This window comes from Lissotriton helveticus, chromosome 8, assembly GCF_964261635.1.
Source record: "Lissotriton helveticus chromosome 8, aLisHel1.1, whole genome shotgun sequence".
NCBI classification, from domain to species: Eukaryota; Metazoa; Chordata; class Amphibia; order Caudata; family Salamandridae; genus Lissotriton; species Lissotriton helveticus.
The window spans coordinates 1,709,624,654-1,709,696,742 of NC_136069.1; positions in this window are offsets into that span (position 1 = coordinate 1,709,624,654).

Here is a 72,089-nt window from a genome sequence, read left to right on the forward strand (position 1 = left end):
GTATAATCCCTCTTCCTATGGAGAAATTCCACTGTAGTGTGTTATGATTCCATGTTTGAGGGTTACCTTTACTGTTCCGCCGTTGATAGTTTTTAAATTTGATTGCCTACAGCCGATTTCATTAAAGTATTTGACAATTTTTATGTCCTAAGTGTTGTTGAAGCAGACCTTTCTAGTGCTTTGCGTACAGCACACTGAAATCTCACTTCGAGTCTGCTTTATAAGCTGTTAATAAGGTCAAATAAAATATCTCAAAAGTAGACTGTGGAACCTGCTTTGAGTCGCGGCGTCAGCTCAACAGCCCGTGATTCTGTGCGAATCACTTAAGGTTTGTGCCTCCCAAAAATGAATGTGTCTCTAACTGGTGCTCAAGCACCAGTGTAGATGATTGAGTGCCGGTGACGACCACCGGAAACCACAGGCTCAAATTAAGCACTGCCACGGAGCCATACAGATGGCAGAATCTGCTCTATGAACAAGACTCTAGCCAACTGATAAGGCAGTCCGCGAATGCCCACCTGTCTCCCTTTGGGCATTCGCAGACTGCCTTATCAATTGGCTATAGCACCCCTCGTCTCGGTAGTCACCTTCAGGCTTGTGTCAAGCACGCACGCTTGATGGTGAAATAGTATCGAAAGACCTTTGTTGGGATGGGTGAATAAGATGTCCATGGTTGCCATGATATGTGTAGGCCCGACAGTGGCAATATCAGTAAATGCAATATGAATGTGTGCCGCAGCTTGTACCCGCACAATGACCGTCAATGCAATGTCAACGTATACAGTAACGGCAAAATCCGCATACAAGCATTTGCAACTCAATAGGTCTCGTATTTGCAAGAGTTTAAGCTATTGGCATTGTAAATGGCAATGCCTTTTATTGATTTGTTTTGCTAATTAACACATAAATGAAACAGGTGGGCATTCATAGACTGCCTTATCAGTTGGCTGCCTTCTGGAATTCCATTATCTTGGTCGCCCGAGCACTTCATTCGTATTTCGATGCTGTTTTCACCATTGCGGTACAAAGGGGGTGGTGATGGACGGAGCATCTGAACCAATCAAACACTCACACCCAGTCAAGAGATCTGGGTTTAATCCATCACCGTTCTTTAGCCCACTCTGCCACCCCAGTTCAGACATGGCCATATGCAAATCAGTCTGACCCTGTGCCTCATGGGAACAGTTGAGCCTGAACTGCCAAGCCATGCCTTCCCTGGACCGGAAACAAGCTTCCGAGGACCGGTTTCTAGCATTTCAGCCGTCTTCAGCCCGGCTTGCTTGAATCCAGTGGCAAAGTGAGCAAGGGACTCACGTCTGAGCATACCCTGCCAACTTATGGCAAAGAGAGCGGTTTCACCATTGAGCAACTGCCGTATGGGTTATACATTAAGGACATATGAAAACTAGATCCATCTCACCTCAAGAATTTTCGACTTTTTATGCAAAACCTGTGGCATTAAAGCAGTCATGTGAACTCAGACTCCCCGCCTGGTCGGCCGATACACGTCCGTTCAAGGCCTGCGATGCCACCATATGGTTGGGTGCACCGTTTTGAACATTATTTGCAGATATGCTCTAACACTTACTTCGTAGGACATTCCATCCATCACTAGTTTTCAGACTCATTGGTCCTATCATCCCGTTTTTGACCATCTGCGTTGATAAATTCATCTTGTTTGGTATGCAACCCCTGTTAGGCCTCATGGACTCTTGATGCGAATGTACCTTCACGCCCTGAAGAAGGTGATACCCCGGACAGGGGGTGGCAACACCGAAACGTTCGTCGGCGTGCTTTGATCTTTCCTGTCCCTTACATATGATCCTTATCATCTAATTTATGTATAACAAATTAATGTTAAATTTAGTTTATGGTTTCAAATTATTCACATAAAGATACATTGTAACTTCCTGATGTACAACTCTATAAACAGTGGACTGTGCATTAGTAACCAGATTGCTTTATAAAAATAAATATTTGTTTTACTTTTGCACATGTACAGGGATATTGTATCCGAACCAGGTATAACAATCTTTGATTAATGTTTAGTGTGGGTTCACGGTTTGAATGGGTATATTTGAATGTGAGATTGCATGAATGTTGTATGAAAGGTAGTCCATGGACATTTTCATCATTAAGGGCCAGTGTCATTGTTGTATATATTATATTATGTAAAGAATTGATTCCTGTAATGATTTTTTGTATTTAAACAATAGCGAGATAAAAATAAAAATGATGTTTCAATAATTGACTCATATATTCTTTTGTGCAAGTACATGGCTTAGCCTGAGTGATACATTTATTCAATGACTTAATTTCATTCTCAGAAACAAATAGATAGAGCAGCATGTTAGATTTTTGACACCTTGATTTTCCCCTTTTGCTCTACCTTTATCCTCTCAGGGGTCCCCCTATTACCTAGTGACAGCAGTCTGGAAAAACACGGACTGCCTGAGCCAGGGCACAAAACATAGCCCGATAGAGACCCGTTTCAAGGGCCCCTTTAAAAAACTGCCGGTGCTCAGACCCGGTGAGACACAGCCCACTTAAAACCCATCCACCTAATAACAGGTTAGTACATTAGGATTATAGGGTTGAAATAAAATGCACCTGTAATATGGCAGATGGGAATCTTTTCTGTTGACGAGGAGTACCTGTCGACCCAACCCAAAATCAGGCCTTTAGTTGGTACTAGACGGAGGCCGGACCATTGCACCACATCTCCTACCTCACCTAAGCTAGGGTGTACACCTCACTTCATGTTACCATGGGCACTTTATCCAGTCCTGGGCTTTAATGTAGGCAAGTCAATAAAACTCGGACTGGAGCAACTGATTGTTTCAAGCTATTCTGGTCTGAAGCGATGGGACTCAAAGATAAATAGAAGAGGGTGGTTATTTTAGACTGTTTGTAGAATGTTCACAATGGCACTATGATACCAGGTACCTTCAAGGATATCACACTGATCCCCATGAGGGTGGGTTTCCCAGGTACCTGGCTAGATGTGAGACTGTTGCCTAGTGAAATCTGACTTCCGAGGGTAACTGATGTGAGGTACCTCCAGTGATGTCACACTCCTCCCCAGAGAGATCCGCCTTCCCAAGGAGTCTGATGACAGGTTCCAGGCGCCATATGACACTCCTGTCTAGTGAAGTGTGACTCCCCACAATGACTGATGCCCTTTACCAGAAGGGATTTCAAACTCCTGCCTAGTGAGATCTGGCTTGAACGTGGATTGACACTGACGTCGGCGTGGCCAAGCGAGCAGCGACCTCTGAGGACAGATGCCAGAGTCCTAGAGTGTTGTCTTCTCACACCTGGGAGGGGAGAGGGTCTACACACAACTCTACCACCCGAACCCCCTAAAGTAAAAATAATATACACGAAGAGGGGTAGAGAGGAAAGAAGAACATATAACAAAGCGTACAAGCAGTGACACATTTTGTATTATGAAAACTGCCCTCACTCACACAATGTGTGTGACATGCTTCATCATGGGGTCTGCTGCAACGCACCGGCATAGCCACAATCAGGGCGGAGCATAGGGAGGGGAAACAAAAAATATGCAAGGACAAAGTACAACACAAAACTGAAAGTGACAACAATGTTCCAAGGAACACAACTGCTCAGGCAGAAAGCTCCGACACCAGGGCGTCGTTGTGAGGGGCACAAGTGGTGTCGGAGCTTTCCGTTGGAGCAGTTGTGTTCCTTGGAACTCCACCCCCCAGACGTCAGGTCGAGTTTAATCTCCTAGTAAACTCGTACATGTCATCTGTGTTGGCGGAATTCCCTCCACATGGACCTAAGTGATTGAGAAATCTACTAGTACCTCTGTAGCACTAGACTAAGGTAAGGGGGGTACTATATGAGACTGGGACAGCCAGACGTCCTGAAGAAGACCGATGTGACCGACCATTTGAGGGCACGCTTAGGTCGAAACATGTTGACTTTAGCAGTAAAGTAGGGGTGTTAGGGGTTCCTAATTTCCTACTTTAACACCACCATCCGTAATTTAGTTTTAATCCTGACCTTGGAACCTACCAATAAAGTTACAGTAGGTATCCAGGAGCCAGTTTTAACCTCACTATTTCTGACTGCACTTTTTTGTACTGTCACCGTACCCAGTCATGGATTGTCATTTCCTGTTGTGAACATTGTTGTCACTTTCAGTTATGTGTTGTACTTTGTCCTTGTATATTTTTTGTTTCCCCTCCCTATGCTCCGCCCTGAGCGTGGCTACGCCTGGGCGTCCCAGCAGACCCGATGATGAAGCATGTCACACACATTATGTGGGAGTGAGGGCAGTTTTTCATAATACACAATTGTGTCACTGCTTGTACCCTTTGTTATATGTTCTTCTTTCCTCTCCACCTCTCTTTGTGTATATTATCCTAGAGTGTTGTCCCACTCTGTCACTTAAAGTCCTGGTATGCTAGGAGTTTGAAATATGGTGCCCGGCGCCCATGCACACACCCTGGGATGGAGTTCTCCGCTTCCATGAGGAGTGACGTTTGGTTCCAGAAAGTAAGCCCGGCCTTTCAGGGAGAGATGGCCGTGCTGTCGAAACTCTCGGCTGCAGTGACGAAAACAGCTTCTTTCAGCTCAATTGTTTATTCCTTTCAAGCAATATGCAGCCCCAGTGAATTTTTCCCAAACATTTTTATACAGCTAGCCCCACATTTTAGACCGATGAAAGAGGAGGCATGAAAACACGGCTTGCTCCCCCCAGTTTGGAGGCACGCGGAGGTGGTGGTTTTCCATAAACCGGGTAGACCTCTGGAACAGCATGCGTCATACCGGCCTATTTCCCTTTCTGAATGTGGAGGCAAAAGTACTGGCCCAGGCGTTGGCCAACCGTCTTCTGCCTCACATTTCCACTTTGGTACACCTTGACCAGTCTGGGTTTATGCCTCAGAGGGCGACCAGGCATAATATCAGTCAAGCACATGTGGCGGTAGCAGCCAGTGGGCAACTGGGGGAGCCAGCTGCGCTACTGTTGGCTGAAATGGTCAGGGCATTCGACTCCCTGAGGCGGGTGTACCTATTGCCCTGCTGCAGAGGCTCAACTTTGGCCCACGCTTGCTTTCCTACCTAATGCTGTTTTACACAGGCCTGACGGCGTCGGTGCGGGTGGCGGTGGCACTCTCTCAGTCCTTCCCTATTCAGCAGGGTACGCGGCAGGGCTGCCCCCTGTCCCCATATTTATTTGTGCTCACTATGGAGCCCCTGGCGGCCTGGGTGCGCATTGATGCTCCGATTCAGGGATTTGAATGGGCACCAGGCCTAACTGATAGGATTGCATTATATGCGGACAATTACACATTCTGCAAATTTTTGGGGAAACCTCGGGGCTCTATATGAACCATCGTAAGTCAACGTTGCGGGCTCTAGGGGGCCAGGCAGGTGTGGGAGCGCGGGTGTCTTCGGTTCAACTGGCGGTGGGGGAGCTGAAATATCTCGGCGTCTTTCTATCAGACATACCAGCAGTCTCGTGGGAACGTAACTTGGTCCCCGTGTGGGAACGCACCCAGGAAGATATTAAGTCATGGTCCCGCATGCCTCTGTCCCTATACGGCAGATCAGCGATTTTCAAGATGGGGGCGCTTCCCCTGCTTCTCTACCAATTGCAGAATCATCCATATCAGATTCCACCCCGATGGTTTAGGCAAGTGAACGCAGCGCTGGGTCAGTTCCTGTAAGGGGGGGAAGGTGCGGGGGGGAAGGTGCGGGTGGCCTTGCGCATATGCTTTCTATCCACCTACTGTGGGGAGCTGGCGTCCACGGATGTCCTTTCGTATTATCAGGCTTCGCATTTGGTGGTCCTCAATGAGTGGTGGTATAGTGACAGGGGAGACCTGGCATATGCAGTTGAGCGGCAGATTATGGGACGTCATTCCCTGCATACGATACTATATTTGGAGACGCTACGGGAGTCTCTGCAATTGGTCACACGGGTGGTATTTCTGATTTGGAGGCAAGCTCTGAGCCGCATGGGGTGGTGGAACACTTTGACCCGTGAGACCCCCTCTGGGACAATGGGTATCTGCCTCAGCTAGCGCCCTACGGGGCTTCCGGGGATGGGACGCAATAGGCATCTCAGCGCTGGGAAATGTCATGAGGAGCCAGACGCTCAAATCCTTTCAAGACCTGCAAAAGGAATATTCAATGCCGCGATCCCAGTTTTACCGCTACCTGCAATTCAGTCACGCCCTGTCCCCTAGCTTGGAGGGCTGGAGTCGCTACCGGAATTCAGCCCCATAGAGGCAAAGGTCTTCATGGGTGATCTCACTGTCCAGAAAATCTCCCGCATTTACCAGTCTCTGGTCACTCACTGCTCCCCCACGCTGCAGAGGCTTCGGAGTGATTGGGAGGAAGATGTGGGCGTATTGGAGGAGGAGGATGGGACCGATGCCTTAGCGGCCCCGCAGTGGGCGGCAATAGCATTGCGCCTTCGGTTGGTGCAGTTCAAGTACCTACATAGGGTCTACTTCACCAGGGTGTGTCTGTGGAAGGCGGGGATGATCGCCTCTTCTGTGTGCCTTTGTTCTAATCGAGAGGAGCGGTACAAAAGGTGTTGGTGATGGACGGAGCATCTGAACCAATCAAACACTCACAACCAGTCAACAGATCTGGGTTTAATACATCACCATTCTTTAGCCCACTCTGCCACCCCAGTTCAGACATGGCCATGTGCAAATCAGTCTGACCCTGTGCCTCATGGGAACAGTCCAGCCCGAACTGCCAAGCCATGCCTTCCCTGGACCGTAAACAAGCTTCCTAGGACTGATTTCTGGCATTTCAGCTGTCTTCAGCCAGGCTTGCTTGAATCCAGTGGCAAAGTGAGCAAGGGACTCACATCTGAGCATACCCTGCCAACTTATGGCGAACAAAGCGATACAAAAGGGGGTGGTGATGGACGGAGCATCTGAACCAATCAAATACTCACATCCAGTCAACAGATCTGGGTTTAATCCATCACCGTTCTTTATCCCACTCTGCCACCCCAGTTTTGACATGGCCATATGCAAATCAGTCTGACCCTGTGCCTCATGCGAACAGTCCAGCCCGAACTGCCAAGCCATGCCTTCCTTGGACCGGAAACAAGCTTCCTAGGACCAGTTTCTGGCATTTCAGCCATCTTCAACCAGGCTTGCTTGAATCCAGTGGCAAAGTGAGCAAGGGACTCACATCTGAGCATACCCTGCCAACTTATCAATCAATCAATAATATCATTTGTAAAGCTCACTACTCACCCGTGAGGGTCTGAAGGCGCTGGGGTGGGGAATGCTGCTACTGCTCAAAAAGCCAGGTCTTGAGGAGTTTTCTGAAGGTCAGCAGGTCTTGGGTCTGCTGTAGGTGGATGAGGAGGTTGTTTCAGGTCTTTGTGGCGAGGTGGGAGAACAATCTGCCGCCTAAAGTTGCTCTTCGGAAGCGGGGGACTGTAGCAAGGGCGAGGTCGGTTGAGCGGAGCTGGCGGGTGGGGATGTAGAAGCTGAGTTGTCTGTTGAGGTACGTTGGTCCGGTGTTGTGGAGTGCCTTGTGTGCGTGGGTTAGAAGCTTGAAGGTTATCCTCTTGTTGACCGGGAGCCAGTGCAGGTCTTTCAGGTGGGGTGTGATGTGGCTGCAGCAAGGGATGTCGAGGATCAGGTGTGCAGAGGCGTTTCCATAGTCCAACCTACTGCTGACAAGGGCCTGGGTGACTGTTCTTCTCGTTTCAGTGGGGATCCACTTGTAGATCCTACGAAGCATGCGGAGGGTGTTGAAGCAGGAGGAGGAGACGGCCTTGACCTGTTTAGTCGTGGAGAGGGTGGAGTCGAGGATGACCCCTAGGTTGCATGCGTGGTCAGTGGGTGTTGGGGAAGTTCCCAATGCGGTCGGCCACCAGGAGTCATCCCAGGCCAAAGAGTTGGATCCGAGGATGAGGACCACCGTCTTGTCCGAGTTCAGCTTCAGTCAGCTGTTCCTCATCCATTCAGCAAAGGCCTTCATTGCTTCGTGAAGGTTGGTTTTGGCGGTGTGGGGGTCCTTGGTGAGGGAGAGTATCAGCTGGGTAACATCGGCGTAGGAGAGGATGTTGAGGTCGTGCCGATGGGTGACCTGGGAGAGTGGTGCCATGTAGTTGTTGAACACAGTTGGGCTGAGGGATGAGCCCTGGGGTATGCCGCAGATGATCTCGGAGGCTTCGGAGCGGAAGGGGGGAAGGCCGACGCTCTTCGTTCTGCCAGAGAGGAAGGAGGTGGTCCAGTCCAGGGCCTTCTCTTGGTTTCCAGCATTGTGGAGGCATGTTCGTAGTGTGTGGTGACAGACCGTGTCGAAGGCGGCTAACAGGTCCAGGAGGAGGAGGGCCACCGTTTCTCCGTTGTCCAGAAGGGACTTGATGTCACCGGTGGCGGCGATGAGGGCAGTCTCGGTGCTGTGGTTGCTGCGGAACCCCGACTGGGAAGGGTCCAGGATGTTGTTCTCCTCGAGGTAGTGGGTCAGTTGTTCGTTGACGGTCTTCACGATGACCTTTGCCGGGAACGGGAGCAGGGAGATGGGCCAGAAATTCTTGAGGTCCTTGGGGTCCGCCTTGGGTTTCTTGAGTAAGGCGTTAATCTCGGCGTGCTTCCATCTCTCCGGGAAGGTTGTTGTCTCGAAGGAGGTGTTGATGACTTTCCGGAGGTGGGGTGCGATGGATGTGCTGGCTTTGTTGAAGATGTGATGTGGGCATGGATCTGACGGAGATTCGGAGTGGATGGTGTTCATGATTTTGATGGTGTTATCGTCGTTGATGTTGGTCCAGTAGAGCAGGCGGTTGGTGCGGGGACTTGAAGCTTTGCGATATTGCTGCTATTTTGGTTTTTAAAAGCCCGATATAATTGCCGCTGATTTTAAAAGCGCTCGTGCTATTTTGTTTTAAAAGCCCAATATAATTGCTGCTTAATTTAAAAGCGCTCTTGTACATTTATGCTTTAAAATTGCACAGATTGCACCCGGTGGGCTTGAACCGGAGCCAAATCTCCCCGTTGGCCCCGCCATCTTTAATGAGGAGCTGGGCGAGCAGACTAGTGCTCCGCCCCTCCCGCCCCTACTCGCATAAAATGGCACCCTTTCCCAGGAAGCGCAGCGGACGAGCGCAGCGGGAGCGCCGGCGGCGCGCCGAAGACTCGCCAAAGGCGAGCCCGTCTGTGCCCGTCCGCACCGGACCCGCGCCCAGAGCCAAAACCCCTGGCCAGGTGCTACTGAGAGCCTTGACGGGCTACTATTATAACCGCAACACTCTGTTGGCCCTACATGGCAACGGCAAGATTCCAGGCTGCATTACATTAGAAATGCGGGAAGATTGTCAGACCACTCCCCATTTCTGCACAAACTGTAAGCAGGCTCTTCCCAATCTTCTATGGCATACCAGCACACTCACCACGGATTCATTTAAACCCTTGGAGAAGAAAAAACAAACCGCTGTAAAATGTCTGCTACTTAACGCCAGATTGCTGGTGAAACACAGCATTGAACTGGCGGATCTAATACAGGATACCAAAGTTATGATCGCTTTCATAACGGATTCCTGGACGGATGCTGCCTCAGGCCCAGATATTGTTAAAGCTACCCCCCCTGACTACGAGTGTTTTGTCCAAAACAGAGAAAAGAGGAGAGGCGGAGGGCTGGCCATAATCTATCATAAATCGGTCAGAGGGTCCTTCCAGCCTGGCACCACCGACCTATTTGAAGAACTAGATTTTAACTTCACTCTATCTAACCATCAAACCCTCAAAGGTTGTCTCATGCACAGGCCCCCTGGGCCCAAAACCCCTTTTCTCACAGGTCTCATTAACCTGTTAGAAGAAGCGGTATGCGCCAACACATTCACTCTGCTAGGGGACTTCAATTTTCATCTGGAGAGTGACTCAGACCCAGATACTCTGGATCTCATAGAACTGTTGCATGGGGTAGAACTACAACAAATGGTCAGTGGCTCGACCCATAGGGCAGGACACACCCTAGATGGGATTTTTTCAAACCATCCCTACCTAGAGATGACGGGTGTTCGCCCGGTCTCCTGGTCGGACCATGCTGCTGTCCACTTTGATATTAGCCTAGCCCCCCCTACCAGACCGAGCAAGGTCAAAAACCCACCCAGAATAATTAGGAAGTGGAAAAGCATAGAAGGGAGGGCATTAGAGGATTTGTTGAGAACCTCTATGGTGCCCCCCAGTTATGGTGGAGGCAGCGGCCACCACTTACACGAACTGGCTGGAGGCAGCATGCCTACACTTAGCTCCCCCAAAAATGTATCACTCTACACGTTCAAGTCCTTCAGCCCCCTGGTTCTCTGAGCAAATTAGGGACCATAAAGTACTCTGCAAAAAACTGGAAAGATCTTGTCGGAAAAATTATAGAGAGGAGGACAGAAGACTACTTAACGCTGAGCTGAGAGTGTACAAACACACGATCCAAAAGGCGAAATACGCTTATTTTACCAAACGCATCAAGGAAGCAAGTAACTCCCCTAAGGAACTATTTCACGCAGTATCATCCCTGGTGGCCCCCAAACCAGCGGAGATTCCCCCAAGCCGCGAATTATGCGAAGACCTGGCCAAGTTCTTCCGGGAAAAGGTGGAAAAGATTTTCCTCCCGCTAGACAAGCAAGTTAAGATCGGAGCACCAGAAACTGACCCTGAGACAAACAGTAACAAAGTGATGCTACTCAACTTCACCCCCATTAGTGAGGAGGAGGTCGGTAACAGATTACAAAGGATAAAATCAGGTTCCCCGTCGGACCCCTGCCCAGCCACGGTGGCTAAATTAGCCCTCGCTTCCATGGCTGCAGGTCTTACCCCATTGTTCAATGCCATGCTGGACAACGGGAAATTTCCCTTGCGATGGAAACAAGCTTCCATACTACCGATGCTCAAAAAACCCAACCTAGAAATGACTGATCTGAATAACTTTCGGCCCATTGCCAGAGTACCCCTTCCAGCGAAAATCATGGAGGCTATTTTAAATACACAGCTGAGTGCCTTCCTGGGGGCAGGTCAACGTCTAGATCCGTCTCAGCATGGATTCCGGGCGGGGCACAGCACCGAATCCGGACTGACTAAATCAGCAGAGAATATAAGAACGGTGATGGATGCAGGGGGCAGAGCTGCCCTGATCCTACTGGATCTGTCTGCGACCTTTGATACGGTTCATCACAAATTACTGGTGGACCGATTGGGAGCCTGTGTGATTCAAGGAAAGGCGCTTAAAATCCTGAAAGCCTTCCTTTCCGGCAGGACTCAGAAAGTGGCTTTAGGGGCCTTTGAATCTGACCCTTTTGTGCTCCCCTGCGGAGTTCCTCAGGGGTCCTCCCTGAGTCCAACTCTTTTTAACGTGAACGTTTCTACCCTGGCGCCAGTTAACAGATCCTTTGGCTTCAACTTAACATCATATGCATATGACACACAGATAGTGGTGTCAGTGCTACCGGGTGAAACTGAAAGCACAGCAGATAGGTTCAGAGGCTGCATGCGTGAGGTCAGCAACTGGATGGCTGAAAACTGCCTCAAGCTGAAATCAGAAAAAACTGAAGTGATGCTGTTTGGGTCCAGAGGTAACTTCTGGTCCCCACGCTGGTGGGCAGAGGAAATGGGGACCCCCCCATCACCGGTCACGAACGTTAAAAACCTGGGTGTGCTGATGGATGACTCTCTTTCCTTCAGGCCTCAAATGAATGCCCTTTCCTCAACTACCCACTATGTGCTAAAAACCATCCGGAAAGTCTTGCCGGCTCTTGCGGATGAGCACAAGAAGACAGTGGTAACAGGTTTGGTGATGTCCCGATTGGACTACTGCAACAGCCTTCTGCTGAATGCTCAACAGGGGATTCTTGACAAGCTCCAAATTCTGCAGAACGCAGCTGCCCGTCTGATTACAGGTACACCCAAGCTCGCCTCGGCTGCACGGGACTTGGTGAAGCTACACTGGCTACCAGTTCGTAAAAGAATAATCTTTAAATCATTGTGCGTGGTCTTCAAGGCACTGAATGGCCTCGGCCCCCACTGTATGACCTCCCTCTTCCACAGGTACATACCGGTAAGATCCCTTAGGTCAGCTGAGCAGGGGCTGGTGGTAGACCCAAAAGTCAGGAAAGCTCACTGGGGGGTAGGAGCTTTTCCTTGGGAGCTGCGAAAGCATGTAACGCATTGCCGCTAAACCTCAGACAGATGCCTGACCTTCTATTATTCAGGAGAGCCTTAAAGACCTGGCTTTTCACACACTAATTTCTCAGCTCTCACACACTAATGTCAGTCAGTCAGCACCAGGACACCTCCGGGTAACAGCGTGCTCTAAAAATGTGAAACATAAATAAATGGTGGTAATGGGGGTGGAGGTCTCAGTGGTTGTCGGGGCGGTCGTGGCATTGTAACTGTCAAGGATGTCTGTGATCTTGCGATGGAAGAAGGTGGCCAGCGAGTCGCACAGGTCTTGCGAGGGTGGGACATCGTTCTTTATTGTTAAATCAGAGAAAAATTGCATTTACTGTTTTTGTAAACAATATTCAGTCCAAAGGCTATTCAGACTCACCTCTGCTGCCCATTCATATCAAGCAATCTGCGGCAAAGAGAGCCTGCTACATCACAGACATCCGCGAGACCTGCCTGTCAAACACTAGCTGCTGTGCTCCTTGGAGTCAAAAGGTCCAGTCGCTGTGAACTGGATGGACCAGCCTGCAAGCCCAACAATGGAATCAGGTGGGAAGTGATGCAGAAGCATCCCCTGTGTCCGCTGGGAATATCATAATCTACATGGCGCTCACAGCCTCATTCATAACAAGCCTGAAAGCATCCTGTGCGAAAGTGAAAGCATGCCAGCATTACGTGGGCACGCGTACGGAGTGCACATCTTCTGTCCGTATGCATGCATATCTCCTGTCCCCCTTGGGCAGAGAAACCGATGACAGTAGATCTCGCCAAGGCGTGCAGCGCATGTGCTGAATCGCTATGAAAGACCTAAAAAGATACCAATGTATTCTGTGATCAATGCTCACACGATAATATTACTGTTTCGAATGAGACAACTGTAACGTTATCACCAGGGCAAACATAATCTTGTTGATGGTAGCACAAACGATATCAATGTGCAAAATGACAATTGTATGTGCGATGATGATAATGTCCATAAAAATGATACCAGCAGCTGCAATGTTGACATCATTGCAGTTGGATTCATCCAACTTGACCTTTCATTTGACCCCAAGTTAGAGATACGTAGTCAGGCAGGTCCTGCTTACAAGTAACAAGTCACAGGTGGGGTGACCCATAAATTATAGGCAAACACGCACCCAGGAAAAGCCCTTGTCGATCCCACAGACAGATAGTTGCATCACAAACAAGACTGAGATAATTGGGCCCATTTAAACCCGTTTGGGCAAAAGCTCACGTTCCCCAGAAATACCACAAAGTTAGATACCACATGTAGATAGACGCACTCACTCAATCAGACCACGACAGGCAGACCGCATTTAGTCATCTGGACACATACACACTGGGTCACACTAATTCTCCCCGAGGTCAAAAGCCATCTGTGTCCTTATCAAATGTCTGCGTTTGTTGATTTACAACTAAAATTCTTTTTGGGAATTTAGAAATTCAATTTTTTCTACCTCATGAACTGTATAAATTGTTGCCAAAAACTCTTGTGAGCAGATGCACTCTGTCCAGGCTCTCCCGGCCGCAACGATTAATTAAGTCAACTTGTTACTAGTTTGCCCAATACCTCTTGTCTTTTCATTTATTTTAAGGCAAATTCATGTTCCAGCAACACATTGTCCGCAGAATGTTGGTTTGATTAAGCGCTCCTCGTGCTCTCTACTAATAACACTGCGTAGCGCTGAATGCACATAATATCTATGTGAATGTGGTTCCTCCAGTCATCCGTGGGTTTGAGCCCTGGTAACTGGTCCCAGAGACGTCCTATCACATCCTTCGTCCAGTGTGAGTGAAAAACATTGTTGCAATATAGGAACAGTTACTGGGTCATTAAGTACAATGGGTTCACAAAGGAGTAAATAGGATTTGGACAGTAGCAAGGGCGGCCTAAAAACTTTTTTTTTTTGTTAAATAATTTTTATTAAGGAAGAATACCACAGAAATACAAATAACTAGCACGTTCAAGTAGCAAAGTAAGTATACAATTTACAATGAGTACATATGCAAAATGGTGAAATTCAGAATAAGATAAGAGAAGATTACATGAATTTTTACAAAATGGTTAAAGTAAAACAGCTAATGGCAAGAACATTGAACAATGAAAAGATTAAATAGAACACATCTGTGTAAAAATTGGAAGATAAGAAACTTCAATAAAAAATGTATTATAAAAAGAGAAAAAAGAGAAATGGGGCATAATAAGAAAAATAGGGAAGAAATAGAGAAAGACAAGAAAAAGAAAGAGAAGAAAAGAGAAAATAAATAATAGGAAAGAGGAAATTATGGAAGAGGCAAGTTTGAAGCGACCTAGAACCTTGACGCGACTTTAACTGCTTGTTGAAGCTGCAGGGTGAGTTGGCTGTGTGTCGGTCACCATTAGCTGGTTCTTAGATCATTGCACCCTGTTCAAGTGGGCAGCAGCCACCTTCAAAATGAGGCAAAAGGAGGAAATTGCTTCACCGCCCTGTTCTTCTCCTGTGATTTCATGAGCACAGGGTTTTGTGGTACTGAAATTCTGGACCCTTGTCATAAACATCGTCGTATCATGACGATTTTGGTATCAGCAGACCGAGAATGACGAGTATGCTATATACGATTATTTTCGGCATATTCGAGTGACGAGATCACTATGAAATCAGAGATTCCCTTATGAATCCTCGGGTTCCATTTTGTGGTTGCCCTCATATAGGCCGAAGACTAAGGCCAAAACGAGTCTTGGGGACACGTACACCTTTTGCTAACTTCTATGTGACCAGGGCAAGCCGACTCCACTGCCCGAAGTCAAACCTGTTCGGCCAGTTCCTTTCCCAGTGGCCGACCGAGATTAGGATCAAGGCACAGCATACCACAAACCCTTCATTGCACACAACTATGTTTAATCTTACTCACACCTGTCTCTGTTTCTTTCTTTATGACCTACTTTACGATGAGGAGGTGCCCGTTTTTATTAGGGGTCCGTCCGATATCTGATGAAAAGAGTTGGGCCTTGCCGGGTAATTGATTGTGGGCTGGACAAACTGAAATATGGGCTTGTCATCATGATTCTGCTTTTTCTTTGTCGTGAAAATATGTGAATGGTCAACTGTAAATAAGGAATGTTTGCCTGAAGCATAATATTTGGTATAAAAGGGATGACTAGCTTTGTAAAGTTGAGCAGTCTCCTGAGAATATACACCGTGTTGTACTTCTAGGATAACTGTTACTGGCTGCAGCCAATAAATTTGATCTTTGAAGTCACCAAGAAGTCTCTGCGTTTCTGTAGTCTGAGACAGGAGAACTCGAAGTCTTTGGGTGTGTCCCCTGGCACCGCTGGGTTCTTAAAAACCCGGTACTTCATTTTGGGAGACAAAGATGAAGGTGATTATGTGGCACCAAAGATTTGAGAGTCCCACGCTGGGGGGCCAGAATGAAATTCGGCATTTGTCTTTTCTCAATTAGTGGGCAAAGAGCTTGTAGCAGTGACTTCCAGTTTTTGTGCATGAGGATACATTGTAGAGCTTATTTCAGACTGCTCATCAAGACTTGGCAAATTAACGTCAAGCTTCTACAATATTATTGGTCAGTGCTCCCAAGAAGTTGCAGGAGTTCCCTCCTGAGTGACACATTTTGTAGTCTGGCCTAAAAAATACAATGGTCTTAATTTCCTGTCCCCAATGACGACTCTTCACTTAATTATTATATTTTAGAAAATGGCCACTAAAGTGCGAGAGGGGCACACCCTCCGCTGTAATTTATTCCAGGAGTTGAAAGAGGCAAGACATAATCAAAGGGGCAAGTATGAGACTACAAAACCTCTTCCCATTCAAATGCTTGCAGCAAAACCAAAAATGAGTGCATAATTCTTAGACAAATGAACTGATTTACAACTTGAAATTTTGCAATGGCCCCAATCTGTGGATCCCCAGCTGGATTGCAGTTCCTCACACATTACTGGGCAGAAGGAGACTGCATTTTTTTTTATATTTAATTTTTTTTATTGAAGCCAAGGTTTGTCAAACATGAACATTTACATATTGCAGCATTATATCATAGCAAAAAAAAAAACAATGAAAATCTATTTAAAAAAAATTAATCGCTAACGAGTCACTATCCCACATTACGGACTTGTTATACATTTCATACAAAAGAGTTAGCCAGGTACAAATATACAAATATCCCATTGAAAAGCCCCCCTGTAAACATTCACCCAATAAATAGATAAATAGACAATTAACGAGGTCTAAAATCTCATACCCCCTCCACCATATAACAAGCAACTTTAGCCACTCCCTCTGCTTTAATGAAAGCTCGAACCCCATGTTTTATTAAATTTCTTAAGTCCCCCATTTCTTGCTGCGAAGGTATATTCACTTTTCTCCACCCTTCTCATTTTCTGCCCCCATTCCAAGGCTGGCGGAATTGAGTCGGACACCAATTTTGCAGAACCAGTTACCTAGCAATTGTCATGGCTATGTACAAAAATCTAGTCACTGAATCTACAAAAGGGAGATCCCGGTCAAAGCCAAATAAAATTAACCTGTCATTTACTTCCAACTGTGAATTACATTCCTTTTCGAGATACACAAATACCTCTACCCAATACACATTAATCTTTGGACAGCAGAGCATGATATGTGACCAATTGGCAACAGGATAATTCAGACATCGGAAGCATTGAGAAGACTGATTGGGGTACATCTTTGCGAGGGCAACTGGGGTTCGATACAGCAGCCATTTACTAAAAAATAGCATCCCGCGCCAGTTTGCCCCTCTTAAAGAGCTAATATTTAGCCTGTTAATATTGGTCCAAATATGGGGGGAGATTTCACAATTTTCCTGCTCTGACCATTTCCTTAAAGCTTTAGATTCAACATCCACCCCCCTTACAGAGGTCAAATATTTCTTCAAGGCACCAGGCTTCCTGTCTGATACCTTAAGTAAAAGATCCTCCACCATCTGATTTTGAACCAAAGGGGAGATGACAATTGTTTCAGAAAGATATTTAAATAAAGTGCCATAAGAGTTCATTAGAATAAAATCGTTGATCAATGATTGGCGCATATCTACTATGGACACCCAGTTACCATCCCGTATAAAATCAGAAATTTTTACATACCCTGCTTCCGCCCATTTTGCGGACAGATATCTGGGTTGTCTAACACCTATAAGGGGGAGGATTTCTTCTAACAAGGAAGCAGAATTAATTGCCGGAATGGAATATTTTTTAAAGAATGCCTGCCTTCTTTTAAAAAGCCATTGCAAGCTCTTGTAGTGGACCAGCTTTGGAGATCTAAACATTAACAGGGGAGAATGAATTTGGCTATCCTGACACATAAGATTGATAAAAAAGTTGGTAAAAAAATGTACTTGGGGTGCGGGCTTGAACCTCGATAAATATTTTGCAAAATATGCATCATAGTAGCTTTTAAGATTGGGAAGTGCTAAAGCACCCTGATCCAAGTCTTCATATAAAGTGCTAAGTGCTAGACGTGGGATTTATTTTTGCCCAAATAAAAGCTGTAAACATTGACTCAACCTGAGAAAAGAAAGAGCTTGATAAGGTGCACGGAATTGAGGCAAACAGGAAATTAAATAACGGTAAAACAGACATTTTGATCAGAGCCACACATCCCATTATAGACAAAGGAAGCAAGTTCCATAGGGAAAACAGCCCTTCAACTTTCTTTATTAGGGGAACAAAGTTTAATTTATATAGATCATCAATTAGATTGGAGAAAAATATTCCCAAATATCTCTTTGCGTTAGAGTTAACAGAGCCCCGAATATCAGGGTGTAAATTTATAGTGTCACTCCCACACTGTATAACTTCCGTCTTGCCTTTATTTATTCGATATCCCCCTAGAGCTTCAAAGTCCTCAAACAACTTGAAGACCTTGGATTGCACCTCCACTGTTGGCTCAATTAGGAGCAAGATGTCATCTGCGTGCAGCTTTATTTTGGGCATTGCTGTGATTGGAGGACGAATATCGACGCAGTTCCGAATAGCTGTTGCTAGGGGTTCAATAAAGAAAGCAAATGGCACCGGCAATAAAGGGCACCCTTGCCTTTGGGCTCGCTTAATTTTAATAGATCCTACCACTTCCGAATTAATAATTATAATAGCCACCGCATTCTTATATAGGCTCTGAATTAAAAGTATCAATGACCGTGGGATATTAAAAGAGTGCAAAATCGAAAATAATGTCTCCCAGACCACAAGGTCAAAGGCTTTTTCTGCATCAATTAATAAGACTAGAGCCTGAATCTTCTGACCCTCGAAGTAATCCAGGGCTTCTGCAAGAAAGTGGGTGTTAGTGGCCAATTGTCTTCCAGCCAGAAACCCGTTCTGGTCGGGGTGGATCAACTGTGCTGTGAATCTATTGAACCTACAAGATAGAAGTTTTGTGACGATTTTGTAGTCCGACTTCAGCAGCGTGATCGGATGATAGGAGCTGGGATCCATCTTATCCTTACCCTTCTTTGGGAAACTAACGATGTTCCCCTGCCTTAAACATTCTGGGACTGGCCCTCCTTCTAATAAAGAATTAATCAGGGCTAAAAAATGTCTGACAGTGCCCCAAAAAAGACCGTAAACAATTCTGCATGTAGTCCGTCTGGACCACAGGCCTTGCCATTCGCCAGACATTTTACAACTTGCTCCAGCTCTATGGAGGAAAGAGCTTGCCATAGATTGATTATCTATTTCAGACAGAGTTGAAGATGGATTTTCCTGAAGGAATTTAGCAAGTAATTGGTCATCAACCCTTTGTAATTTACGATAGATAGAATCGTAGTGGGCCATCATGATGTCCCCAATTATCCCGGGATCTTCTGTGGGAGCTGCTGTCAAAGGGCATTTTAATGCTTTAATTTGATTTGCTGCAGCCTGCTCTTTGGCCTGCCACGCCAATAGCCTACCTGTGAAATTACTTTCCTCATATACTTTCTATTGAAAGCGTTGAAAAAAGATCTCACTTTGGATGTTATAGGCAGAGCAGAGCTCACGTTTGTCCTGATCAAGAAGTTTTTTATTAGAGACAGAGGGATCTTTCAAAAATATCTCATTGAGGGCATGGATCTTGTCTTCATGCTGTAACTTCTCCAGCCTAGCTTTCTTTGATATGGCTGCGTCTTTGCCTATTATTAGCCCCCGCACAAATGCTTTGAGTGAGTCCCAAACTATATCTGGTGCAGCAGACAGAGTGTTCTGATTTAAAAATTGCCTGATCTCTGAACCAATGAACTTTACCCACTCTTTATCATTTAGATACTGCTTATTGAAAACCCACCATTTTGGGAGTCTCAATCCTTCCCCCAGATGGATTTCCAATGTCAGGATTGCGTGGTCTGAGAATGCATTAAAGAAACAATTGTGTTGAGAAAATTCTAACCCCTGGGAAATCAAAATAAAATCAATACGAGAAGAGGAACAGAACCGACCAGATCCACACGTGTATTTCCTTTGAGATGGAAACGCTAATCGCCATGGATCATGTAAATTCAACATAGATTCATAATGCTTCAAAACTCTAAAAGATCTGGGCTTTGTCTGCCTCTTCCCTTATACTGTAGAATCTAACTGTGGATCCATCAAAATATTAAAATTAAATCCCCCGGGATCCTGATCAATGCTAGAAAAAGTTCCTCATAGGGTTTCATATTTTCCTCTACCAGTGCATAAAAACTCACAAATGTGAGAGGGCAAGGTTTGGATCTAAACGAAAAGGAGGCCCAGCACCACCTCCCAGATGGATCTCTACCGGAGTTAATATACTCTGCTTGTAAACGTTTATTAATAAACATAGCGGTCCCTCTATGGAATGCTAAAGAAGATGAGAATCCCCTATAACCAGCCCATGATCTAAACATAGAAAATTCAGAGATCTTTATAGTCAAAATATGGGTTTCCTATAGAAGAATTACTCCTGGATTTTCTGTTTTTACCCATGCTTCAATAGCACGCATCTTTCTCTTGTTATTAAGCCCATTAACATTAAAAGAAACAACCTTTAAAGTTGACATATTAGCCATACATAAACAGTAGTGACTTTTCTAGCGAAACAGATGAAACGAATAAACAAAAGCAATAGAATATTAACAAACGACCGGCTTCATTTTTCCCCTTTGCCAACCACTCCCCACCCCCTGAAAAAGTGGACTTCCCCCCCTCCACCACACCTTCCACTTTCCCCTCCCCCACCTCAATTCGGGTGTCATGTTGCTACACCATGGTACGCTTCACTACCGACCCCCCCAGCAATGTGAATCACACTTTTTTCTTCTGCGCCTTGCAACTAACCATCATTATTCAACCTACTGAACCTACTCAACCCAATATTCACTCTCACCCTCACTATACACTAGGCTATGATTAACCATTTTAAGAAACTTTGCTGGGCTCGGGAGCCAAATTGCTCCCTCTAACACCAAAGCGGTCAATCCTGACCTTTGACTCCGATATTCAATATCCCTAATCGATCAGTTAAGAATAAAGTATCTGATCTGGCGCACTAGATTAGGGAACCATATCCACTTTGTCAGCCCCTGCATCTTAATAATAAAGTTTAGAGATTAAGCTAATTGCTTGGCTCACCACTGCTACGTTAGACCTTTCTATCATTAGATGCTGAAGAAATGCCCTCCAAAAACTCTTGAGCTTCGTCTACTTCTGTAAACATAAAGAACTTCCCTTTTATTAGAACTCTTAGCTTAGATTGCTGGGCAATTGATGCTTGGGCCCCTTTTGCCTTGAATAGTTGCAGCATTTTAACAAATTCTTTCCTGTGGGGTGCCACGACAGCTGACATGTCAGAAAAGATACGACATTTTGTAGTCTCATTAACAGCAAATTGCCTTTGTTGTATGGCTTTTGTTAAAACTGCCTCCTTTACTCAAAAATCGGCAAATTTAATCAGGATCGTGCGTGGAAGTGTCGAGTTGGGGAATGGTTGCGCAGGGACATGATGAGCTCTTGTAATTGTAAGGTCCCCTTGGTAGGCCGGCATAACCTTTTGTTTGATAAAGGTATTCACCCAACTCAAAGTCTGAGAGCCTTCCACCCCCTCGGGTACTCCAACTAAACGAAGATTAGACCTTCGGGAGTAGTTTTCCTATTCTTCCACCTTAGTTTCCAATGTCTGTTTACCTTTGGCCGCTATATTGACCTCCTTCATGACAGTGGACAACTGATCCTCTAATACCGAGATTCTTTCCTCAGCCTCTTGCAGTCTAGTAGGAAAGCTCCCCATTGTGTTCGCAATCTTTTCGAGATGCAGACTGAGGGAGGCCAGTTCCGCTTTCTGTACCGTTTTTAAGTCACAAACTTCCTCCAGGATCAGATTGAGCATATCTTTAATGCTCATTTGGAAGGTCCCAGTTGTCTCTACCTTTGGATCCGTACTAGCCTCGGCACTTAGATCGGTCTGCAGAGAGAACAAAGCCGTCGGGAGGATTGTACCAGAGGGAGAAACTCTCAACTCCACCTCTTCCGCCTCCTCCGAGTGATGGGGGAGTGTCTGAACCCCAGCTGTCAAATCCGGCCCATGACTCCTCAGAGGATCAGCCTGTTGAATGCTACCTTGCTCCTTCCCTGAATTAAATAGATTGACGACAGGGACTCAGTTCCGAATAATGGGAATAGCGGGGATTTCATTATTGCCAACACTTAGGCTACTTGAAACCTGTATACCGGGAGAAGCCGAAACTGCCAGACAGCTTGCATTTAATATTGGACATTGGGGCTCTGGAGATGCTTGTGCAATTCTGATATTCTCTGGTCTCAACACCTCCGCTCCAGTGTCGGTGGAATTCTGTACGCTAGATTTAGGGGTACAAGGGCTGTGAGGGCTAGGAGTGGAAGCCTGTACAGTATGTATAGTAGGTACAGTAGGTTTTTTTCCGAAAAAGAGCAAATTGCTTAACCCCCTCTTTCTTCTGCGCCTCTAATTCACAGTCGACTTCCTGTAGACTGTTCTGGGGGTATAGGGAGATAGCTGTGGTTATTGAACTCGAGCTTGAACCCTCACAGGGGTTTTCCCCTGGTAATGCGAATTACTGAATAATTTCTCCTGGGCTCCCTTCTTCTATCTTCCCCTCTAAGCTTTCAACTGTAGAGTCCAGCAGATGTGAGGGGCGGGGGGTGGGGGCGGCGTTTTCTATTCCGGCCAAGCGCGCCACTTTTTTTGCCTCTCGGAATGTCACTTTTTGTGACGCTCCGTGGCGCAGAAGCCTGCATGATATTTATCAGGCAGCACTAAGCCACTTTTTTTGGCTTAGGCTGCCTGATAAATATCAGTCCCTTTAACGCAGTGTTCTGCATTAAAGGGGCGTGCAAGGGGTGTTGCTGGCGGCGTTCCCAGCAACATCCATGTCCTTTTGACACTTCCCCAGATTTACGAGAAATCCAGGCAGTGCCAAAAGCTTACACCTTCCAAGGGGAGGCATAAGGGAGGCGCAACGGGGAGGAATATCTTTATTTCTCCTCGTTTTCCTTTTTCTATGTGTGCTGCATTTCAGCAACACACATAGAAAGAGAACAAGTCTCTTATGATTATTTTTGTACAGCAGGGGTTTCCCTTACTGTACAAAAACAATCATCCCTGCAATCCCAGCACCCTTGCACCATTGTTCAAAGGTGCCTGCCTTGACGCAGGCAGCCCACTGTGCACCGGCGCAGGGGAAAAGGACAGGAATGTGCCGTATCTTATAGATAAGGCGCATTCCTGCCCTTTTCTTTGTAAACCCCTGCACTACTTTATACCTGCATCAGGTATAATGTATGCAGGGTGGGCGTTCCAACGCAAGAAAAACTTGTAGAAGTGACACAGTGAAATCTATGAGACTTCACTGTGCCACTTCAAGGGTGAAAATGCATCAATATCTTACGCCTGCCTCACAGCAGGCGTAACGCAGGCCCTTTCACATGCGGCTTGCCCCATGTGAAAGGACCCATTGCTGGAGTTGCGTCACTTTTGTGACACACTCCAGCAATGTGTCACTTTTGCAGCTACAGATACCTCAGAAATACGGAAGTATCTGTAACTCCTTGCGAAATGATACATCATAAATATGACGCATCCAGCATGTCGCACGGAGGGCGCAGTGAGAAGTGGCACAACGCTGCTTTCACGCAGCGATGCATCGTTTTTCATAAATGAGGCCTATGGGATTCAATAAAAATACTGCCTCACCCTCCACAGGCTGTGGTTCAAATATGGACATTTAGAAAGTGTATTCAGACTTTAATGTCCAAATGGTTCATTTACAAATACAAGAATGAATACCTCCTGGCACATGGGTATGGAGAGACGAAGAGAGTGAACTTACAGGGCTGAAGTGTTCTCCTGGCCTCGGTTCTTCATGCAGACGAGGGCTATTTGTCATTTCAAAGATGTTAGGACATTCAGACTTGGGATACATCTCTTCCATTTTGAAATATCTATAAGAGAATGATTGAAATGCGTTTCAAACTTTAGCTGCTTTTGCAGTATTTTGTTTTCTCCTTGAGTATCAAGGCATGATAAAAGACTAAGGGCCTGATGTAGGTAATTAGAATTTACCGATTCGTAAATACCGACTTTACCGATTTGGTATTTACAAATCGGTAAATGCTATGTAGGTATTTTTACCGAAATACTTACCAAATCGGTAACACTCGGTAATTACCTAGAGGCCCATAGGAACCAATGGCAATTACCGAATCGGTAAATATCGATTCGGTAAAATTACCGATTTTACAAGGGGGACAGGGTGTCACTTTGACACCCTGTTGTACCCCGGATTCAGGCTTGTGTGCCATGTACACAGGAATTCGTCATTTACCATCAAATAGTATTTGATGGTAAATAACTAATTATTAAGAGCCTGTGGCACTGTTTTCAGTGCCGCCTACATCCCATATTACGAATTTCTAAATTTACCAATTCGGTAATTTACAGAATATGTAAATTTACCGATTCGGTAAATTTACAGATTCGGTAATATTTTGGCCCCCTACATCTGAAACTCCAAATACCGGTCGGTAACGGCCGAAATCAGCCATTACCGACCGGTATTTGCCGTCCTACATCTGGCCCTAAATGTAAAATGTGTGGACTTTATTAGATGCATTGTTCATCGCTTGTTTAGTGATATCTTTGTTGAAATCTTTGTCATGTGTTTACAGTGTGTGCGCCGGTGCCTTTCGGGATGCTAAGGTTTCCTGTTGCAGATTTTAAATTATTGATCTATTGCTGAGCCAAAGGTCATTTGGAGCCCACGCCTATCGATCCGAAGGGTTTATTCCTTCTTTTGGTGAGTATTGGGTCACATGAGTTGTTGAATATGATTAAACGTTGAGGAATGATTGTGAGTTCCAATGAAAAGGAGCCAAATTATGACAATTGGAGAATTATCTTTCAGGGGCATTACTTCAAATAGCGAATTAGTGCCTATGCTTCAGCCATCTAAGCTCAATATGGTAATGTGTGTGGAGACAAAAGTTCCCATTATGATAGCGGGTAGATCGCCACCGCCGGGCCAGGGGTGTTCACTGCCGGCCCGGCGGTGGAGATCCCCCATCATATGTCTCCAGTTCTTCCCCAGCCATTTGGTATGGCGGAGTGCACCAAGGCGGACAGAAAGGCCGTCCGCCGCTTTCCAGCCAGTTGAATGCTCGACCAGGCCGAAAAGGGACACAATATGCTGGCGGTGTCTGCAAGACACCACCATGTATATTATGATGTAGGCAGAAGATCACCTTTCTATGGCGGTGATGCCACCATCGAAAGGCCTGCATTTCTCGCTGTTGGGGTGCCCCCATGGTGTTGCGGGTGCATATGGGGGGTACCTATGATAGCCCCACAACATTTGCATGCAGAAGGCGGAAGGCACCGCATGATGCCCACCACTTTGTACATGCAAATGCACAACATGCATTTTTTACATTGCTGCGGGTGCTGCTCACAGCACTGCCCGCCGCAATGTAATAAATGCGTGATGCGACCGCCATGGTGGCGGTCGCATCCTGATTGACATGGCAGGACCGCCGCACCTTTGGCGGGCGATCCCGTTTGCCATTGCGGTGGTGGGCGGACTTTGTCTGCTCGCCGTTGTAATGATGCCCATAGTGATGTAAGGGGCTGTTTACCCACCTGAGTATGTTGTTATCAGTTATGTGTAAATGTATGTTTATTATTTTTGTAGAGAGGATATCAGTTCTGCGTCCACGAGAACCCCAAAAAGGACAGTTCGGGGGTTCGTCATCGAAAACTGTTTTGCAACAATCAATCAATCAATTAAAACGCTTGTAGAGCGCGCTTCTCACCCGTGAGGGTCTCAAGGCGCGGGGGGGGAGGAGGCAGTGCCCCTACTGCTCGAAGAGCCAGGTCTTGAGGTGTTTCCTGAATGTCAGTCTTAGGCAGGCGGGGAGGGAGTTCCTCGTCTTGGTCGCCAGGTAGGAGAATGATCATTCTCCGGTGGTGGTTCTGTGGATGCGTGGGACGGTGGCGAGGGTGAGGCTGGCGGAGCGGAGTTTGCGTGTTGGAGAGTAGAACCTAAGGCGGTTGTTGACCTATGTCATGGAGCGCTTTGTCTGCGTGGGTGTGGAGCCTGAACGTGATCCTTTTGTTGACGGGGAGCCAGTGCAGGTCTCTCAAGTGGGCTGATATGTGGCTGTGGCGGGGGATGTTGAGGATGAGTTGTGCGGATGCGTTCTGAATGCGTTGTAGTCTTTTCTGAAGTTTGACTGTGGTTCACGTAGTCAAGTCGGCTGGTGACGAGGGCCTGGGTGACTGTCTTTTTAGTAACGGTAGGGATCCACCGGATCTTACGGAGTATGCACAGGTTGTTGAAGCATGAGGATGAGATGGCGTTGACTTGCTTGGCCATCGTGAGGGAGGAGTCCAGGATGAATCCCAGGTTGCATGCATGGTCAGTGGGTATCGGTGTGGTGCCCATTTCTGTGGGCCACCAGGAGTCATCCCAGGCAGATGGGGAAGGTCCAAGGATGAGGACTTCCGTCTTGTCTGAGTTCAATTTCAGACAGCTGAGTTTCATCCATTCAGCGACGTTTTTTCATTCTGTCCAGGGGGTTGAGCTAGGTCTTTGATGAGGGAGAGTATCAGCTGGGTGTCGTCGGCGTATGAGATGATGTTGAGGTAGTGTTTGCGTGCGATGGTGGCGAGGGGGCTCAGTAGATATTGAAGAGGGTTGGGATGAACGATGAGACTTGGGGTACGGCGCAGATGTGTTCGGAGCCGCGGAGCAGAAGGGAGGGAGGAGGACTCTCTGGGTTCTGTCGGAGAGGAACGAGGTGATCCAGTCCAGGGCTTTACCTCGGATCCCGGTGTTGTGGAGGCGGGTTATTAGGGTACGGTGGCAGACTATATCAAACGCGGCTGAGAGGTCTAGGTGGATGACGGCGGTGGTTTCCCCATTGTCGAGGAGGGTCCTGATGTTGTTGGTGGATGCGATGAAGGCGGTCTCAGGGCTGTGGTTGGCTCGAAATCCGGACTGGGATGGGTTGAGGATCCATTGGCCTCGAGGAATGCGGTCAGCTGTTTATTGACGATCTTCTCGAACACTTTCGCCGGGATGGGAAGAAGAGTGATGGGGCGGAGGTTTTTGAGGTCTTTAGGGTCCGCTGTGGGTTTCTTCAGTAGGGCGTTGATCTCTGCGTGCTTCCAGCTCTCTGGGAAGGTGGCAGACGGGAGGGAGTTGTTTATGACATTCCGTAGGTGGGGAGCGATGATGGTGTCGGCTTTGTTGAAGATATGGTGAGGTCATGGGTCGGATGGAGAGTCGGAGTGGATGGATTTCATAGAGTGGGCGGTGTCTTCGGTGCTGATGGGAGTCTAAGCGCTGAAGGTGGTTGTAGGGTGTGTTGGTTTGGTGGCTGGGGACGGAGTCTGGGCACCGAAGCTGTTGTGGATATCGGCGATCTTGCTGTGAAAGAACATGGCGATGGAGTTGCAGAGGTCTTGCGATGTTGTGATGTCGTTGCTGTTGGCGTTGGGATTGGAGAGCTCTTTTACGATGCTGAAGAGTTCCTTTCTGTTGTGTGTGTTGTTGTCCAGCCGTTCTTTGAACGATGTCTTTTTGGTGATGCGGATCAGCTGGTGGTGTTTGCGTGAACCATGTTGTTGTCCTGTTGCCGGGCTTGCCTGGAGGATTCTTCAGTGGTGCAAGGGTGTCGGCGCGGTTGATGATCAACTGTGTGAGGTTGCATGCTGCGTCGTTGGTGTCAGTGGTAGAGATATGTCGGTCCTGGCTCAGTGATTTGGTTAGCTGGTCTGCGGTGACTTTGCTCCAGAATCTACGGGGATCTGTTGCGGGCAGTGGTGGGATGAGGTCTTCTTAACGGTGAAGTGAATGCAGCTGTGGTCGGTCCAGTGTAGTCCGGTGGAGTGGCTGAAGGCAACGTGGCTGCTGGCAGAGAAGATGGGGTCGAACGTGTGGCCAGCGTAGTGGGTAGGGGTGTTCACCAGTTGCTTGAGTCCGAGGTTGGCGAGGTTGTAGAGCAGGGTGGTGGTGTTGTTGTCATTGTTGTTCTCCAGGTGGAAGTTCAGGTCCCCTAGGAGGATGTAGTCTGATGAGGCGAGGGCATGTGGGTTGATGAAGTCGGCAATGGCTTCACTGAATTGTGTGCGTGGGCCCGGGGGTCTGTAGACAAGGGTTCCTCTGAGGGTTGTCTTGGAGTTGGTGTGTTTCTGGAAGTGCAGGTGTTCGGCGGTGGTGAGGGCATCTTCGGAGTTGGTTGTGACGTCGATGGTGTTCCTGTAGATGATGGCGATTCCTCCTCCGGTTTGGTTGACGCGGTCCTTTCGGGTGATCTTGTAGCTGTTCGGGATGGCTATGGCGATGTGGGAGTCTGAGAAGGTGTTCATCCAGGTTTCTGTGAGGAAGGCGATGTCTGGTGCTGTTGTATCGAGGAGGTCCAAGAGTTTGACACGGTGCTTGTGGACGGAGCGAGTGTTGAGCAGGATGCACTTGAGTTGGTTGTTGTTGTTGCCTGGTTTGGGTGGTGGGACATAGGTTCGGACGCAGATGAATTTGCAGGTTTGGCAGGAGAAGGGTCTGTGGGTGCGCTTCGGGGTGGCTTGGTAGCAGGTGGCTGGTCGGCCGGTGTTGAGTGCGTGGAGGGTGGTGGTGTCGTATCTCAGTCGGGGTTCTTGGTTTCGGCAGGGACGAAGGGTTCTGGCACTGGGCGCGGTCCAGGCGTGGACGAGCGGAAACGGGCTTGCCTTTGGCGCGCCAGGGGCACACCCGCTGCGTGTGGCTGCTGCACGGGTGCTGGGCGGTATCCATAAGAAGGGATATGGGAGGGAGGAGCAGCTGGGAGGCGAGAACGGGATAGCGAATGGGGCACCAGGGGGGGCTGGGCATCGGGGAGGCAGCGGTAGGAAGCGCGAGGGAGGGGAGCAGGTGGGGGGCAGGGAGGGAGGGCACGGGCACTCGGTGTGACGAAAAAAGAATGAGGAGAGCAATCAAAATCAATGAAAGAAGGAGCGGCAGTGCAATGGCACAAAAATGAAAAAAAGATAAACGAGAACAGTCCGAGGTAGGAGAAGAGGACAGCAACGAACCAGGCAACACGGCAGGACAGCGGTGGCACAGGGGGACCGTGTGGCGGCTGAGGGGCGACTTACCTGGTGGCAGTGTCAAAGGTCGCTCCCTTTACCACAGCGCGGCCTCCATAAGAAGGGCTATGGGAGGGAAGAGCAGCTGGGAGGCAGGAGCGGGCGGAGAATGGGGCACCAGGGGGGCGGGCGGAAGGGAGGCAGCAGCAGGAAGAACGAGGGAGGGGAGCGGGTGGTTCACAGGCACTAGGGGCGACGAAAAAGAATGAGGAGAGCAGTCAAAATAAGTGAAAGAAGGAGTGGCACAAAAATGAAAAAAGAAAGACAAGAACAGTCCAAGGCAGGAGAAGAGGACTGCAACGAACCAGGTGACACAGCGGGACAGCGGCGGCACAGGGGAACCGTGTGGCGGCTGAGGGTGCGACCTACCTGGTGGCAGGGTCCCAAGGATTTACCAAGTGGGGTAGTAAAAGATATGCACCTGGGAAACAGTTGTATTTTGACACGGGCCCAATGTCCAGAAAATTAGGAAGCTTTTGAACTTTTGAGAATTGTTTTTTTAGGGAAAATGTATTCCCCTTCTGATTATGCTCTGGACATTTTTGAAACAAGAACTGATTTGTATTGGACTTATGTTTTTTGTGTTTACTAATATTTTGTATGTATTTATGTGAATGAATGTATGTGTGTACCCACTGTTATATATGTAATGGTGTTGGTGGGAGGGAGTGATTATTTTCGTATGGTTTTCTATGTGTGACAAAAAGATAACGAAAATCAAAAACTGTGCTTAAAAGGTTAAACAGTGATCTCTTTTATTGAATACAGCGTTTTTGATTCATTGTAGATTTCAAAAGAGGGTCTGTTTTGGCATTGGTGTTGTTGTTCAATTTGAGGTGGCTCAGCCTTTCTGACATTAAGGGCCCAACCCCGTGTTGTGTACTATAAATGTAAAGTGTGACACTTGTGATCCTCAGCACACGACTCAAGAACTATACAGTGTTTGAAATAAAATAGTTGTTCCTATGTCGTAACCTCCAAATGTGGTACTACAGTTAAGCAATAATTTACCCACTGCTAATAGTAAGAGTCGCAAGTGTGAGATCCCCCTTTCTACTCCTGTTTTCTGTACTCGCAGTATGGAAGAGTCAAATCACGTGACAAAGGCAAACGCTAAAGAAAGGGCAAAGACTAGTGCCCCCTGCCTGCTGCCACACCCTCCAGCAAAGGTCGCCAGGATAGTGTATCCGGACAGTCCCTTGCACCTCTTGTGCTTCTAATAACTAATTGGACCGGAAGAGTGAGAAACGAGGGTAACAATGGGTAATTATGGGGCATATTACCAACAACTAGCGAAAATTATCGCTAAATATGCTTAGCAACGATTTTTTTTATCGTTAACTATCACTGGATACGTTAGCAGAGAAAACATGCTATTAGCAACGTTTTTCTCCATTGTGCTAAAATATCCAGCGATAGCGGCGAAATGTGTGAATATCGCTGAGAATACAGCGATATTCACACATTAGCGACGAAATGCTCTTAGCCATGTTAGCCACCTCCCATTGGATAACATGGATATGAACTGGTCTGAGCAGGCATTGGTTTTTGGAGATAGAGGGAATATTTCCATCTCTACGCCTGCCTTGCTAATAGGCGATAGCTACGTTAGCGACTGCTTTCAGTCGCTAACAGGTTGGGTACGCCCACTTTGCATGTCATTAGCGATAAATATCGCTGCCATGCAAAGCAGACCCCAAACAGCTCGCTATCGCCTAAAAGGTGTCGCTAACATCAGTTAGCGACAGTTTGCTAATAGAGTGATAGAATTATCACCGCTTAGCGACCGAAAACGGCCACTAAACCGGCGATAATTGCCTATCGCCACCCTTGGTAATATGCCCCTAAATTGATTCCGGATTTTGATCGAGAGAACAATTGTGGAGGATGATGATTGGTAGCAGGGGCGGCCTTAGGCGTGTGGAAGCTGTGCACCTGCACAGGGCCACCAAACCCCAGGGGCTGCCACGCCAATATATATCCTTAATATAATAATCCTCTGAGGAGGGATACATATTTGTGTGGCGGCCCCTGGCAGGGATTTGGCGGCCTCCGGCTCTGTTCCACTTCCAAACACCCTGCCTCCCCCCTCTTCACTGGCCTCCGTGCCTGCGTTCCTCCGGGGGCCCCCTACCTACGCTCCCTGCCCAGGGCCACCATGAGCCTAGAGCCCCCCTGTTGTTAGTGAACTAAAGTTATTATCGCCCTGGAGTAAAAATGAGTGCCACGATTCGTGTGAGTTGCAGCAGGCGTGCAACGCACCAAGCAGCCCTCTACCCTGCACGCGATGCATGGTGCTGTTCTTGGGCTCAATTAGTTACGAAAGATTCACTTCCCCCTCACTGCTCACCACACGCTCTGGGCTTAGCTCCAAACACACAGCCAAAGATTGTTGCATCATCCCTTGACGGGACCATTGGATGTGTGCTGCACACGGTAGACAGGACAGCCTGGTGGGTTCAGCCTCTGCTCTTGGTGGTGAAGAATGAACAATGAATGTACAAACTGAAAATTCATGCCTAACAAAAATGTTTGGAGTTTCTTCATTTCAAGGGATGTTTGTTTTTCCGTACACCCTGGACGCAGGGATGTGTCTATATATGAATTGAAGATTAAAATAACTGGTGGTGCAAAAGTATTTTTCCTTCCAGGTTTTTCCCATGTTTCAGGTCATGGATGTGGAGATGTGTTTTCCTGTATGTGTCTGTCTGTGTTCTATTTTAGTTTGTTGTTCTTCTTCTTTGTGGGAGTTTTGGGGTACATAATAGATCAGGTACAGTGGAATGGATTGTCTCCTTACGTCGGCGAATTCCAACTGTATATTATCCATTCTGGCCTTGAGTATTGACAATACCTATATTAAAATGTTATTTCACTCATTCCCTATTCGCTATTTTCTTGTTCTGTAGAACATTAATCGCCTTAAATGTGTCAATAAGAAGGAAAATCCTTGCTAGTAATTCAGTTCGGATTGTGTGGGTGACATCTGAGGAATATTATATTTCTTTAGGTAGGGGACAGCCTTGTGCCACATCGGCTCCGGAAAGGAAACCCAAGACTTTGGAGGATTTAAAGAAAGTGAAGTGTGGGCAAAGGGCAGAAAGTTTAAAATGTTTTGTGATTATGAAAAAAAAGAAGGTGCCGGACTGGGCAACTATAACGTTAACGTATACTAAACGTTGATTTCATATTAATAGTAATTCGTTTTGGAATTCTTTCTTTCTTTTCTTTTCCTTTCATTGTTTTCAATGGCAACGGATGCACGTTTGGCGATTCCCTTACGGGAGCGAGCAGCTGGTGCCATATGTTATCAATTATCGCGCCTTGCTGCTCGCTTCTACAAGGGAATCACGCAGGCCTCCTTCTCTCTCCCCTCCATCTGCTACGGCGCGAGGCACGCGCGCTTGTGCTTGTTTTGTAATTTGCCGTTTCGGTCGGTCTGTCTGCCTTCAAATTATATATCAATACCTGTTTGTAGCTGTGTCTCTACTTTTCATTGTCTGCCTCCAGTCATCTTTTTGCTTCCGGGTGTTTCTCGCCAGGTTCGATCAAATGGTTGCCCCTGCATCTGCGGGTTTAAAAGCCTCCTCGGGTCAGTCTGACCCCTCGTGCCTGAAAAGCAGCGTCAATAACGTGTTTGTGTCATTAAGATGTACACTAACTTGAGAGGATAAGCACAAGTCAGTGATATTTAAAGAAAAAAAAAATTGGAAGTAACGTTGCCCAGTGCTGCGGTCCCCTTACACTCGGCTCTGTTGGCAAGCTCTTCCAGGTGGCACACTCGGAGCCTGCAGTGAGGACTCATTAAAAATAAACCCTACATTACAAGCGCTTTGCGCTACGCTTGCTTCTGGTGTACTGGGGCATCGATTTGGCATACTTGTGGTTATAAGGAAGTGCGAGTATTTCAAGTTTCAAAAATGAGATTGCACATATTGATAGGGAATAACCTAACCTTTGACCCGAGAATGACATAACTGGCATTGACAAGTCAGCCTCAAACTCACAACAAATCGTGTTAATGTATATTTTCTAAGTACCTCCAGGTCACTAGAATGGATATATTACTGCCTCAACCAATTCAGTTCAGTTCATGAAGCTTTATTCGGTTCATGGTAGAAATGACCATAAAAGCACAGCAAACAGGCAACAAAATTAAAAAAGTACATACATGATTAGAAACTCATACTTTTTCTAAAAGCCATAGATTTACATATACAACTGGCAGTATAAAAGCATATATCGGGGTGGTCCAAATTATACAACAAACACATAGCATCCTCCACATTTAACACTCCATACTTAAGAAATAATGGTTTTAAAAGAGAGATCCTAACGTTCTGAAATAGGGGGCAAATAAGCATAAAGTGCATTGTGCTTTGCTTGGAATGTCCATCACAGGGACACGGACCCACAGGGGGCTTTTTAGGATGTAGGAAGGCCACTAGTACATGAGCAATGCCAACTCTTAATCTGGTCAGTACAAACCTATGCGTTGGCCTGGTTACTACGTTCAGATAACATTGGAATCCCTCGACAGGAATATATTTATTGTAAATTTTAACAGTAGCGAGGGAGTTGGTTATTACTGAACGATTAAAAGCTTTATGAGACATAAAAGTCTTTTTAAGATCCAGCTTCGCAAGACGTCTAGGGGGACAGTTTTCTAACAACAAATTGATATCAAAGATACTTTTATAACAATCTACAACATATTTAAGCTACGATATCTGCATACAGTTGTCTACTTCAAGGCAGTCCCTAATTATAAGTTGATTGAATTCGGTTTCTTCCTTAAGCCAAATTGCTCGGTAAAGCAATAAAGGCCTAAGTGAGGCGAGCTCTGTTAAGTGAAAAACCCCTGCCTCTCTATGGATCAACTCTGTTGGAGCAGATTTAGGGAGGCACAATAGTTTCTTAAGAAAGTTGTTTTCTTCTATCTGTAGACAATCAGTTTTGCAGTAGCCCCAAAGCCCCGCCCCGTAGAGGGCAATGGATACACTACGTGCCTTGTAGATTTCCAGCATATCCTTGATTCGCCTATCCCCCAGCTTAGACGCAAATTTAAAAATGCCATAAGAGCTTTTGCTAATTTTAGTTCGGACATTCGTTAATTCCTCCCCCCATCTACCATCACTAGTAAAAGTAACCCCCAAGTAGCAAAAACTATTCACATTCTGCACTTTAACCCCTTCAATAAAAAAGGGGTGATTTCTGCCCACTTTAGTCCCACAGATCATAGTATGAGTTTTATTCTTGTTGATCAACAGTCTCCTGCTCCCAATAAATTTGGTGAACTTGTCCATCAGACGCTGCAAACCAATGGGTGTCTGGGATAGGAGCACCGCATCGTCTGCATATAGCAGAACTGGGACACTATCACCTGCAACTTGTGGTGCATCAGCCTTGATAGTTTTCAAGGCGGCTTCAACCCCATTAATAAAGAGGGTAAATAAAAGGGGCTCAAGGACACAACCCTGCCTAATTCCCCGTTGGACATTAAAATCACTAGTACATTCCCCACTGACACCATACCGAACACATGTTTTCAGTTTACCGTATAATCTGGCGAGAAAAAAGATAATTTCTTTCGGGGCGCCCATATCAAGCAAAACTGTCCAAAGAAGTGAATGATTAACCAAATCAAAAGCACTGCTAAGGTCAGCAAAGCAGAGATAGATGTTACCGGGTTTGGCTCTAGTATACTTTCCTATCAACAACTCCAAATTCAAGCACTGATCTAGGGTCCCTCTACCCTTCCTGAATCCATATTGTGAATTTGCAAGTATTCCGTTCTCATCAGCCCACTCCTCTAATCTGAAAAGCAGGACTCTGCTCATAATTTTTACAGACGAGTCGAGCAGGCTGATGGGCCGGTAGTTACTTGCCAGAGCTTTATCCCCCTTTTTATAGATTGGGACTATAATGGAGTCACCCCATGTTGGTGGAATCATGGTGGTTACGGCAGCGTTAAGTGCCAATGTAAGTATTGGTCCCCAAAGCTGCGGTTGAGCCCTGTAAACATCTATCGGGACTCCATCTGGCCCCTGGGCCTTACCCCCCTTACTATTTTTAATACCATTTTCCACCTCTCCCAACATAATATCTAAAGGTACTACAGGCCAAATCCTGTTTTCGTTGGGCGTCAAGGTATTATCTTGAAAAATCGCGGAAAAATGGTTCACCCAGTCCTCGCTGCCTACATTAGATTGAAGATGCAGGATTTTGTCATCTTGGAGGAAAGGGGAGTTAACGGTGGACCAAAATAGGCGACTATCAGCAGTTTCAGCTGCCTGGGTAAGATGCTCCCAGGCTTCCTGCTGTAATTCCCTCTTTCTTTTGGATAGCGCCTGTTTATAATCAGATCTTAAAAGTTTGACTCTATCCTTGTCTCTTGGGGTATTGGCCAAAGCTTGTTTGAGTTGTGAGAGCAGGGACGTACAGGCATGGTCAAACCATCCAATCCCTTTCCCTCCTCTGCCTACTTTTTTCCCCATAAAGATGGTATTGATATTAAGAAAATGAGTCATAACCTGAGCAGACGGGCATCCTAAAGATAAGATAATATCAATGTCCATCATGCATTTATTTATGATTAGAGGTTCCACCATGGCCGAATTTTCACCTTTCCATCTCAGCCTAACACCATTAGGCTATGCGGCTCTATATTTAACAGTACTCTAATGGGTGGTTCAGTTCTAATCGTCCAGGTAATTATTTGCAAGCTGACACAGTTATGGTCGCTCAGGGAGGATGTATCCTTAACTTTAATTATGCAATGGGGTACCAAGTCGGATGAGACCATAATATGATCGATGATGGAGCTCACATTCCTTCCAGTGAAGGTAGGAATTGAGCACTCACTTCCCTCCTGTGCAGTACTCAATAGCTCTAGATCAAGCGAGACCATAGTGCTATTAATTGTCTCTCCATAGGCATTATGTGGGAAGTGGGCCATATTCTCCCCATTATTAGTTAGGATCCCACAGACCCTAGAAGAGGATAAACTACATACTTGTAAATTAAAATCCCCCACCCAAACAAAATTAAAAGTGCATGTTGCTTCGCTTACCAGCTTCATTAGGGCACAGGATAGCTCATCTATCACTTTGTGCCGAGAATTAGTAAAAATATTGTTGTAAATTTAATTAAAAGCACATTAGTGCTATCCGGTAGACGTACCCCCAAGATTTGTGAGTGCGGTTCGACTAACAAATGTTTGATGATAGTCAACTTAACATCTACAGAGATAAGAATAAGGAGACCTCCCTTTGCCCTACCATGGCTAGATTCAGAGGCATCCAAACTGTAGCATGTATACCCTTCAAGGCTATTTTTATTGACACACCACGTCTCTTGCAGGCATAAGATATCGTAAGATCTTACGATATCCTCCCATTCTATTTTAAATGCCTTAGATGCCCATCCTGCAATGTTCCAACTTGCCATAGAAATCCCCTTAGAATGACAATCATTGGCGATATCGACAGTGTTATTAGAACAATTAACTCTGTTACTTGGGTCTGATCCTGGGGCATCTAAACAATTACCTATAGCAATCCCGGTAGCATTCACTGTATCCTCAGCAAACTCATTTACGCAGTGAACTACTGTCCCACTTTCAGGATTGCCCATAATGGCAGAACATAAGTCCACTCTCGCCTCACTTGCATTGTTCTTGATGGTACTCAAAATAACGTCCCTCCCAGTCCCAGGCCCCATCTGATGTCAATCATTTTGGTCAAAAAAACTCAAGGACTGGTACCTATTCTGAACTGGGACTTGATAGACCATCCCATTAACCGGGGAAAAGATATTATCGCAGTTAGGTGCAAGATTGGTATTATGTGTTGCAAATCTATTACCACTAGGGACAAGATTCAACAAGGGGGTGGGCAAGATAGAACTGCCATCGGTAAAACCAGGGTTGATAATAGGTAGCACAGGTCTGTTACCATTGGATATGGCGTTAGAGTTAAAAACCCCATCTCTACAATTTGCGGGAGGCAACCTGTTAAGATGATTGTAAAAGTAGCCCAAAGGTCTTGCGGCTACGTCAGTCTCAGACTGTGTTAAGGCAATTGCTCTAAGTAAGACCGTCGCAACATGTTGGGGGTGTTTGAAATTAATAATCACACAGTCACCCCCACAGGTCTTCCTAGTGTTACCAAGCCAGTTAACCCTTCTGATAGATATAATTTGGTCAGAGTAGTTGACTGGATAGCCACAATGACGGTTTAACCATGACACCGTTTTATTTTTTAATGAGTCTCCGGACTCCTGAGCCTGGTTTAGAGGCGGGACATTAGTTAAAACCACAACATAGGGTACACACTCTGGTGGGAGGTCTACTGGGCGGCTATTTATACCCACATACATCCCATCGGGCCCTGCTACAGCAGTTGGCGCAACTGGCGATAGCATGGTCCTAGCTCTATTAGGTGCTGGTAATGTACTAGTACTTGTACTGGAATTTACACCTGCAAGCCCTAAGGCCGCTGGTATAACCACCGGTACCTGCACAGATCATCCCGCATTACGTACTGGAAGGGGTTTCGGATAAGTCAGAACAGGTGTCGCCTGTGGTGGTTGTCTTCCTACATTTGGGCCAGAGGGGGCAGTATTGGCATGGCAAGGCCTTCCCTTATCTAGCTTAGGTGCAGGTTGAGAACATGTATCAACTCTAATAGGTAGTACAGAATTATCCGACTTGGCTACATGTTGATGCACCATAGCCCCTAATCTGAAAACTTCAGCCGACAGTGCATCAATTTTAACTAATAAAGGCTCCACATTCAACTTTAGTTTGTCATCAATACAACTTACTAACAGGTCAAATTGGTTAGTATTAATGGTAACACAATTGTCCTTGGTAAAGGTCCCTTGATCACCAGTATTCTCCTTGGGGGCGGTGTCCTTTTTTTTCCTGGCCGAGTGACTTCCCCGTTTAAGAGCAGGTTTCCTACATGCTCTCATAAAACGTGTAGACCTAGTGGATTGTTGTGGGGTGCCATCAACAGTCTCGGAGAGATCTGGTAGGTCTTCCTCTGCAGTGAGATCAACTGGAGCCTCTGCAGGAGCGGATTCAGCATTAGTACTGGTGTTATCAATCTCAGCTGCCAAATTTGTATCGTTAGTGCCCTCATTAGTGGGATTCACTGGTAGGTCCGATGGAAGGTTAGGTAAGGTGCCTTTCCCTAGCGATTTGCTTCTATCACAGTTAATTCTGCTGACAACTTTCACCAAATAGTTGTCCGTTAGGGTAGTTTGAATTGACATGGTTGCTACCGGTTCAGGCAGCAGACAGTTACGAAACAGCACACAAGGGATCGGAAATGCTAGAAACACACAAAGCTTAGTAGATGCTTAATGAACAGTTTTCAGCCCTAAGAGTAAGGACTGGTACTCACAGTTACAGCCAAGGGGGGTGGCCCGTCCCGTCCCTGGTCGTCCCCGGACGGCCACAGATGGTCCCGCTCTTGTCCCGGGCTTAGCCCGGCGCTGCCCGCGACGCGGGGAGTGCCTCGTCAATTTCAGCGCCGCCTGGCGCGTGTCCCCGGTATGCAGCTTCCGGCCGCGATGGTTGCTGGAGAGTGTAGTGCCCTTTCATGCTCTCCCCCTGCTCAGCGGCCGCAGTACGATGATGAAAGCGGCAGCGGGGGTGAGCGTTCGCGGCACACCCAGGATCTGACCCTCCTTGAAGCAGCAACCTCCCTGGACAAAGGTCCGGCAGCAAGGTATGTTCGTGATAAGACCCCCTCAACCATTTCTCACGGTCTTTCAGGAAAAATGTTGTTCAAGACTCCAGCCTTTGCTGAAACGAGAGGGAATGTCAGCTGCCCGAGGAGCTTGCCGTTTCATCATTCTACACAACTCACTCAAACATCCCTCCACTCTTTATGGTGGCTCAAGGTGAATTAATTTGTACCTGTACTGAAGTACGTCGTAGGAGACTGGCCCTCCTGGACCACACCCCGTCCTGTATTCAGTCCATGTATGCAGCTTTTAAAACGGTCCCCGGTGCTTGGTGAAGTCAGATTTATGACTCACTGAAGAAGGAAGCAGAGGCGCAAGGCCCGCTAACATGGTTAAATGTAAACCTCATCCCTAACGTAAACTATTCTCCCTCCTTTCAGCTGATGAGACTACTTAAAATAAAACCAGCTATAGCTGAAGTGCAATAAAACACGTCATGCAGGGCAGTGGAATCGAGACCGCGAGGTCTGTGCAGCAATGCGCTCCATAGTAACGGCTTGTGGCAGACCCGCTTGCTTTATTGTGAGTTGCACAGCCTAAATTGGGCGCAGGTGATTAAAGATACTTCTGGTGGCCTAACACCTGCAATAGCGATAAATAAAGGATTGGGGCAAGGCTGTGTCCTGCCTCCGCTCCTTTTGTGCAAAATTCCTAGCAGATCTGCCCCTTATTTGGGGTCAGCCAGAGGCGCAAGCCCTAAGGTAAATGGAAGGCATTTGTCCTGTTTGCTGTAAGCCGACGATTTAGTCATATTGGACTAAACCAAGGTGGGTCGACAAAGGAAGCTGAATAAATTCAGTGAATACTGTACGGCAAAACGACTTACACTAAACTTGGACAAAACAAAACTATTATGTTTCGGAAAGAGAAATCTGAAGTTTAATTGGTACCTGGGCCAAACAAAACTAGTCATCGTATTGAATATAAAAACCTCGGGATATGGTTTACAAATTCTTTGAAGTGGGATATGCACCTGGAGGCGCAGAAAGTAAAAGCACAGTTAGCGGTATGTGAGCTGAAAAGATTTAATCACAGTTATGTTGATATGTCCCATAAACCTCAATTGACGGCCTATAAAGAAATCATATGTATTGATGGTAAAAGCTCCTGGGATAAAGATGAAGGGACATGCTTAAAATCTTTACTCTCTCTCCCCAGCTCGGCAATGATCCAGGCAATTAGACTGGAACTCGGCCTGACTGCATGGAACATTCAGGGGCAACTAAGTTTACTTAGATTTTGGAATCGTTTGGGTCTTGTGGAGGTCACAAAGGTGTCTCAGTGGTGCATGAAAGAGATCCAATCTAGTGAGCGAAAGTGGGCTAAAGCCACAAGATGCAAACTTATGATCATTTGTGATCACCTGAACGTGGAAACAGATCCGAAGACATTGCAAATCAACGGAACAAAGAGTGTTCTTAGAATGCAGGTTAAAGAATTGTCACGAGTAGTAGACAGAGAGTATTTGAGTATGAAAGACTCTGTAAAATTTATGAGTAACAGCTAGGAGAAAGACATAAGCTATCCCTACCTAGACACATTACTGAATCGTTGGTTAAGAATGGATGTACTAAGGATTAGAATCGGTATGAAGCCGGCCGTAATAAATAGTGCAATAAAATCTGGCCTAATTCAACAAGATGTCAAATGTATGTGTAATATAGGGATGAAATGTAACATTTTACATATTTTATTGGACTGTCGAACATTTTTACATTTACGTAAATTAATACTTTGTCCGATTTTTTTTTGTTTAAGAAGTTTTTATTAAAATGTTTCAAATACATATATATGCTGTAATAAGAGATAAGAAGGAAAGGAAAGTAGGAAAGAGAAAGATAGGAAGAAGAAAAGAGAGACAGAGAAAAAGAAAGGAGAGGAAGAACCAAAATGATGTAAGAGAATATTATAGAGAAAGAGAAAAAAAATAATGTATAGGAGAGCGAGAAGAAAGATATGTAGTGAAAGGAAGCCAAAGAAGATCATATTAAATTTTTTGAGAAATAGAAGAGGAGGAAACCGTACCAATCCTGTGTTCATCACAAATGAAATTCCACCAAGTTAGTAAAGATATTTTAGAATTATCTTTCCAGGATGATAAAATAACCTTAAAAGCTAATGCAATAAAAATATCGAATAATCTAGAAACAGAAGATACAACGCCCACATCAGGTGATAAGGAACATAGAAAAACATTTTGTAGTAGAGTTCCAAAAGGATAAAACATTAGAACACTCATAAAGTTGATGTTGTAACATGCCCGTTTCAGTGGAGCATGACCAACATAATGGAGAAGAGGTTGGTGAAAATTTACAAATGCTAACAGGAGTAATAATAGCTCTATGGTAAATAAAATACAAAGATTGGGTTATACGAGCAGCAGCAGAAACTTTAAATAACTTGGACCACAGTTTATCCCAGGTAATGACAGGAAAAGAAACGGACAAATCAGTTTCCCATGCAATCTCAATATGGGAGTTAGGTCTTTCAATATTATTTGATAACAATAACTTATATACAAGAGCAGCTTTAGGTCTGTGGGTTGAAAATAAGGGATACAGAGGAGTAGAAGGGGATGTAGACGGTGTGTGAGGTGGAAGGGGAAGAGTGGTTAGATGAGATTGTACAGCATTAACAATAATAGTATATTAATTGAGAAAAGAGTCAGGTAATTGATAGCGTGTTTGTAAGGCATGAAAGGGAATAATAGAGTAGTTTTGAAGTAACTGATGCACAAAAATAATACCCCTTTCTTCCCAGTATTTGTAGTAAAATGATTTGCCTTTATATTTAAGAAATGTATTATACCATACAGAGGAGGACAAAAAACATTGAATTGGAGTAAAATCCTTAGAAAATGTGTTGTATAATTAAGTTTGGGAGTATTTTAAAACAGGGTTAGTGGATAAAAAGGTGAAGTTTGACATAAAAATTACCTGCTGAAATGAAAAATCTTTTAATAAGGAATGGTCAAAAAGGATCCATCTAGGAACAGAATATCCACAAAGCCATAAGCTAATGCAAAAGATTGTTTAATCAAAAAAGCTGAATGATAAGCTTAAAAATGTAGGCAACGCACACCACCTTCATCCTTAGGACGAATGAGTTTGTTTAGAGCAATTCGTGGGTGTATATGGTTCCACAAAAATGTTATACACGCAAAGTTGATTCGAGAAAAATATACATTGGAATTTCTGATAGGAAGCATTGACAGCGTATATAAAACATGAGGAGCAATCATCATTTTAATGGTATCTAACATGCTCCACCAAGAAAGATACAGGGGGGACAAAGTAAAGAGGAGTGATTGGATTTTATTTATTAATGCATTAAATGTGAATTTAATTGCATCATTCAGGGATGATGAAAATCAAATGCCAAGGTATTTAATTTTTGAAGGACACCAAGCAAAATTAGTATCACTAAACATAAATTGATAGCATATAGATATACTGGAGTATATTCGTACTTCATTCATAAAGTGTGGAAGAGATTCGACAGGATTAGACATATAAATCAAAATATTATCTACATAAGCAGATATTTTAGTTTCTATAGAGTTAAGTTTAAAGCCAGCGATCTGAAAGTTAATACGAATACACTCTAGGAATGGTTCAAGGCATAGGATAAATAATAAAGGGGAAAGAGGACATCCCTGCATTGTGCCTCTGGACAGAGAATAAAAATTGGAAACATTATTATTAATAAAAATACTGGCTCGAGGACAAGAGTATGAAAGTTTAATATAAGAAATAAAAGAGGGGCCAAAACCAAACCATTGGATAGTGTGAAACAAGAATTGCCAGTTAATACGGTCAAAGGCCTTTTCAGCATCTAAAGACAAGGCTGCAAGGGGAGATTTGAATTTTTCACCATATGAAATGATATTAGCAAACATACTAGCATTATCAGATGCCAATATGGCCATGTCTGAAGTGGGGTGTCAGAAAGGGCTAAAGAACGGTGATGGATTAAGCCCAGATCTTTTGAATGGGTGTGAGTGTTTGATTGGTTCAGATGCTCCATCCATCACCACCCGCTTTTGTACCGAAATTTACATTTGGACAATCTATCGGAAAAAGGGTCTAACCATTGATTAAAGTCGTCCAGCAACAATAATATTAGGGCAATCAATTGAAGAAAGTAGAATTTTAATATCATTCCAAAATTTAGGATCTGGCTTAAAAGGACCATAAATATTTAACAAGACTAACGTTTTATTTTGTACCACAACCTTTGCCATTACCCATCGTCCATCATCATCATTTTGTGTGGATATAATTTGTACAGCCAAAGCTTTATGAAACAATGTTGCGACACCCCCCTTTTTGTTAGATGCAGGAGAAAAAACAACTTGACCCACCCAATGCCTTTTCAACTTAAGTGATTCCACATCGGTACAATGTGTTTCTTGAAGAAAAGAAATTTGAGAATTAAGTTTTGATAAATGAGATAATACCTTTTGCCTTTTGAATTGATTCCCAAGACCACGGACGTTCCACGTGACAAGGTTACCCATAATAGAGGGTTGGAAGGGTATAACACAATTGGAGATGAAACACTTCAGGGCTATAACTACAAGAGAAAACACAACATAAGAAAAAATTACATATGGAAACTAATACAGAAAAACCCACATTACCAAGGTACAGTAACAATAAATAAATAACAAAGGACAATGTTGAACAAATAAAGATAGTTGGAAGAAAAAAGCATCGAGAAAAGGATAGAGCAGGAAATAAAAAGAGAGAAAGAGAAAGGATAAGGAGAAGAAAGTGAACAAACAGATCAAAGCATAACAGCCAGATCTGCAAAAAGAAGAGAAAACAGTGAAGAGGGAGCCTAGTGATGTAAGGCAAATCAGATCTCATAAAAACAAATAAAAGAAATAGAAAAAACGAGAACCTCAATGAGGAGTATAACATGTAAAAGAGAAGAGAAAAGAAAAGAGAACAAAAGAACAAAGTCGAAGGTAATACATGTCAATGATAATTTAGAGAAAGAAAACAAAAGAGTTTAAAGAGGCAGTATTGAAGATCTAGTTAGAGATATACTGAGAAAAATAGAACGAAGCAGAAAATCAGGTGTTAGTATCCATTCCAGTAGGATAAAAGGATTGAAGAAAAAGTTTGAGTTTTTTAGGGTTATCAAAGGAGCGTGAGCACCCATCATGGGTAATCTTGCAGAGATATGGGTGAAGTATTCCATATTGAATATTAAGATGTCTCATCTGGGGGCGCAGGGCGAGGAATTCTTTCCGACGTGCGTTGGTTGCATTGGAGATGTCTTGCGAGATGAAGATGTTATGACCAGACCAAATAAGACGGCGTTTGAGTCTAACAGCCCTCAGGATAGTCATTAGTTCAGTAAACTCCAGAAAAAGCATAATGATGCCACGTGGTTTCGTGGAATTAGTATTAAGGCGACCCAAACGATGAACTCTTTGTATGTTGAGGGGAGCGTTTGAAGATGGAAGATTAAGAAGCTCAGGAAGGAATTTCTGGAGAAACAAGACCATATTGGACCCTTGAACATTTTCTGGAAGACCATATAGGCGTAGGTTATTTCAACAGTTTCGATTTTCTAAATCCTCTGTTTAAATTTTCAGTTTATGAATTTCCTGCTCAATTATTGGAATCTTTGTAGAGATGTCCTGTAAGTCACTAACACATTGTTCGAGGTCCAGTTCTTTACCTTCCATAACAATCCATCTTTCCTCAATTTGTTTCAATTTTTCAGTCGTTGCAGACATAAAAGGACTGGTGTTAAAATTATCGTTGTTTTATCGGCAGGAAACTGCCGATAAAACGGCGATAATGGGCTTGATATTAAGCCCTTGTTAATACCCATAGAATCCATGTTCTGATGTTAACATGGGCTTTTATGGGAATTAACAAGGGCTTATTATCAAGCCCATTTTCACCGTTTTATCGGCAGTTTCCCGCTGATAAAACGGCAATAATTTTAACACCGGTCCTTGATAATATGCCCCCTAGTTCGATGCCGTCGTGATCTATATAGGTTGCAGGGAGGCTTTACTGCATTTTAGTTTTTCTGTGCATCGCCCTGTTTATCATTACAATTTCCATGAGGCCCATACAACTGCAATCATGGATATTTGTGATAAGAATATTTTCAGTCATTGTTCTTGTGTTAAAGTGCATCCACCTCTGTAGACTCATTTTTTTAACAAAGCTTAACACATAATGGTGGTAGACCACGAGTTACACTACAGATGGTATCTAAAAATAGACCTATTTTCTGTCATTAACTGTTCTACAAATTCATTTTTTATGAGTTGTCAATTTGTCATCAGGGTCAAAGGTCATGTGACAATTTCCTGGAGAGATACAAGGTGCAAGTGCATAAAATTGGATTCATTGTGATGAACTTGAGGTAAAGGTCATTCAGGGCCACGTCTGCTATCCCTGGCCTTTTGATGAATCAACATTCATGCACCTATACTAATCTGCAGGTCAGCACTGTCCCTTTTAAGGAAAGCTTCAAATTGCTTTCCCCCCATGGATCTTCTCTGCCTTTCCACTGCAGCTAGGTCTTTCCTCTTCTCCTTTCACCTAGATTCTCTTCGGTCTTTTGCTACCCAGCATCTTGTCTTTTGTCTAAACATTTCTTCACTTGAGTCCTTGAAGTAGTTTATCCACAAGCCATATTGAGGCAGCAAAGGCCTGAAAAGACACAGTCTTGGCTTGTAAAATCTGTTTTGTTTGCTAAAAAGTAGTAGCCTGCTGTTTAAGTATGGTAGCCTAGTCTTAGATCTGAGGTGTTGAAGTAGCAGTGACTGTTGACTTTATTTAGCGTAACCCTGCTGTGTATGCTCCCGCCCCTCTCAGCCACAGAGGCAGTATTTGATGAAATGGTGCATTTGCAAGTCTAGTTCAAGTTTATTTAATTATGATCTTGGAACTCCAAAGAGATCCACATAAAAAGAAGTCTCCAAATACAAAACATTAAAATATGATATACAATACCCTAGGTACTATAAAACATCAGATAACACCAAATTTAGTAACATGTAATGTGTATGATGGTCTACATGCTTACCTGAGTATTTAGGTCATCTTTACTGTGCTCTTACTGCTTGTCCAAGCCGCTGCTTTCTTGGAGGGAGGCTGAGAAAGTCTGTAACTGAAGAGAGGGACCATCGCAACTCACTATAAAAAACAAGCATTGGCATAGCCAATAGGTCTCGCCTTTGAGACCTTATGAATTTTTAGTTATGCAACAGTTGATGGTGTTGCACCAAGGATATTGTGCTGCATAACTCAATACTTATAAGGTCTCAAAAGTGAGACCTTTTGGCTATGCCAATGCTTGTTAACATGGCATAAGTGACGCAAAAGTGGCGCAAGGGGCTTGTAAATCTGGTCCGAAGTTTACCATGCTTGATTAAAGTGTTACCGGATTTTAATAGAGAGACAGTTATGGAGGAGCGTGATTTGTAGTGAACTAAAGGTATTAACGCCCTGGAGTACATAAATTAGCGCCACGATTCGTGTGAGTTGCAGCAGGCGTGGAACGCACCGAGCAGCCCTCTACCCAGCACGCGATGCACGGCGCGGCCCCTGGGCTCAATTAGTTACGAAAGAAAAGATTCCCTTCCCCATAAAAGATTCACTTCCCCCTCACTGCTCAGCACACACTCTGGGCTTTGCTCCAAACACAGAGCCAAAGATTGTTGCATCATCCCTTGACGGGACAATTAGATGTGAGCTGCACACGGTAGACAGGACAGCCTGGTGGTTTCAGCCTCTGCTCTTGGTGGTGAAGAAAGAACAATGAATGTACAAACTGAAAATTCATGCCTAACAAAAATGTTTGGACTTTCTTCATTTTAAGGTTTCTTTGATTTTCCGTACACCCTGGACGCAGGGATGTGTCTATATATGAATTGAAGATTAAAATAACTGGTGGTGCAAAAGTATATTTCCTTTCAGGTTTTTCCCAGGTTTCAGATCATGGATGTGGAGATGTGTTTTCCTGTATGTGTCTGTCTGTGTTCCATTTTAATGTGTTCCTCTTCTTCGTGGGAGTTTTGGGATACATAATATATCAGGTACAGCCGCGTCGATTGTCTCCTTATGCCTGCGAATTCCAACTGTATATTGTCCATTCTGGCCTTGAGTATTGACAATACCTATATTAAAATGTTCTTTCTCTCATTCCCTATTTGCTATTTTCTTGTTCTGTAGAACATTAATCGCCTTAAATGTGTCAATAAGAAGGAAAATCCTTGCTAGTAATTCAGGGGCATATTATCAAGTGGGGCGATAGTCACTTTTTGCCGGTTTAGCTGCCGTTTTCGGCCGCTAAGCGGTGAAAATTATATCGCCCTATTATCAAGCTGTCACTAACAGCAGTTAGCAACAGCTTGAAGGTGACAGCGAGCGGTTTGGGGCCCGCTATGCATGTACGCGATATTTATCGCTAATGACATGCAAAGTGGGCATACCCAACCCGTTAGCGACTGAAAGCAGTCGATAACGACGCTATCCCCTATTCACAAGGCAGGCGCAGCAATGGAAATATTCACGCTATCGCCAAAAAGTAACGCCTGCTCTGACCAGTTCTTAGCCATGTTATCTAACGGGAGGTGGATAACATGGCTAAGAGCATTTCGGCGCTAATGCGAGAATATCGCTATATTCTCAGCGATATTCTCGCATTACGCCGCTATCGCTGGATATTTTATGGCTATGGAGAAAAACGTTGCTAATAGCATGTTTTCTAAGCTAAAATATCCAGCGATAGGCAGCGATAAAAAAAAAAGTCGCTAAGCGCATTTAGCGATAAATATCGCTAGTTGTTGGTAATATGCCCCTCAGTTCGGATTGCGTGGGTGACATCTGAGGAATAATATATTTCTTTAAGTAGGGGACAGCCTTGTGCCACGTGGACTCCGGAAAGGAAACACAAGGCTTTGGAGGATTTAAAGAAAGTGATGTGTGGGCAAAGGGCGGGAAGTTTAAAAGGTTTTTTGATATTGAAAAAAAAGAAGGTGCCCGACTCAATCAATCAATCAATCAATCAATCAATCAGCAATTTGTAAGGCGCGCTACTCACCCAGTAGGGTCTCAAGGCGCCAGGGGGAAGGGTCCGTTACTGCTCGAAAAGCCAGTTCTTGAGTTGTTTCCTGAAGGAGAGGTGATCCTGGGTCAGCCGTAGGTGGATGGGGAGGGAGTTCCATGTCTTGGCCGCCAGGTAGGAGAAGGATCTTCCTCCAGCGGTGACTCTGCGAATGCGTGGTATGGCGGCGAGGGCGAGGCTGGCCGATCGTAGCTGGCGGGTGGGTGTGTAGAAAGTGAGGCGGCTGTTGAGGTACTTCGGGCCCATGCCGTGGAGAGCCTTGTGTGCGTGGGTGAGGAGTCTGATTGTGATCCTTTTGTTGAGGGGAGCCAGTCCAGGTCTCTCAGGTGGCTCGAGATGTTGCTGTGGCGAGGGATGTCCAGGATGAGTCGTGCGGAGGCGTTCTGTATGCGCTGGAGTCTTTTCTGTAGTTTGGCCATGGTTCCCGCATAGAGGGTGTTCCCGTAGTCCAGTCGGCTGGTGACGAGTGCCTGGGTGACTGTCTTCCTGGTTTCGGTGGGGATCCATCGGAAGACCTTACGGAGCATGCGCAGGGTGTTGAAGCACGATGATGATACGGCGTTGACTTGTCTGGTCATCGAGAGGGAGGAGTCCAAGATGAAGCCCAGGTTTCGTGCGTGGTCCGTTGGCTTGGGGGGGTGCCCAGGGCAGGGGCCCACCAGGAGTCATCCCAGGCGGAGGGCGATGATCCCAGGATGAGGACTTCCGTCTTGTCTGAGTTCAGTTTCAGGCGGCTGTTCTTCATCCACTCGGTGACATCTTTCATCCCTTCGTGTAGGCTGGCTCTGGCGGTGGCGGGGTCGTTGGTGAGGGAGAGGATCAGCTGGGTGTCGTCGGCATAGGAGATGATGTTGAGGTTGTGTTGGCGTGCGATGGTTGCAAGGGGGCTCATGTAGACGTTGAAGAGGGTGGGGCTGAGTGAGGATCCTTGTGGTACGCCGCAGATGACTACGGTGGCCTTGGATCTGAACGGGGGGAGGCGGACTCTCTGGGTTCTTCTGGCGAGGAACGAGATGATCCACTCTAGAGCCTTTACTTGGATTCCGATGTTGCTGAGGCGATGTACTAGGGTACGGTGACAGACAGTGTCGAACGCTGCAGATAGGTCCAGGAGGATGAGGGCCACTGTTTCCCCATTGTCGAGCAGGGCTCTGATGTCGTCGGTGGCTGCGATGAGCGCGGTCTCGGTGCTGTAGTTGGCTCGGAAGCCGGACTGCGAAGGGTCAAAGGATCCGTTTGTCTCGAGGAAGGCGGCGAGCTGTATGTTGACTGTCTTCTCGATGACTTTGGCAGGAAAAGAGAGGAGCGAGATAGGGCGGAAGTTCTTGAGGTCGGTTGGGTCCGCTGTTGGTTTCTTCAGGAGGGCGCTGAGCTCGGCGTGCTTCCAGCTCTCCAGGAAGGTGGCCGTGTTGAAGGAGATGTTGATGATGTCCCGGAGTTGGGGTGCGATGATGGAGTTGGCCTTGTTGAAAACGTGGTGGGGGAAGGGGTCGGTTGGTGATCCGGAGTGGATGGTTTTCATCGTGCGGGTGGTGTCTACGGTGCTGACCGGTGTCCAGTTGCAGAGGGTGGTGGTGGGGGGCGATGGTTCGGTGGTTGGGTGCATGGTCTGTGCACCGAAGCTGTTGTGTATGTCGGCGATCTTGCGGTGGAAGAAGGTGGCGAGTGAGTCGCAGAGGTCTTGCGAGGGTGTTATGTCGTTGTTTCCGGCGCTGGGGTTGGAGAGCTCTTTGATGATGCTGAAGAGTTCCTTGCTGTTGTGGGTGTTGTTGTCAAGTCGTTCTTTGAATGTTGTCCTTTTGGTGGTGTGGATCAGCTGGTGGTGTATGCGGGTGGCGTTCTTGAAGGCAGTCATGTTTTCTGTGGTCTGGTCATGGTGCCTGGCTTTTTCAAGGGTGCGGCAGTTTTTCTTGGATGTTTTGAGTTCGTCGGTGAACCAGGAGGCTTTCTTGCTGCCGGGTCTGCTGGGAAGGTTCTTCAGTGGTGCGAGGTCATCGGTGCAGTTGGTGAGCCACTGTGTGAAGGTGCGGGCTGCTTCGTTGGGGACCGTTGCGGTGGCGGGAGGGTTCAGTCTGAGGGAGGTGGTGAGCTGGTCGGCGGTGATCTTGCTCCAGCTTCTGCGAGGAACCTGTTGCGGGTGGTGGTGGGTCATGGTTCTTCTGAAGCTGAAGTGGACGCAGCTGTGATCCGTCCAATGAACCCCGGTGTAGTGGCTGAAGGAGATGTGCTTGCTGGAGGAGAAGACAGGGTCAAGAATGTGGCCAGCGTAGTGGCTGGGGGTGTTCACCAGTTGCTTGAGTCCGAGGTTGGCGAGGTTGTCCAGCAGGGTGGTGGTGTTGGTGTCGTTGTTGTTCTCCAGGTGGAAGTTGTGGTCCCCTAGTAGGATGTAGTCAGCGGAGGGGAGGGCGTGCGGGCTGATGAAGTCTGCGATGTCTTCGCTGAATTGGGTGCGTGGTCCCGGAGGTCTGTAGATAACGGTGCCTCTGAGGGTGGTCTTGGGGTCGGTGTGTATCTGGAAGTGGAGCTGTCGAGCAGGTTCCAGAGTTCGACCGCGTGTCTGTGGACGGAGCGGGTATTGAGCAGGATGCACTTGAGGTGGTTTTTGCTGGTGCCTGGTCTTTTGGGTGCGGTGCAGGTCCGGAGGCAGGTGAACTTGCAGGCTTGGCAGCTGAAGGGTCCGTGGGTGCGTTTTGGGGTGGCTCTGTAGCAGGCAGGGTTCCGGTTGGGTTTGAGGGCGTTGAGGGTGGCGGTGTCGTAAGTCCGTCGTGTGGGCTGGTATCAACGGGGCCAGGGGTCCTGGCGCTGGGCGCGGTCCAGGCATGGACGGGCGTAGACGGGCTAGCCCGCTGCGCGTACGCGCGGGTTCCATTTAAGGCAAAGTGGGTGGGAGGAGCAGCTCGGAGGTGGGAGCGGGGGGCCAATGGGGTTAACAGAAAGGAAAAGGGGCAGGGCCACGAGGGAGCAGCGGCGGCAAGCGGGGAGTGGAGGGGGGGTCACACCAGGGGAGCAGTGACAAAAAAACAAAGCGCAATTAAACCTACTTTACAGGAAGAAAGCACTAAACAGTAAATAAGCAGTAAATAAATACAGAACACTGAAAACTGGGCACAGAGGGTCAAAAAACGGTAAAAGACGTGCGAACAGAGCGAGCAGCAGCGAGGGGGAACCGAGGTCAGGGAAGGACCTGTGGTGCTGGGGGTGAGACCCGCCTACAGCTGGTGGGCCGCGTGGCGTGGGGGTGTATTCGGACTGTGCAACTATAACATTAATGTTTACTAAACGTTGATTTCATAATAATAGTAATATGTTTTGGAATTCTTTCTTTTCCTTTCCAAGAATAATCAGCGAAGTTTATATTGCAAATGTTGCGTCAAGCAGTCAGCAGAGATTTTAGTTTTTTATTTCCCTGTACAAATGACTGTCATGCTTCAATAGCTCTTGTTCTTCCAAAGTGATGCAGTGAAGGACAGAGGAGGGACCCTGCTCCCGGCACACACCCAAACCGATGTCCCTGATTTGGAAATGATTTAGGTTCACATGCCCCAGGCACCCCTTCAACCCATCAAGCACAGTCACAGGTTCCAATGTTGTACAAATATGGTGTACACTGATAACAATTGTGCCCTAAATACATAGGATGTGAATGAACAATTATTATGATCGTCCTCACAGCATGTAGGAGAAAGAAATGGTTCCATTAGTGTTGTGTTGAATGTTGACATGTCTTCAGTTACACTCATTTTTGCTCTGATACACATTGTTTCTCGGCGGCCGACGCGCCTCTCCGGCCACATGTCCATTGCTCCACTGTCCATATCTGACACTTCATGTCAGGTGGTGCAGAGGCCATTTCAGACTCAACACCACCAGCAGGACATGAATCCAACCAGGAGAGTGGGACTGGGCCCTTGGCAACATCACAACCTCCGCCCTGGTGGACGGACCCACGGCCCTCACAACAAGGTGCCACCACCATTGACACATCTACAAGGACCAGGGCATCGGCCTCACCGCCTGCGGTTTGAGCTGAAAGCACCCACTGCGTCATGCACTGCCAACCTCTGAGGCAACAAAGAGGGTGCAGGGAACTCATAGTGTTGAGGATTTTCCTTTGAAATTCAATGCCCGGCACCTGTTCGACAACTGTGAAGAAACATCCATTAGACCTTCTGTGAATACCAAAATGAATAAGTGCCTTCTGTGAATACCAAAATGAGTAAGTGCCTTCTGTGAATATCAAAATGAGTAAGTGCCTTCTGTGAATATCAAAATGAGTAAGTGCCTTCTGTGAATAGCAAAATGAGTAAGTGCCTTCTGTGAATACCGAAATAAGTAAGGGCCTACTGTGAATACCAAAATGATAGTAAGTTTAGGATTTTGTCTTAAGTTAGTTCTGTGAATCGGGCCCATTGAGTCTTAAAACTTACACCACAGGATTGACAATACAACTAAGCTTCAAGAATAGGAAATATGTTTTGGGGGAAAAGTACTACATTGAATGGAAAGAGAAGTTTTCTACATTGTTACAGATATTATGTTATTTATATCTGCGCACACCTGCTCCAGCAGAGCCTAGTAGGCAATAAATGGCAGATTAATATGGCACATCAGTTTGCACTTTAAAAGTCAAGATAAGATAAAATATCAGACAACAGTGTTAACTATTTGATGTACTCACAGAGGCAATAAATGAGGGACACACTCAAGAATAAATCCAAGACCAATGTTCTATAAAATTACCAAGATTCTTTTTTATATAATTGTGAAGCAAGACTTCAGATCGGCAATATACTAGATACAGTTTCAATATTCCCATAAATACTTTGCAGACTTTCAATTACAGAGAGAAATGCAGTGCAATTTAAAGTATGCAGTACTTTCAGTATCTAGTCACTCGGCGGTCTATACGGTTATATATTTACCATAGAGGTCGTCAGAGAAAGCAATAAAAAAGGCGTCTAACTTGAATTTAGTTCCAATGACCGCCAACACAGTTACCGTTGCAGTTCCCTGCAGCAGGTCACTATGGGTCAATGAATGCCAAACACCCCCAACCCAGCGGTTGCGGTTGCGGTTGCCGGAAGGTTGGTGGAGATTTGGATAGCCAAATGCTAAATCAGATTCCCTCGTGGTCACTGAAAGGAGTTTTGAAGTTCACAGGCAGTGGCGAAGCCCCAGGTGTGATGCAGAGCAGACTGTCACGGAGTAGGCAGTCCTGCCAACTTTGTTGCTGTATGCAGTTAAAGTCACTAGCAAGAGGGTACGGGCTCTCAGGTATGAACCTGTTTCCAGCGTTGGTTATAAGGTGATGGAGGCTTGCAGGCATCGATTCCACCAGACTGGTGAACCAATAGGCCTTGAATGCTGTGTCGTTTCTGTAGAGTGGGGTCTGCAATCCTATGGTCACCGCAGATTTTTGCTTTTTGCTTCACTGGTTTACGACTTTCCCTGGCTGTGGGCCTGCTAATCAGACCCACAGCCATGCTGTTCTCTCTCTAAATTGACATCCATGTACTTTAGGTGCATTTACCAATTGGTACTGGGCCACCTTATCAGTCCCTGTACAGTGTACCTTAGGTACCCAGGGCATAGGTGTACCCAAGGCCTACCAGGGGCTGAAGCATGTATTATGCCACCCCTGGCTGGCCATCTAAACAGACACAACTGGCTGGTAAGACAGCTGGGGCAAGGTGGTGTAATCACCCTTTGCTGTAGATATAGTTACCTATATCTAACCCCAAAATGGACACATATATTCCTATCAGTCACTCCTATGGCAGGTCTTATCAATCCTGAAGGCAGAGTGCTTGGAAATATGTGAGATGGTGCTCTAGCATGAGCTGAGCCTGTCTGCAGCTTGCGGAACCAAGTCCTTATAGCTGTTCCATGATAACGCTATACCATATACTCTTAAGTGCATCCTCGCGGTTGAATGCTAACTCTGGTATAACATTATCAAAACATGTAGAGTAAGGTGTCATATGAATTGGAATACTACCCCCTCGCCAATTCTGGCGATGGGGGTAGCATTCCACCCTTCTAGAGGGACACGACATGTATGTAACTGTGAAAAACTGTTAACGTTAACTCAAGCCTCAGCATCACAAAATGGATGCTGCCACCACAGACACAAGTCTGACCTCCTGCTGCTGGGAGTCCTTCTAGCGACGGAGGCCTGGACAAAGGGTTTCCTGCCTTGGGAGTTGCTAGCACCACCCCAGACAGGATTTTGTGTATTGTGGTAGGGAGGGAAAGGAATGAGACATGCCTGGGGTACATAAGGTGCCCTGTGCATACACCGGTTCAAACCAGTTGCTGGGGCACTCCAGCCCCAGCTCTGGCGTGAAACCGGACAAAGGATAGGGGGTGTAACCACCCCCCTTCCTGGTCCCACCCATGGGAGGGACCTAGTCACCAGTACAGCCCCCTTTAGGAGAATAAAGGTAGGAGCTGGTCCCATTCCAAATTAGATTTATCCTGACAACTTTACAAGAAGAAACTCTGGACTTCGACATTCTGCTCCACAGAAGACTGAAGAATCTCCCTTGTGGGCAAGGAGTGTCCACCCTGCAACTGCAGGCACCATCAAGCGTCCTAGCGGTCCACTTTGTCGTCCTTCCTGCCGGATCCAGACTTCAGAGACCGACGAGACCCGGACTCCCAGACCTCTCCGACCTCTACCTACATCTGCAGCACAGCTGAGACCCATGGGTGCGACGAGACACGTGGGACCGGCCATCTTGAAGAGACTGCACTTCGTTTGCAGCACGACTTCGGAGGCATCCTCGAGAAAGTGCTTTGGGGATTGAGAAGCCCCAGCCCCGAGCAGCTCCTGCACCAAACATCAGCCCTCCAGCATCCACGAGATCTGCGTGGGGCCCTTTTGCTTGATTGCTGCTTGACGCATTGTTTGGTCACTTGCCGGCTGGATAGTGACCTCCTAGACAACGATGCCAGAAATCTACACTGCTGGTCTAGTTGCTCCAGACTGGCCCTTGCTCCCTTCCAAAAGAGGAGCACCCTGGACCCTCCTGGTCTACTCCAGACGCCGTTTCCACTCACCGCGTGGGTTGCCTTTGCCAAGGCCTGTTGACTCCAAATCCAGAACTGACACTGCCGACAGCCAGAACCTGCATGGGACAGCTCGTGCCTCCATCCTGGTTGTCGAAGACACCTCCTGGTCCACGTGGCTGCAGAGACAAGCTTCCACTCTTCACCTGATGGCAACAACAGCATCTGGTTCCCTCCTCGTTCCACACCCGTCACTGGCTAGTGACTTTGAACACTGTCCCCTATGCTTTCAGGTCCTCTTCTTCCTCGATCTACCCATGGATCGCACCGGACATCTTCCTCCTGGTCGCCTGCAGCATCTTTCTTCAAGGCTCCATAGACTTCGACGCGGAAACCCAACACACTTTGACACCTATGCACCCGCAGCCCGTGGGTGAGGTAACAAGAGCATTTCGGTGCTCAAGGGTAGATTAACTCTCCTAGTGTCCAGATTTCCAGTCGTTTTAGTCCTAGTCCTAGATAGTAAAGACTGTCCGTACTCACCTTTTTCGTAAACTGTACTGTCCATTGACTTTGTTCCGCATCTCGCGTGTGAGTTCACACTCTGCACCCGCGTCCCGTGGGCCTCCTATTACTTACCTAAGGTTAGGATAGTGTAGCCCCAGTGATCCTACAGCCTCTGGACAGCTCCATTCCTTCTATCGATTTCCTTACACCATTTACTTAGTATATGGTTTGCCGTGCCCCTAGGGCACCATTGTAATTTTGTGCAACTTATCATATTTTTCCTAAGATATTGTCATGTGCTTAGCCCTCTGATCTCATAAAGAGTTCAGAGGTGTTTGTTATTAATAAATATATTGTTTATTTTCATAACAACTTGTGTGGTGTTCTTTCATTTGGTATTCAAGGGGTTATATGTGATAAAACAGCTGGCTTCACATGCCAAAATAGTTTAGCCTAAGACTGCTTTGTCCATGCTACCATTAGGATAGCTCGTCTATAGGGTTGACTTACAACCAATCACCATAAGGGTTGTTTGGACTGATACAAGGTGATCACTAGAACTAGTGAGCATCATATATCAGGCCAACTTCTCACAGTTTCTTTTACAGTGGGGAGTTGCGTCAACATGGAGTGTGCTGGTTCTTGACCACGGCCATTTCGGTACTGGCAGACACCGGGGATTAGAACCTCTAACCCAATGGGAGGTTCTCAGCTATTTACAGAGTCTGCCAGGGCTCCAGAGCTTCTTGGAGAACTTGCAGGTTTCAGGTAGGACAGCAGGTCACAGTTGTCAAGTCTGGTTGCAGTTAGCAGGGCTTGAGCCTGTTTCTTCTGTGGTGGGGCTCAGTTTCTGGTCCGCCAATGGTCTTCTTCCGTCGGCTTCTTTAGGTCCATCAAATTTGAGGTCTGGTTCTCAAGGAGCCACCTAAATACTGAATTTAGTTGACGAGTATCCAGCCCATGTGCTCTTTATCGCTTCGCTGTTCACTTAAAACACACAGAATAGACTGGATATCATAGGGACCCATCTGCTCATGCTGATAGGCCATCTGTTGTAAACGTATTGTCTTTATTCTCTTCATGTTTCTCTATGATCTTTTCTCATCTCTATGTCATTTCTTGATTCAAGAATTAGCATGTTAGCTTGTGTGACTAGGGGTTCTGCTGTGGCAGTTTGCAGACTGGTCAGCAGGTGTTGGGTCCATTCTGCTGTGCTTCTCAATAAATCTCCTACTTTAATATCACTGGCTGGAGAACGATTTACTAAGTTTTTGGCGACGAGCCATCACATTGGATATAGTGCACCCTGCCTTAGGGCTAAAGGCCTGCAGTATGGGTGGCCTACCTATATCTTATGCAGTGCAGGTTTGGCATGGAACAAAGGGCTGTGCGCCATGTTGACTCTCTGGTGTGTTGACCAAAAGCATGGGGCTGTGCACAGGGAAGTTTCAACTCTGTTTGCTATTAAGACCGTGCTCCTTGGGATAACTCCCCGCTCGGGAGTAAACAATATAACATTAAAGTTGCACCAACATGGATGTGCGGGTGTCCCCCAGGGCACTGGTGACGGTGGGCTGTCGACACAACAGCAGTTTTTTAAATTGTTTTTAAAGAGACACAAATATTTTTGCGTATCAAATTTTATGAAGATAATTCCAATGTAGAGTAACAAGTCTCTCTTGACTCTTACAGGACATAATTCCAACATTAACGGTATTTACAGACTGTCATGAATCCATTATTCAATCCCAATGCATTTCGGCAGAAGCCTTCATCAGGGGATATCTGTCAACAAATACTATACTATGTTATACTAGTCTGTATCGGTCACTGAACATATGACCATCACAATATTAGTGCATAGGTAAAATTAAACTTGAACAAAACAAATCTCTACTAAAGAATTAACACTCTGTGAGATCCATAAAGCAACGTTAAATGCTATTCGTGACATTCACATTACATTAACCCCTTGCATGCGGGGATTATTCCCCCGCTGTGCTGGGGGGATGGGGGGGCGCACAGCGCCCCGGTGCTCATGATGAGCTCGTCATGAGCCACAGTGCTGGTGTGCTCATGACGACACCCGTTCCTGTAGAACGCTCGCACAGCAGGGGAATTAGCCCAGCGTGCAAGCGTTCTAACCGTCATGACGAGCTCAGCTCGTCATGAGCACACGAGCACCGTGGCTCATGACAAGCTGAGCTCGTCATGAGCGTTGAAGGTGTTAATCACATGCTGAATCACGAGGTAAAAATTATCGTGCTAAATGAACTCTGTTCATAAGAACATATGCGTCTAGTTAGTAATCTTTGGCGTTATCAAAAAATGAGTCACGGTATGCGTGTACTTTTCCGTTTTTACGCGCGCTAAAACAAGTTCAAAAACGCCACTGTTTACTGTATTATCTGTGGGGCTCGTGAAAGCTTACCGTTTAAATACGCGGAGAGTTTTGCCATGTAAACCGGCAGATCGCCATTACTCTCGCCGTGTATGCTATAGAACAGCGTGTGACGCGCGTTTAGGGGGTGCGGTTAAATGCCGTGATCCTAGCCACGCATAAGATGTTTAAAGGGAAAGGTTAAAATGTCACTGCATATTACTCTCAATAAAGTGAATTCAAACGTGACTAATTCCCTTCAAGTAAACAACAGATAGCGCAATGCTAATGATGTATCAAACTTATGCAAAAACATGCAAGAAATAAAACATTTGGATAAAATGTATGGGTATCCCAACAATAGACAGTTCCAGCGTCTGTATTAGACTCATTACTCCATGAGTCACATAGTGTGCACCCGGACATGCAGCCTGCGATGGCAGAACTGGGTGACGGGTCCCCAGGGGACCTCCTTCTGTTCCAATGCCCTGGGTAAGAGGGCTACCATTTACTGGGGCTCATAGGAGAAACCGAAGTTGCGCAAACATTGGTACAGTTTTAGGAAAAGAACACTGGTACAGGGAACTGGGTTAGCAGGGACCCAGTACCCTTTAGTCAAAGTTGCATCAAAAAGTTAGGGAAACAGTTGGGGGTACTGCAAGAGAAAGACACTTCCCTACAGCAGGGGAAATGTGCTCCTAAGTACATACACTACAGGTAACACATGACCTAGGTTTTGCTCTATACTAATCGTAAATAAATCGTAAATCATACGTTCTTATATAGCGCCTTACACAGTACGGTCTCAAGTTGCTTGCTTTGGGAACCCGTCCTGGCTTTTCCCTGTGAGATAACCCCTATTGGGCATCCCCAAGGTGAAAGCCAGGCATCCCGCCGCGGGGGGGGGGGGGGCCGTAGTGGAGATTAAGCAAGCTATCGGCCAGAGTTGCAGAGTGTGAACCCATGATTCGAGTAGGCGCCGAGGCGAGAATTATCGAGTCCGTGGACATTTTTGAGCTCAAGACCCTGCTGCGTTGGGAATTGAACCCTGGTCCCGGGTCTGACCTCTGCGTCCGGGTCTGCCTCCTCTAACCGGTGAGCCACACTTCTCCACTAATAATGGTGTAACAGACTGATTGTAATTATTACCTAAGGATGACACAGCATATATGCCAGACACAACATCTAATACTTATACAGATGCATACGGGGCAGTGCTAGGAGAATATGGAACCACCATGCTATAATAGATTATGTAAATGTAAATGTAATTGTATTGCGATTTATATAGCGCACGTATCACCCGAAGGCATCAAGGCGCTTGCCTTGGGAACCCGTCCTGGTATTCCCCTGTGAGATAACCCCAGCAGGGTATCCACAAGGTGAAAGCCAGGCATCCCGCCGCGAGGGGCCGTAGTGGAGATTAAGCAAGCTATTGCCCAGAGTCGCAGAGTGTGAACCTGTGAATCGAGTAGGCACCGGAGAGAGAATTGTCGAGTCCATGGACATTTTAGGACTCAAGACCCCGCCGAGGCGGGGAATTGAACCCTGGTCCAGGACCGATCTCAGCTTCCGGGTCTGCCGCCTCTAACCACTGAGCCACACTTTTCCACACTTCTCCACCATTATCAGAAAAGGGGATGTGGAAACCGTTTATTTATATCTTTCTCTTGTCCTGTGGTATTCAATGATGAGAAGGCCTGCAAAATGTGTGCAGAGGTCAGATGACCTTGGAGAAAGTAATGTACTCTGCTGTCCAGCTTGTAATGCAAGGATTGCTCAAAGGCACCTCACCGGCCATACATCGTCTTATTCCCCCAGCAACAGCCAGACCATATATAGCTAAGTCCGCAGGCCTGCAATTGATGCAGAAGTGATTGTGACATTTATTTTTGTTGATGCACTGGGTAGTCCCTAAAGTTGAGCATATGGACATCATGCTTGCGACCATCTCGTATCACGCTTGTATCACGAGATTTTACTCTCAGTGGTTGGTTGTGTACCTACTGCATGTTTAGTTCTTGTAACTTCTGATCAGTAACACAACATGTGTGTGTTCCAAATGTTGAAGAAATATTATTTTTCTGTATCATGATTGGATATGTATCAACATGCCTTTTGTGCTTTTTATACATAAAATACCCAGTGAAAGTTCCGCAAGTCGGTTTTGCTGCTGTTTGCTCATGTTCTTGTGACTCACGGATAAACTCTGCTTATGAAACTTGACCATTGTCTGTGTTTCTTTAAATTAGCTTCCACAGCTACCACAGCCAGTCAATCTCATGCAAAGGGGGCGCTTGGACTTCGCTTAGGAGATGGACCCAGTGACGGTCACTGTGTGCTGCAAAACAGAATCTCAGAGGTGCCCAAAAACACATCGTAGTTTAAAAAATCCTGCTGTTTAAAGCTAAAAGCAGACATTTGTACTCCTGAAGTCACAGGATGCGGTGCAGGGTGGCGGCCTGTTAGCAAGGTACGTCCCAGCATCAGTGGACCGTGCCTGTCTTCAGCTTAGGGAATCTGCTCACCCTCTCCCTGCACTGCCTCCTCCAAGAGATGCAGAAACATACAGTTCACACTGAGAATACAGCATTGTCATCATCATCATCAGCTTCAATGTCATCATCATCGTCATCATCATCATCATCACCATCGGCCAGGGCATCCTCATCGTCATCACTGTCGTCATTATCATCATCATCATTAACGTTGTTATTATTATCATCGGCATCAGCATCATCATCATTGTCGTCGTCATCATCATCATCATCACTGTCATCATCATCATCATTGTAAACATCAGCATCATCATCATTGTCATCATCGTCTTCATCATCAGCATCATCATCATCATCATCATCATCACCGCCATCATCATCATCATAATTGTCATCAGCGCCATCATCATTGTCATCATCATCATCGTCATCATCATTGTGAGGGGCGGGAGCAGCATGAAGCATATCCAGTTTAATATCACACATCTGTTTAGTTTCACATGGAGGTTTCAGCTGCGGCAGAATCTCTGTGCTTGAATCATGAACAAATGAGGAATTGCCTTAGAAATCATGCCCTGAATTATGGCTCCCCCTTTAGTTACTCATTTCTAAGTGGCTGACTTGTATTCCTTAGATTGTGTCTGCTAGTTGGGGCTTTGGGCAGAGCTAAAGCTGGGCCGATGCATTAAAAATGACGAAATTAATTTTTAATTTGTGTGAATAGGCCCACGGCTGTGATTGCTGATGCATCTCATTCTTCTGAGTGTAACTATACCTATCATCTTCTGAAGCAAGACTATGAAATAATGATGTGGAGTCTCTAATGTGAGGATTGCTGCAGCCAAGCAGCCTTTTCACAGCTGCCTCCACCTCCTCTAGAGACAGTGTTTTCCTGGGTGACGTCATCCTCTCCAATGACTATAAAGAAACTTTCCACAAGACTCTTCCACAGCAATCTGACAGCTCTGGCTCTGTGGTGATGCTGAGCCTCTTCTCCAGCAGCAATAGGAGCCTTCACACACCACAAGGTGCCTATCCCCTGGCAGATGTTGGCTCAGTGAAGGCCAGTGAGATGGACCATCAGACAGCAGAAGAAGCGTGGGTAGGTAAATCTACAGAATGGTGCCCTCCAGGAAAGAAGCCAAAATCACCTACAGGCAGCTCATCACATCAGGCAGGGCTGACTACTAGAAGATGGACTGGCACAGAAGATTCCTGAAGGCACTCAAGCATTGTCAGCATCACACAGGTCACCACTAACTCCAAAGACAAGTATTGCCATTACCAACTTCTTCAAAGACAAAGTATACAACATCTGACAACATTTCAACAGCACACCCACCATGACACTCCAGCATCAAAGCTCACCAGTTGCACAGTGTCCTCCTTTTCGCCACCTAAGAGCGGGTTTCAGATCCTCAAGGGCGCTTCGGCTGAGGGCAAACTTTATGCGTGTTGCATAATGGAAGATTTAACTACAGACACCTTGACTTCTCTAAAGGACATCATGTTGGGCATATTCCTGAGCCCAAATACTTTACTGGTATAGCTATGATGGCCATGAGCATGTTTGCTGACAGTGATGGAACCTGTCAGCTGAAGGATCCACCCCACAGCTGAGGCGGGCACACGTTTGGTTCCAAAATCAAGATTGTGAAAAACTGCTGTCCTTGTGAAATCAGATATGATTGTGCATTCTGCCTTGTCACAGGAAGCTTGACTCTTTTAGGCAATGATGGGGAGGGGAGGGTGGCTCCATTATTCTATGTATCACAACTGTTATTAAAATTATTTACAGACGAAACGTCAAAGTTCATTTGTGAATTTCTTCGACCAGCTTGGTGAAATTGCAAGGACATGCAATAAAGCAGGACTTTTATTGGGATTTTCAGTTTGGGTATGATAGGAAGTTCATTGGGTGACCCAAAGTGCAAGGTGTTTCCTTGTGGGCACTGGGGCTCAGGCCATAACCCAGGTCAGACAATTTTCTATGATTCAATCTTTGAATAAAAATATGTTGTCTATTTATTGCTTTATATTAGGAACTTTTTTCATATATTGTTAAAGTGCAAATACATCTACAATACTTTGAATATATGACAACATTCTTTCAAAGAATATTTTTTAATAAAATATGATATATTTTATTACATGTTTGCTATTGAATTGAATTAGTTTCATTGCATCACAAAGCAACAATCTGTAAGTAAAAAGTTTTTCAATTTTTTTGTTTTAGTCTACTTTTGTTGTCCTTTTGGTAGAAGTTACTTATATCACATGATCCTAATTTCTGGCTGGCTTGCACAACTAACTTATTCTTTGACTTCGCTTGCCTTCTGGTTTTTAGGTCGGGCCTAGACATGCAAGCAAGCGAAGCTTGCTTGTGTCTGGCTCGAAACCTATTGTCAGCCGTTTTTAGGAATGTGGACAAGAAATATGCACGAGCGCAGATTGCACCTCGTGGGCGCGCACGGTGCCGTGCCTATCTCCTGCCTCGAAGCTCCACCACCACACACGCATGCGCATACACAGAGACACACAAGCGCCCATGCACGCACCCATACATACAGAGAACCTATACCCGCCGTCGCATACACACACACACTGCATACACAGCCGCATACACAGAGACACACACACACAAGCGCCCATGCACGCATGCACCCATACATACATACATACAGAGAACCCACCCCCGCCGTCTCATACACACACATGCGCACGCACACACACACACAGCACACACACAAGCGCACCAAGACCCCCGCCGCCCCACCAGACCCGCCCCACTCACCATGTTCTTCGTTCGTGTCCCTCGGCAGCCATCCGGTCATTCTGAGCAACAGGCGGGTGCCGCGCTGAGACGCAGTCACGCAAATCTTCCGGCGGGCACAGGAGCGCGGGGTAGACTCCCGTCTGCTTCCTGTATTTGTCTGGCCCCGCCCCCGTCCCAATAAAGGTTGCCTGGCTTCCTGTTGAAGCCGGGCTGCGGCATTTCATTATTTTTGTATGTGGGACAGCATGTTTTTATATTTGTAGGCACTTTGTTAACAAAATGTTTTAACGTTTAATGTAGAATTTTAACTTGAACATCTGCTATGTTAGATCAGTAAGTTAAAAATGGCACTATGGGTCGCTTCGTAAGTGCACATACGCCACAAGACATTTGTGTGCATGCGTCATGGCACATGCATATGCATGCATGCATGAGCTTCTTGGAGCAGGTTTTCTTTAATAGAAAACGCAATGCAAATTTGCTGGCCATGAGTGCCAGTGCACCTAATGTATGCATTCACATGTGGCTAATGAAAAGCAACAATAAGGCCAATAGCTTAGCCTTTTAAAAACAAGTCTTATTGGTTTTTCCAATGTTTGTTGTTGCTTAGGGGCGGAAATAAGGGTAAGCAGTCACAACTGCAAACAGTGTGAACGATTCGAATGAATTAGCCACGTAGAGCAGCGTCTAACATGCCCCTCCCTAACTGATGTCCATGAGGAACTAGACATACACACAGGCCTTCCTTTTGACTTGGGAGATAACCCAGATTCAGCCGGTAACTAAGGGAGAGTTGAATACAGATTGCAGCAATATGTAGTGACTTGGGTACGGACCACTAGTGAGTCTCAAAGACTAGGGGACATATTTACAAAGAAATGACCCAGCGCAGCACTGCAAGCCATTTAGCAGTGCCGCACTGCAACATTTCAACCAGCATTTACAATGCAAAAGGTCTCCCAATTATGAGATTTTGAGTTATTGGCATTGTAAATGGCAATGCCTTTTATAATATTAAAAAGCATTGTTATTTACTATGCCAATAGTTCAGACTTTGGCAAAAGTGATACCTATTGTATTGTTGAGCGCTGTGTCCGTGAAGTGGGTGCCTCGATCACCATTAAAGTGAAAAAAAACAAGCATTTACAATGCAACGGTTTCACCTTTGTAAAAGTTAGAGCTATTGGCATTGTAAATGACACATTTTTTATTTATGTGTTGGTTTTGAAAACAGATAAATAAATGGCATTGCCATTTACGATGCCAATAGCTTAATCTCTCGCAAACAGTAACACGCATTTGCAATGCAATAGGTCTCGCATTTACGCGAGTTTAAGGTATTGGCATTGTAAATGACAATGCCTTTTATTTATGTTTTAAAACTAAAACATAAACAAAAGGGATTGTCATTTACAATCCCAATAGCTTAAATTCGCGTAAATGCGAGACCTATTGCATTGCAAATGCTTGTTTAGAAAGGGATCTTTTTACTCAATGAAAGCACAGATCAAGTGGAAGGGCGCCCTCCCAGAGTGGTTATGATGATAATGAAAGCACAGATCCAGTGGAAGGGCGCCCTCCCAGAGTGGTTATGATGATAATGAAAGCACAGATCCAGTAGAAGGGCGCCCTCCCTGAGTGATTATGTTGATAATGAAAGCACAGATCCAGTGGAAGGGCGCCCTCCCAGAATGGGTATGTTGATAATGAAAGCACAGATCCAGTGGAAGGGCGCCCTCCCAGAATGGGTATGTTGATAATGAAAGCACAGATCCAGTGGAAGGGCGCCCTCCCAGAGTGGGTATGTTGATAATGAAAGCACAGATCCAGTGGAAGGGGGCCCTCCCAGAATGGTTATGATGATAATGAAAGCACAGATCCAGTGGAAGGGCGCCCTCCCAGAGTGGGTATGTTGATAATGAAAGCACAGATCCAGTGGAAGGGCGCCCTCCCAGAATGGGTATGTTGATAATGAAAGCACAGATCCAGTGGAAGGGCGCCCTCCCAGAATGGGTATGTTGATAATGAAAGCACAGATCCAGTGGAAGGGCGCCCTCCCAGAATGGGTATGTTGATAATGAAAGCACAGATCCAGTGGAAGGGCGTCTTCCCAGAATGGTTATGTTGATAATGAAAGCACAGATCCAGTGAAACGGCGCCCTCCCAGAGTGATTATGATGATAATGAAAGCACAGATCCAGTGGAAGGGCGCCCTCCCACAGTGGTTATGTTGATAATGAAAGCACAGATCCAGTGGAAGGGCGCCCTCCCAGAGTGGTTATGATGATAATGAAAGCACAGATCCAATGGAAGGGCGCCCTCCCAGAGTGGTTATGATGATAATGAAAGCACAGATCCAGTGGAAGGGCGCCCTCCCAGAATGGTTATGTTGATAAAGCACAGATCCAGTGGAAGGGCGCCCTCCCAGAGTGGTTATGTTGATAATGCAAGCACAGATCCAGTGGAAGGGCGCCCTCCCAGAGTGGTTATGTTGATAATGCAATCACAGATCCAGTGGAAGGGCGCCCTCCCTGAGTGGTTATGTTGATAATGAAAGCACAGATCCAGTGGAAGGGCGCCCTCGCAGAGTGGTTATGTTGATAATGCAATCACAGATCCAGTGGAAGGGCGCCCTCCCAGAATGGTTATGTTGATAATGCAATCACAGATCCAGTGGAAGGGCGCCCTCCCAGAGTGGTTATGTTGATAATGCAATCACAGATCCAGTGGAAGGGCGCCCTCCCAGAGTGGTTATGTTGATAATGCAATCACAGATCCAGTGGAAGGGCGCCCTCCCAGAGTGGTTATGTTGATAATGCAATCACAGATCCAGTGGAAGGGCGCCCTCCCAGAGTGGTTATGTTGATAATGCAATCACAGATCCAGTGGAAGGGCGCCCTCCCAGAGTGGTTATGTTGATAATGCAATCACAGATCCAGTGGAAGGGCGCCCTCCCAGAGTGGTTATGTTGATAATGCAATCACAGATCCAGTGGAAGGGCGCCCTCCCTGAGTGAGTGGGGCGAGCAACGGCTCCTGTCCATGCACCCATGTCCTCATATGATCTTCTCAACATAACTAAATAAATGGCAAAGATAAAAACAAATCCCCAGAGGATTGGGGAGTCATAGAAATTGATCTGTGTATATTATAATACCAGTTTGGCTGATATAAGCCTGTTTGACCTATGTACAGCTACTTCACAAGCCACAATGCCACTTAAGCACAGAGGGGTGAGTGCCACTGATTGCAAAGTCGGAGGTTTGCTGCACTGAACACAACTGCCTGAACATGAACCACTATAAGCAGAATAAATGTGAATCCTCAATCGATTGTCCAGACTGAACATCTCTGACTGCCATTTTAGCACTCTAAGGGGCATATTAGCAACGAATGGCTTTAAAATTACCACTGCTTTAGCGGCAGGAAACGGCCTCTAAAGCGACGATAAGGGGCTCGATAATACGCCCTTGTGAATTCCCATAGCAGCCCAGGTTAACACCAGAACATGGTCTTCTATTGGAATTCTCAAGGGCGTATTATCAAGCCCATTATCACCGTGTTAGAGGCCGTTTCCTGCCGCTAAAGCGGTGATAATTTTAAAGCCCTTCCTTGATAATATGCCCCTAAATGCTTCTTAAACCACAACGTAGGCTGCTTTTGTTGAGGGATTGTTTCCTAAAGTGGAATAAGATTTGAGGAGCCTTTTTTTGGTTTGGCAGAATTCAAAGCTTTTGGAATTATTCTGGGCGCATAACAATTGTGCAGCAGCCTAGGAGAAAAAGAAACACTAAATAGAAATAGATTATGTCACTCTAGATCCAAATATTGTATCAGGCACGCGGAGGCGGCGGGAAGGGAAGGAGTTGGGCGTGGCTTGTGGAAAGGAAGGTGTGAGTTTTCCCCAGTAACCTGGCTCTCATCTTTTAACATTGTCCAACTTGGATTTCAAGAGCTGTTATTTTAACCCCATGCGCGCTGCGAGTTTTCCTGCTGTGCGCTGACTTTTTTAAAAAGCTGCGTATCATGACGAGCTCAGCTCGTCATGAGCGTATGACAGGCGTAACTCATGACGAGCTGAGCTCGTCATGAGCGTGGAAGGGGTTAAAGGAGGGTATCTTAATGAAAGGCATTCATACCAAAGAACCAAAGTTAAGGCCATGCCTGATATTGATGGCTTCAGTTCTGCAAGATTGGTAGGTGTCTGATAAGGGGACTTTGAATCATTGCAAACAACTGATTCTTTGCCCTAATCAGTGTCTTCTTCTGGTGCCGGAAGTGGTGCACAATAACCCACTGAGGCTTTCCCAGCCCTCATTCTGGTGCCAAAGTCCTTTTGACAGTAGACCATAGAAAGATGCGGCTCCAGTCAGGGTTCAAGGCTTCTATCAAGTTCTGCTTTCAACAACACTGCTGGATACTGCAAAGGACTGCCCTACTGGATCCACACAATAGGACCTCAGACGAGGAAGGAGGCAGGCCAGGTGACCCACACTCCCCTGTCTTTGTAGGCACACAACAGAGAAGCATTGGAAGGCAGCCCTTCCTCCCGCCCGTGGCCAGTCCCTGCCACCCAGCACTGAAAGGCATCCTCAGTCAATTTGGGCGGCCATTTAGCAGCAAATCTGGCTTCGTTGTGTCCTCTGCACCCCGGCTTCATGAGAATGAATTATGCCGTACACGGAGCTCAGTATTACATGTCTTTATTCTCTGGAGTGTAACTGTTAACTGAGGTGTACTGCGTCATGAATTCCATTAACCACATCCAATCACTTACGTCACTAGACTACAGAGTCTGTTAGGGTGTACAGGGGTCCCGTCCTCTATAATACAGGAGATACTACAGGTTTGATCCTCATGTGTCCATGCTAGCAAGAAGAGGTATCCTGTGAGCTGAAAGCAGGGACCAGACCAGCGTCTGCAGTGCTTCCCAGAGGCTGATGATCTGTCTTTGAGGGGGGAGCTGCTCTGTGTGAGGGTTGGACTGGTTTGAGTAGGGTATTCTTGCCTACTTCTCACTGGTTGTAGGTCCCAGGTGCTCCCTGCTTCTAACAGGGATGTGGTTAAGACTCAGATCTCTTTTGACCCATTGCTTTAACCCGTTTACAACGGCGAACATTTGTGCGCAGCACCAGGGAGGTAGTGCGAGCATGGAACGGGTTAAATGGGCCTGTACTGTCCGGTACAGAGTACCAGCACTTTTTTATTCTGAGAGGTAGAGTACCGGCACTTTTCAAGAGTGACATAATACTTTTAATTGGAGAGTACCAGCACTTCTATTTCAAGCACTGTTTGGACCACAAAGATGAATGCACTCCCCGGCTTGCACCTGCCATGGATGGGCATGCCATCCTTGAAGGTCAGAGATACCACCCTGTTCCTGTGAGCGACCTGGCGCACGCCTCCCTGAGAGGTGAGCTCAGCATACTGCCACCCATCTGGCTGACATTGCTGCAGGACAGCTTTGTGAGAGAGGATTTAGCAGTGTCATTTTAGGACAGAGACAAAATCTCAGCATTGTGGGCTAGCACAGCACCACTTTATTTCCCTTTGTTTTTATTAGATGTGTTGCCAAGATCTATTTTCTTTCAGCTTTGTTAGTATGAATGAACAAACCAGCAGTTATGACATCTCTGGCAACAGAGCCCACTCTCACTATCCAAAGAGAGGTCTGCTTCCTGTTTTTATAGCTACATATTGTCCAACAGAACAGTCAGAAAAGTGCACACTCACAATTTTGTATTTTTCCTCTACACTTTACCACGCAGATATCTCTGCGCATACCTCAGAGTCGGGCTATGGTACAATATATGGAACATTTTAACAGAATTTAAATCAAAAATAAATATAAAAAATATTTTTATTCTAAATGTTATTGTAAACTCATGCGCTATATATACTTTAAACATCAAACAAAATTAAAAATATTACAGCACAATTAAATTCATTTCAAAATGAAACTTTATTGGAAATTGACAAATTAAAATATATTTATCTAAAGTTTAAATTCAAAAGTAAATTCCCAACTAAAAAAAGGATTTTAATGTACATTAATATTAGTTGAATGCAACTTATAGACTTAATTACAATTAATGTAATCATCTTTATATAAAATAGATTGTAAAAGTATTTTATATAATCAAAATAGATTTTTAAAATATGTTATTAATAAAATAAAATATATGTACTATTTATGTATGTTTTTACAATATTTTATATGCAGCTATATTATTAAATATTTTAAATAATTTAACTTCACTATAGCATTTCCTATGGGGTTTTGTTTTAAGTTCCAACTTCCATAATTTTTTGTGGGTGGGTGTTCCATTACAAGAGGTTTGAAATTAAAAACTGGGTGGTTTGCTGGTTCGCTAAGTGTGTGGGTAATACACAGCACTGCTGTGATGACGTCATTCTGGTGAGGGGGTGTGGTGGTAAATGTTAGATCTGACACTACTGTGTGGATGCTTCTGGCTTGATTGAGTCTTCCTTCTACTACTTGGAGTAGGATCACAGTTCCATTACATTGTTTTCCAGACTGGGAATGTTCAGCTCACATGAACACAACAACTTGTGGGTAGCACCTGGTAAGTCACAGAGAAAGAGCCAAGAAGTTCAAAGATATAAAAGAGCATTGCAGACAATGGAAGCAACATTGGAGAGGGGTCCTGGAATGTGACCTATCCTCCATAATTTAGAGAGCCCTGAGTCCCATCCATGGGCTGTAAGATCCCACAACCAGGTGGATTGAATCTGTCAGTGGCACACATGCCCATCCATTGGCTGAGAGGGTCGATAAATGATCCACTCTGTTATCTTCTGGCCTCGGGAGTGGACCTCTTAGCTTCAAACCCTATCATGTGCATTTAGCAGCTCCCAAGAGCCCGCGGGGGCACTGCCCCGGGTCCAGATGGGGGCACACTAGCCCTCTTCAAGATAAATACTGACCTCTGGGCCACAATGGAGCATGTGCCTTGTGGGCTGGGGCCCTGTCATTAGACAAGGTCATGGGGCGAGTCTAAGTATGGGCGAAATTTGCGGATTCGCTGTCTGAAATTGCAAAAAAAGTCTGCGAGTTCGCGAATTTTCCAGCGAACTCGCGGATTTTTGTGCCATTTGCAAAAATATGTGATCACGTGTGCCTGTAACTTTGCCAGCCCGCCAAAAGGCGCCGAGGTCCCTTGAGTGAGCTGGCCATTATAGTGGGGACGGGCGGGAAGACGTTTCATACTGCTAGTGTGTGGTGGATGGGGCAAAACGGGCGGGTTTCTATGCGAGTTCACATGCATCTTGTTTATAAAGTGTCAGAGACCGAGCAGAGCATAGGATGAGGAGAAAGCAGTCTCCTGGTCACAGGAGCCACACAGGGATGGCGCTCGGAAACTCATGGATGCAAAAATATGTTTGGCACAGGACCCCAGAATCCTTCAGAAGTCCAAGATAGCTCTGCTGCGCGTGTTGGTACAAAGCCATTCTGATCCTGCTCAGTGGGTTCAGGCGCATGCAGTTGCTGCTGCTGGACAATGTCCCATCTCATACTAAACTGCCCGCACAGGCATATGCTGGCGCTGGGCAGTAGGGTGCAGTGGCATGTGGGTGCTCCAAGCCTGGTACATGCGCATACCGGTGCCAGGGGGGACACGTGTTTATTGGTGCTGTGTAGCAAGTTATGACTTTACATTTTGACTGCACCAGACGGTGGTACCAACTACACGGATCAGGAGCATCCAGGCACCAGACTTAATGGTGCAAGAGCATAATGGTGCTGTGCGGTACGGGTATATATGTACTGGGGGCAGGGAGACATTTAGCACACTGTGTGCTCACACCCAAAGGGCTCCCAGGCAATTGAGGACGAATAATGTTCACACTGAGAGGGCTCCGGGCAGTTTAGCAGCACGGGGGATCACACCCACTGGGCCCCGGGGAAGTTCAGTAGTGCATGGGCTCACAACCCCTGGGCAGCTCAGCGGCACAGGGGCTCACACCCACAGGGCTCCCGGGTAGTTTAGCACCGCCACCCTCTGATTCATCACTGCCACCCTCTGGTTCATCACTGCCACCCTCTGGTTCACCACTGCCACCCTCTGGTTCATCACTGCCACCCTCGGGTTCACCACTGCCACCTTCTGGTTCACCACTGTCACCCTCTGGTTCATCACTGCCACCCTCTGGTTCATCACTGCTACCCTCTGGTTTATCACAGCACCCTCTGGTTAGCCACTGCCACCCTCTGGATCATCACTGCCACCTTCTGGTTCATCACAGCACCCTCGGGTTCACCCCTACCACCCTCTGGTTCATCACTGCCACCCTCTGGTTCATCACTGCCACCCTCTGGTTCACCACTGCCACCCTCTGGTTCACCACTGTCACCCTCTGGTTCATCACAGCACCCTCTGGTTCACCACTGCCACCCTCTGGTTCACCACTGCCACCCTCTGGTTCACCCCTGCCACCATCTGGTTCATCACAGCACCCTCTGGTTCACCACTGTCACCTCTGGTTCACCACTGTCACCCTCTGGTTCATCACTGCCACCCTCTGGTTCATCACTGCCACCCTCTGGTTCACCCCTGCCACCCTCTGGTTCATCACTGCCACCCTCTAGTTCACCACTGCCACCCTCAGGTTCACCACTGCCACCCTCTGGTTCACCCCTGCCACCATCTGGTTCATCACTGCCACCCTCTGGTTCATCACTGCCACCCTCTGGTTTACCACTGCCACCCTCTGGTTCATCACTGCCACCCACTGGTTCACCACTGCCACACTCTGGTTCTTCACTGTCACCCTCTGGTTAAGCACTGCCACCCTCTAGTTCAACACTGTCACCCTCTGGTTCACCACTGCCACCCTCTGGTTCACCCCTGCCACCATCTGGTTCATCACTGCCACCCTCTGGTTCATCACTGCCACCCTCTGGTTCACCACTGCCACCCTCTGGTTCATCACTGCCACCCACTGGTTCACCACTGCCACACTCTGGTTCTTCACTGTCACCCTCTGGTTAACCACTGCCACCCTCTAGTTCAACACTGTCACCCTCTGGTTCACCACTGCCACCCTCTGGTTCACCACTGCCACCCTCTGGTTCATCACTAGCACCCTCTGGTTCACCACTGCCACCCTCTGGTACAGCACTGCCACCCTTTGGTTCATCACTGCCACCCTCTGCTTCACCACTGCCACCCTCTGGTCCACCGCTGCCACCCTCTGGTCCACCGCTGCCACCTTCTGGTTCATCACTGCCACTCTCTGGTTCATCACTGCCACTCTCTGGTTCATCACT